Source organism: Schistocerca piceifrons, chromosome 8 (assembly GCF_021461385.2).
Source record: "Schistocerca piceifrons isolate TAMUIC-IGC-003096 chromosome 8, iqSchPice1.1, whole genome shotgun sequence".
Classification (NCBI taxonomy): domain Eukaryota; kingdom Metazoa; phylum Arthropoda; class Insecta; order Orthoptera; family Acrididae; genus Schistocerca; species Schistocerca piceifrons.
Genome location: NC_060145.1, coordinates 405,768,087 through 405,840,175, shown reverse-complemented (window position 1 = coordinate 405,840,175; position 72,089 = coordinate 405,768,087).

The window sequence follows — 72,089 nt, the reverse complement described above, 5'->3', positions numbered from 1 at the left end:
ACCGTAGTGGTCGCGCGGTTCCAGACTGTAGCGCCTAGAACCGCTCGGCCACTCCGGCCGGCGTAGGATAGCACCCTGACAGCAAAATTGTAAGTCAGTCTGTTAATTCGACCTGTTGTGTTCCCATTTATGAATAGCATTCTAGGGAGCGTTTTCCCGCAGGATAACTCTCGCCCACGTACCGCTGTTGTAATCCAACGTGCTCTACAGTGTGTCGACATGTTGCCTTGGCCTACTCGACCACCACATCTGTCTCCAGGGCATCATTGGACGACAAACCCCGCGTTATGCAGAAACAGTATTAACCGCTCCTGTATTGACCGACCAAGTACAACAGGCATAGAACTCCATCCCACAAACTGAATCCGGCAACTGTACAACACAATGCACGCTCTTTTCGGTGCTTGCATGCAACATTCTGGCAGTTACATCAGTTATTAATGTACGAGCATTTCACATTTGCAATGGCTTATCTAGAGCTTACATTAACCTGGGATCTTGCAACTTAAGTATGTTACCTAGGCAAATGTATTACCGAAATTTTATTACTCATCATTAACTATTTTTTGGCGTTACGATTTTTTTCCATCAGTGTATGTCCTGTCAGCAGTTCTATACTACCGGCCATTAAAATTGCTACACCACGAAGATGACGTACTACAGACGCGAAATGTAACCGACAGGAAGAAGATGCTGTGATATGCAATGATTAGCTTTCCAGAGCATTCACACAAGGTTGGCGCCGGTGGCGACATCTACAACGAGCTGACATGAAGAAAGTTTCCAACCGATTTCTCATACACAAACAGCAGTTGACCGGCGTTGCCTGGTGGAACGTTGTTGTGATGCCTCGTGTAAGGAGGAGAAATGCGTACCATCACGTTTCCGACTTTGATAAAGGTCGGAATGTGGCCTGTTGGGATTGCGGTTTACCGTATCGCGACATTGCTGCTCGCGTTGGTCGAGATCCAATGACTGTTAGCAGAATATGGAATCGATGGGTACGGGAGGGTAATACCAAACGCCGTGCTGGATTCCAACGGCCTCGTATCACTAGCAGTCGAGATGACAGGCATCTTATCCTCATGGCTGTAACGCATCATGCAGCAACGTCTCGAGCCGTGAGTCAACAGATGGGGACGTTTACAAGACAACAATCATCTGCACGAACAGTTCGACGACGTTTGCAGCAGCATGGACTATCATCTCGGAGACCATGGCTGCAGTTACCCTTGTCTCTATAGGCCCCCTGGCTCAGCAGCTGTTGTGGCTGAGCACCTGAAGGATAATTTAGAAAATATTTCGAGTAGATTTCCCCACCATGTTATAGTTCTGGGTGGACATTTTAATTTGGCGGATATCGAGTGGGAGACTCAAACGTTCATAACGTGTGGCAGGGACAAAGAATCCAGTTGAATCTTTTTAAGTGCTTTATCTGAAAACTACCTTGAGCAGTTAAACAGAGAACCGACTCGTGGCGATAAAATATTAGACCTCGTGGTGACAAACAGACCCGAACTATTTGAAACAGTTAACGCAGAACAGGGAATCAGCGATCATAAAGCGGTTACTGCATCGATGATTTCAGCCGTAAATAGAAATTTTAAAAAAAGTTAGGAAGATTTTTCTGTTAAGCAAAAGTGACAAAAAGCAGATTACAGAGTACCTGACGGCTAAACACAAAAGTTTTGTCTCAAGTACAGATAGTGTTGTGGATCCGTGGACAAAGTTCAAAACCATCGTACAACATGCGTTAGATGAGCATGTGCCAAGCAAGATCGTAAGAGATGGAAAAGAGCCACCGTGGTACAACAACCGAGTTAGAAAACTGCTGAGGAAGCAAAGGGAACTTCACAGCAAGCATAAACATAGCCAAAGCCTTGCAGACAAACAAAAACTACGCGAAGCGAAATGTAGTGTGAGGAGGGCTATGCGAGAGGCGTTCAATGAATTCGAAAGTAAAATTCTATGTGCTGACTTGGCAGAAAATCCTAAGAAAGTTTGGTCTTATGTCAAAGCGGTAGCTGGATCAAAACAAAATGTCCAGACACTCTGTGACCAAAATGGTACTGAAACAGAGGATGACAGACTAAAGGCCGAAATACTAAATGTCTTTTTCCAAAGCTGTTTCACAGAGGAAGACTGCACTGTAGTTCCTTCTCTAGATTGTCGCACAGATGACAAAATGGTAGATATCGAAATAGACGACAGAGGGATAGAGAAACAATTAAAATCGCTCAAAAGAGGAAAGGCCGCTGGATCTGATGGGATACCAGTTCGATTTCACACAGAGTATGTGAAGGAAATTTAAAAAGGGAAATGGATAGGTTACAGTTAGATGTAAGACATTTCCAGGGGCAGATGTGGATTCTGACCACAATATATTGGCTATGAACTGCAGATTGAAACTGAAGAAACTGCAAAAAGGCGGGAATTTAAGGAGATGGGACCTGGATAAACTGAAAGAACCAGAGGTTGTACAGAGTTTCAGGGAAAGCATAAGGGAACAATTGACAGGAATGGGGGAAAGAAATACAGTAGAAGAAGAATGGGTAGCTCTGAGGGATGAAGTAGTGAAGGCAGCAGAGGATCAAGTAGGTAAAAAGACGAGGGCTAATAGAAATCCTTGGGTAACAGAAGAAATATTGAATTTAATTGATGAAAGGAGAAAATATAAAAATGCAATAAATGAAGCAGGCAAAAAGGAATACAAACGTCCCAAAAATGAGATCGACAGGAAGTGCAAAATGGCTAAGCAGGGATGGCTAGAGGACAAATGTAAGGATGTAGAGGCTTGTCTCACTTGGGGTAAGATAGATACTGCCTACAGGAAAATTAAAGAGACCTTTGGAGAGAAGAGAACCACTTGTATGAATATCAATAGCTCAGATGGCAACCCAGTTCTAAGCAAAGAAGGGAAGGCAGAAAGGTGGAAAGAGTATATAGAGGGTTTATACAAGGGCGATGTACTTGAGGACAATATTATGGAAATGGAAGAGGATGTAGATGAAGATGAAATGGGAGATAAGATACTGCGTGAAGAGTTTGACAGAGCACTGAAAGACCTGAGTCGAAACAAGGCTCCGGGAGTAGACAACATTCCATTAGAACTACTGATGGCCTTGGGAGAGCCAGTCATGACAAAACTCTACCATCTGGTGAGCAAGATGTATGAGACAGGCGAAATACCCACAGACTTCAAGAAGAATATAATAATTCCAATCCCAAAGAAAGCAGGTGTTGACAGATGCGAAAATTACCGAACTATCAGTTTAATAAGTTTAATAAGGAGTGAGACAGGGTTGTAGCCTCTCCCCGATGTTATTCAATATGTATATTGAGCAAGCAGTAAAGGAAATAAAAGAAAAATTCGGAGTAGGAATTAAAATCCATGGAGAAGAAATAAAAACTTTGAGGTTCGCCGATGACATTGTAATTCTGTCAGAGACAGCAAAGGACTTGGAAGAGCAGTTGAACGGAATGGACAGTGTCTTGAAAGGGGGATATAAGATGAACATCAACAAAAGCAAAACGAGGATATTGGAATGTAGTCAAATTAAATCGGGTGATGCTGAGGGGATTAGATTAGGAAATGAGACACTTAAAGTAGTAAAGGAGTTTTGCTATTTAGGGAGTAAAATAACTGATGATGGTCGAAGTAGAGAGGATATAAAATGTAGACTGGCAATGGGAAGGAAATCGTTTCTGAAGAAGAGAAATTTGTTAACATCGAGTATAGATTTAAGTGTCAGGAAGTCGTTTCTCAAAGTATTTGTATGGAGTGTAGCCATGCATGGAAGTGAAACATGGACGATAACCAGTTTGGACAAGAACAGAATAGAAGCTTTCGAAATGTGGTGCTACAGAAGAATGCTGAAGATAAGGTAGTTAGATCACGTAACTAATGAGGAGGTATTGAATAGGATTGGGGAGAAGAGAAGTTTGTGGCACAACTTGACTAGAAGAAGGGATCGGTTGGTAGGACATGTTTTGAGGCATCAAGGGATCACAAATTTAGCATTGGAGGGCAGCGTGGAGGGTAAAAATCGTAGAGGGAGACCAAGAGATCAATACTCTAAGCAGATTCAGAAGGATGTAGGTTGCAGTAGGTACTGGGAGATGAAGAAGCTTGCACAGTATAGAGTAGCATGGAGAGCTGCATCAAACCAGTCTCAGGACTGAAGACCACAACAACAACGTGAAGGAACTTGTCCCTCTTCTTGCAGCGGTGTACCGTAGGTCTCTAAAAGAGCGTAGCGCTCCAAAAGATTGGAAAAGGGCACAGGTCATCCCCGTTTTCAAGAAGGGACGTCGAACAGATGTGCACAACTATAGACCTATATCGCTGACGTCGATCAGTTGTAGAATTTTGGAACACGTATTATGTTCGAGTATAATGACTTTTCTGGAGACTAGAAATCTACTCTGTAGGAATCAGCATGGGTTTCTAAAAAGATAATCGTGTGAAACCCAGCTCGCGCTATTCGTCCACGAGACTCATAGGGCCATAGACACGGGTTCACAGGTAGATGCCGTGTTTCTTGACTTATGCAAGGCGTTCGATACAGTTCCCCACAGTCGTTTAATGAACAAAGTGAGACCATATGGAATATCAGACCAATTGTGTGATTGGACTGAAGAGTTCCTAGATAACAGAACTCAGCATGTCATTCTTAATGGAGAGAAGTCTTCCGAAGTAAGAATGATTTCAGGTGTGCCGCAGGGTAGTGTCGTAGGACCGTTGCTATTCACAATATACATAAATGACCTTGTGGATGACATCGGAAGTTCACTGAGGCTTTTTGCAGATGATGCTGTGGTGTATCGAAAGGTTGTAACAATGGGAAATTGTACTGAAATGCAGGAGGATCTGCAGCGATTTGGCACATGGTGCAGGGAATGGCAATTGAATCTCCATGTAGACAAGTGTAATGTTCTGCGAATACATAGAAAGATAGATCCCTTATCATTTAGCTACAAAATAGCAGGTCGGCAACTGGAAGCAGTTAATACCATAAATTATCTGGGAGTACGCATTAGGAGTGATTTAAAATGGAATGATCATATAAAGTTGATCGTTGGTAAAGCAGATGCCAGACTGAGATTCATTGGAAGAATCCTAAGGGAATGCAATCCGAAAACGAAGGAAGTACGTTACGGTACACGTGTTCGCCCACTGCTTGAATACTGCTCGGCAGTGTGGGACCCGTACCAGATAGGGTTGATAGATGAGATAGAGAAGATCCAATGGAGAGCAGCGCGCTTCGTTACAGGATCATTTAGTAATGGCGAAAGCGTTACGGAGATGATAGATAAACTCCAGTGGAAGACTCTGCAGGAGAGACGCTCAGTAGCTCGATACGGGCTTTTGTTAAAGTTTCGAGAACATACCTTCACCGAAGAGTCAAGCAGTATATTGCTCCCTCCTACGTATATCTCGCGAAGAGACCATGAGGATAAAATCAGAGAGATTAGAGCCCACACACAAGCATAGCGACAATCCTTCTTTCCACGAACAATACGTGAGTGGAATAGAAGGGAGAACCGATAGAGGTAGTCAAGGTACTCTCCGCCTCACACCGTCAGGTGGCTTGCGGAGTATGGATGTAGATGTAGACGCTGCATCACAGACAGGAGCGCCTGCGATGGTGTACTCAATGATAAATCCAGGTTCTGTTTACAGCATCATGATGGTCGCATCCGTGTTAGGCGACATCGCGGTGAACACGCACATTGGAAGCGTGTATTCGTCATCGCCATACTGGCGTATCACCTGGCGCGATGGTGTGGGGTGCCATTGGTTACATGTCTCGGTCACCTCTTATTAGCATTGACGGCACTTTGAACAGTGTACGTTAAATTTCAGATGTGTTACGACCCGTGGCTCTACCATTCATTCGATCCCTGTGAAACCCTACATTTCAGCAGGATAATGCACGACCGCATGTTGCAGGTCCTGTGCGGAGTACGGGCCTTTGTGGATACAGAAAATGTTCGACTGCTGCCCTGGCCAGCACATTTCCAAGATCTCTCACCAACTGAAAACGTCTGGTCAATGGTGGCCGAGCAACTGGCTCGTCACAATACGCCAGTCACTACTCTTGGTAAACTGTGGTATCGTGCTGATGCTGCATGGGCAGCTGTACCTGTACACGCCATCCAAACTATGTTTGACTCAATGCCCAGGCGTATCAAGGCCGTTATTACGGCCAGAGGCGACTGTTCTGGGTACTGATTTCTCAGGATCTGTGCACCCAAATTGCGTGAAAATGTAATCACATGTCAGTTCTAGTATAATATATTTGTCCAATGAATACCAGCCGTTTATCATCTGCATTTCTTCTTGGTGTAACAATTTTAATGGTCAGTAGTGTTGTTTTAAGGGATAGTGAGTGGCGATTTTCGGTTGCAGACTATCTAACATAGATCGAGTGTTTCACCCCAAGCACCTCTAACGGTGCAGCGACCTGTGCGCTTGACCACTAAGGACACTGAAGCGAGCGTGCTGGTCCGAGCAGGAAGCGGGATGCCTCCGCGGTATGCAGCCATGCAACGGTGGTGCGCCCGCAGCTGCATCCTTCACGTCCCGGCGCGGCCGTGTTTGGGAGCCGGCGCCAGCACACACTGGATGCCTTTACCCAGCTCACCAGCAGACGACGGGCGCTGCAGTCACCGCGACAAATAGTGCAGCAGATAAACGCCGCGGTGGATATTTACTGTGCGGCAGTAATTGTACGGCTATGCGACTGCAGCCCGTAGCAACTGCGTGGATCTTCTCTTTGCAGGACCAAGTGCGAATGGTTGCAGGATCGTAGTTCACCCCGCGAAGCGTAAATTTCACGAGTCTATTAGAGAGCCAGTGAGGTAGAGATAATAAGGACAAACCAAATAAGGAAATTCAGAAACAAGAACCGTTGCTAATACTCGTTAGAGCTGCTGAAAATTTACGACTTGTACGTTGTCAGCGTCGTCGAATGCCTGCAAACCGGCTGCATTTGTACTTAGAACCAGCTTCACACGTTACGACATACTTTATGCTAATAAAATATTTCGCTGTATATGTCTTCATATTCCACTCCTTTTCACGTGAGGAGGTGATTTTCGTAATTGGAAATACCATTTAGAAGTTCATTAAGGAAACTGTACAAATACCAAATGACAAACTGGAACCGATCTACACACATCAAAAAACGTTTTGCATCACCCTGGTTCCCAGAGCTCCTGAAGATAGACGTTGACTGTGGATATTGTATCGCAGACACAGTCCCTTTGACTGTTCAGATCTAAGGCGCTGCAGTCATGGACTGTGCGGCTGGTCCTGGCGGAGGTTCGAGCCCTCCCTCTAGCATGGGTGTGTGTGTTCGTCCTTAGGATAATTTAGGTTAAGTAGTGTGTAAGCTTAGGGACTGGTGACCTTAGCAGTTAAGATTTCACACACATTTGAACATTTTTTTGACCGTTCAGAGATGTCACTTAAAATGGTTCAAATGGCTCTGAGCACTATGGAATTTAACATTTGAGGTCATCAGTCCCCTAGAACTTAGAACTACTTATACCTAACTAACCTACAGACATCACACACATCCATGCCCGAGGCAGGATTCGAACCTGCAACCGTAGCGGTCACGCGGTTCCAGACTGAAACGCCTATAACCGCTCGGCCACACCGGATGGCGAGACGTCACTAAACCCACCCAAAGATGTAAACAACCACCCAAGAGCAGCGCCTGTTAGACGGGAAGGTCCGACAGCCGATCAGTTCCAGTCATTCCCCCAGGAAGGAAGTACACGGCTCGTCTTGTCTGTAGTTCAACCATGCCTAGACGGTCAATATTGCGGTTCGATCGCGTCCGCAATATTACTTTGTGCCAGGAAATGCGCAGGTTCGGAGTGAACCAAAGCGATGTTGTTCGGACATGGAGGAGATACAGAGAGACAGGAACTGTCGATGACATGACTCGCTCAGGGCGCCCAAGGGCTACTACTGCAGTGGATGACCGATACTTACGGATTATGTCTCGGAGGAATCCGGACAGCAACGCCACCGTGTGAATAATGCTTTTCGTGCAGCCACAGGACGTCGTGTTACAACTGTGCGCTATTAGCTGCATGATGCGTAACTTGACTCCCGACTTCCATGGCGAAGTCCATCTTTGCAACCACGACATCTTGCAGCGCGGTACAGAAGGGCCTAACAACATGCCGAATGGACCGCTCACGTTTGGCATCACAGCCTCTTCACCGATGAGTGTCGCATAAGCCTTCAACCAGACAATCGTCGGAGACGTTTTTGGAGGCAACCCAGTCAGGTTGAACGCCTAGCAAGTGCTGCAAGGCGGAGGTTCCCTGCTGTATTGGGGTAGCATTATGCGGGTCCGACGTACGCCGCTGGTGGTCATGGAAGGAGCTGTACGATATGTGAATACCATCGTCCGACCGACAGTGCAACCATATCGGCAGCATATTGGCAAGGTATTCGTCTTCATGAACGACAATTCGCGCCCCCATCTTGCATATCTTGTGAATCACTTCCTTCAGGATAACGACATCGCTCGACTAGAGTGGCCAGCATGTTCTCCAGACGTGAACCCTATCGAACATGCCTGGAATAGATTTAAAAGGGCTGTTTATGGACGACGTGACCCACCAACCACTCTGAGGGATCTACGTCGAATCGCCTTTGAGGAGTCGGACAATCTGGACCAACAGCGCCTTAATGAACTTGTAGATCGTATGCCACAACGAATACGGGCATACATCAGTGCAAGAGGACGTGCTACTGGGTATTTGAAGTACTGGACCACCACCTTTATGGTGGTACAACATGCAATGTGTGGTTTTCATGATCAATAAAAAAGGTGGAAATTATGTTTATGTTGATCTCTATTCCAATTTTCTGTACAGGTTCCGGAATCCTAGAAACGGAGGTGGTGTAAAACTTCTTTTGATGTGTGTATATATACTGAAATATTTTACCATATAAATTGTAATTTTTTGTAGGAGAGGCTGAGAGATCATGGATATTTTATTCGTAACAAGTGGTCACTTAACGAAAAGAATCAAGAAATTTTCCGTACTTAATTTATCGAACGAAATGGGAATTTTTTTCTGAAATCAGTAGTGTAGCACTAAAAAGTTTAATTTTGGGTCCACTGTTACCACTAGCTGAATAAACAGCACTGGCCACGTACCTATTCATTCCAGTCTTCTATCAGCCCATCCCATCTTCTCCTCTCTCTATCCTCTCATAATTCACTCTTTTCTGCCCATTTCCTTCTCTTTCCTTTCCCTGACCACCTCCTCCTGTCCCCTCTCTGTGTCATTTTCCTCCTCTTCCCTCTCTTTGTCCATCTGTTCATCTCTTCCTTCCTCTCTCTCTGCCAATTTCTTCCTCCGACGGTCAGCCTCCTCGTCTCCCCTTTGTCTCTCCATCTCCTTCACTTTCTCTGTCCTCCTCCTCCTCTGTCCAGTTCCTCATCCCCTTTATCCATGCCCCTCTCCTCTTCTCTCTCCAAGTTATCAAACTCACCACAATAGTTTACATATTCACGTATTCATACACATATTTCACTTGGACCTCTAGTGAATTTCGCACTGTAGTTTCACTTCATGCAGCTTTATGACGTCACACCTCCCGAACTGTGTACTCCACGATAACATAATTTTGCAGGTGTATCTCGTAGGAAGATGTAGCTACTGTCTGCAAAATTTATCTTGAACAGAATTAGTAGTAAAGAATTAATAAATTAAAACCTCATGAATAATGCTAATGCGGTAGTTTTCAATGTATCTCTTTGTTTAAGACTTCATATCCCCTGAACTATGTGTGCTACAATGATATATTTTTTTTAGGTACATTCAACGCCATATTTGGGTACTGTCTGAAAATGTGTAACGAATACAGTTATTAACAAAGAAGAAAGAAATTGAAACGTCATGCTTCATGCGTCAGTTTTACTGCATGAACAGCGAAAATGTAGTAATCGATAAACTTCTTTCTTTTTAACACTTTTTTTCGTAAAGGTTTTAAATTATGGTTTGTTCCAGGTCAATAAGGTCCTTCATTCTCAAATGTCGGATGACTCAATTACAGCCGGCTGGAGTGGCCGAGCAGTTCTAGGCCTTTCAGTCTGGAACTGCGCGACCGCTACAGTCGCAGGTTCGAATCCTGCATCGAGCATGGATGTGTGTGATGTCCTTAGGTTAGTTAGGTTTAAGTAGTTTTCAGTTCTATGGAACTGATGACCTCAGCAGTTAAGTCCCATTTGAACCATTTGACTCGCGTGGAGTAGTCGCGCGGTTGTTCGAGTCCTCCCTCGGGCATGAGTGTGAGTGTTGTCCTTAGCGTTAAGTTAGTTTAAGTAGTGTGTAAGTCTAGGGATCGATGGCCTCAGCTGTTTGGTGCCTTAGGAATTCACACACATTTTTTGACTGAATTATGGCTATTCGAATATTGTGGGTACACTGTTTTCTCCCCGCAACTACCACCTCTTTGATAGGTAGGTTGTTCTACTCCCACAGCAATGATTTCTAGATAGTAAGCCATTCAGAAAAAGATTTGAAACTTACATCCATTTTTATAATATGTATGGATAAAATAAATGACTGGTATAACACCACGCAACCTAAAGCGCTGGTCCTAGAAAGATGAAATTTCGAATGAACTTCACACTCATAGCAGAGGAAGTTCAAAAACATAGCAAAATAATTTTTTTTACATGTGAAATTTCATCATTTTTTCACTTAGTATTAGCTGCATTTGTTGCTGTGGGTACACTTTTCTTCATAAATAAGAGAGATTCTTCGATGAATTTTGCACAGCATACAAACCATACTTACAGGTGTATGAAACTCTAGAATTTCCCAAATCTGTTAAAAACTGTGGTAAAAATTAAGATAATCAATTATAAAATTCGAGTTTTCTCTAAACACGAAGTTTAAAACTTAACAGCCCATTCATTTTTCCATAGATTAAATAAATTCTAGATTTTCAGACACCTGTAAGTATGGTTTGTAAGCTGTGCAAAATTCGTCGAAGAATCTCTCTTACTTATGAAGAAAAGTGTATCTATAGCAACAAATGAAGCTAACAGTAACTGAAAAATATAATGAAATTTCACATTTAAAAAATATTTCTTCGTGTTTTTGAACTTCCACTTCTATGAGTGTGAATCCTGAATCCTTCCTGGTCATGCTGACAAAGTTTTATGAATTTATTTGTAAAAGTATAGACAGTGCAAATTAAAATGTCCTGTGGTGCCCTTCCTTCTCGAAGTCGGCCCGTTTCACGTCCTACCACTGTTAAGAGGGAATAGCATGCAGTATAATTATCAACATCAAGCTTGAACAACTATTACTACAGACAAGGAATTGGAGAGAATATTGTGTGATCATTTGTGCTGTTCTTCTTTGTATACGTTCAGTATTCCCTGTTATTCCTGTTTGGTACGTCTCCCACACAATTCAGCAAAAGTCTGTGATGATTAGTAAGCAGATGGATTAAATTCTACTAGCGGCCTCTCAACGAACCGAAGTCTGTCACTTGGTATAGCCGGCTTACCACTGAGCCTATGTGGTCGTTGTATTTCGCGTAGCTTCAACTTGTTACCCGAAGGTATCTGACTGAATATTTTTGCATTAAAGTTAACTGCATCATCTGCCAAAAATCTGAGATTACTGTTAATGTTGACTACAAGGTCATTATATAAAGCTCCCTCTCTCTGTAATGCACTTTTCCATACAACGGAAGAAAATAAAAAAAAATCATATTTTCAGAATGTTTATGTACAGCTGTAAGACACGATTGAGAAGTTCCTGAAACTGTACGTATGCACCAGAGAAAGTGAAACATGGACGAAGGAAATGCGGGGTAGAGGAATACATGCTAGCGGCACCACCTACAGCTAGAGTTTGATGGAACAGTGGAACAAAAGAGTTACAGATGCAGACCAAGGCATAATGTACAAAGGTGTTATGAAGGGTATTAGATGAAGTAGGCAAAAAGAGATGAAAAGACTAGCTCAAAATTGTCAGAGACTAATGACAATATTAAATCAGTAGACAACCTAATCACATAAAAAAGTACTATCTTTCTATTTGATTACAAATACATTACTGAGGAAGTTTCTCCGAAGAGCGAGTGTGGTACATGTTACAAAATCTCTAAGGAAGCTGAGTATCGCATTTTCTTGTGCTATCTGAATAGAAAAAATTGGAAAGTTTGGTGTATTTTAAAGAGTAACCAACTAGTTTTGTTGGTCGCTTACTTACTGTGGATGTCGATGTAGCTGTAAGAATAACTTGTATCACTACTTAACGAACAAAAAGAAACAATTTTCAGTGCTCCTCTTTTACAATTAAATAATAATAATAATAAATCGTACTGCCACATCGCTGAAACTACTTATGGGATAACGAGCAAAGTATTCGCATCTAGGGAGACCTACAATTCCATATTGCAGATTTTTGCGTTTACCCATTCTCGTAATAGAAAGCGTAACTCTGTAAGCTCCAGTTACATGTCCACAGGGCTTTATTATTGGCATCAAGACTGTTTAGTAAAAGACGCCGTGGTTGTTCCTTGAGGCAATTGGATTTTACGTGGTGACAATGTCTGACAGCGCCCGGAACAATGCGTCAAGTGCGAATCTTGAGCAGTACACGCAGCAGTCAGTGTTAGCTGTTTTTAAAGATAGCTCTACGATTATGCGTTCATCTAAGCAAAGTGATTACTTCCTATGAGCAGAACAAGTGGCTATTGCAATACAATCCATGTACAGCTACTCACGTATTTCGGACAGCTAATATACTACTCCAACCGGGTGACAACACATTATTAATTATATTACCACGATGATTTAATGCACGTTACGTAGACGAAGTTGACATCGTAACTGTGGACAACGAAGACACAAGCAGTGACATAACTGTACAACGATAAAGAGAAGGATTACAATATATTCCGGAAACACACCGGTCATATGATGCCCTCCAGTACCCACTAACATTGGTTTGGTGATCTTCAGTCCAATGACCGGCTTGCTGCACATCTTCTTCTCTACGTAACTACTATAACCTACATTCTTCTGAACCTGTTTAGTTTATTCCCTCTTTTATCAATATAAATAGGCCTCCGAGTTTTATCCATTGTCGATGCAGTTGAACTATGTGACTGTACGTTCAGAGGTTGTAGAATAATAGCTGCTACCAGAAACAAAAGAAGGTGTTTTTATTCAGTGCACGATCCGTTTCGAGTTTGTGCCGATCTTCAGTTGGTTCACAATCAGTTACATGTTTACAGGCTCAATGTTGGATATCACTGTTTAACCTGTGTATGTACAGGGTGACCCAAAAGTCCGTTAACAAATGGAAACGCACTAGTTCACAAAATAATGCAGGTAGAAAGGTAAAACTCGAACACGTGCCTGCAACGACATGGGGTTTAATTGAAACCGAGAACGAATGCAAAAACCGGAAAACAGATGGCACTGGACCGACGAAGCCCATTTCACATTCCGAGGCCGTCAACACCCAGAACTGCGGTATCTGGGCTTCCGAAAATCCCAGAATTGTTGTGTAAACCCCATTGCATGACGAAAAAGTCACGCTGTGGTGTGTACTTAACACATTAGTCGATATACGGGGTACTGCTTTTCAAATTGTTCACGGCACGCCGATACGTTATAGAGTCGCATCACCCTTAGCCTGGCTGACAAACACATGCTGGAAGGTACGACTTTTATGCAGGATGGCGCTCCATCCCATATTGCTACACGTGTGAAAGATTTCCCCCGTCCGTCGTTTGGTGAGGGCCGCGTGCTGAGCCGCCACTTCCGTCACTTTTGGCCTCCGAGGTCCCCAGACGTCAGGCCGTGTGAAGATTAGCTGTCGTGTTGCCTGGAGTCTTAAGCTTACCGCATTAGGGATGCTAAAGGACAACATCCCTCGACAATTTCTCACTATACCTACTGATATACTGTACACTTCGTCAATAATACAGTTGTCATGATAATTATTACTTTCGTATTATATGAAGCAATATCCGTTGGTCATTTTATGCACAATTTTTGATATGAATAAAACATCATGTCATTTCAAGTGTGTCTCCCGCTTTTTGTCTCTCTACCTACATTATTGCGTGAAGTACTGAATTTTCATATGTTCACGGACCTTTGGGTCACCTGTGTATTTAAACAATGATCTCCAACACTGAGCTTGGAAACATGTAACTGATTGTAAAACACTTGAAGATGGGGCACAAGCCCGAAACCAGTCGTGCATGAAATAAAATCAGCTTCTATTATGACTTGTAGCGCCTATCTTACTCCTTGCTGCCTCAGAATATGTTCTATGCATTTTTTCCTCGACTGCATTCAGTATGCTTCTGATTTACAGTGTTATTGTATTGCACAGCAATTCGAGAACCGTAGTTCTCTTAGTTTACCGTTTCGATTCCGTATAAGGTTACACTTCGAAAAATGACTTCAAAACAGATTTCCTAACACCCAAATTTATAATTGAAGTCAACATTTTTTTTCAGGCCTCTTTTTCATGAATTTGCCAGCCTACATTTTATATCCTCTATCCTTCTGCCATCGTCAGTTATTTTGCGGCCCAACTAGCAACCTTCGTCCACTTCTTTCTGTATCTCCTTGCTAGTTCAGAAGGAAAGTGAGGCTCAACATCCTGTAGAAGACGAAGCTGTTGAAGATAGGTATAGATCACAAGATCGGATCATTGGAATGGGGTGGCGGGCGGGGAGTGGGGGGAAATTGGCTGTGGTCTTTTCAAAGATATCATACATCCACCTGCCTACAGCCATGTGTGAAAATTACTTAATTCCACTACACTCAGTTACAAGTGCTTAATTTTTATTTGTGTCCATCTTCTAACCATTTTTCGATATACTACTCATTCAGTTCACCTGACCTTCCACTTATTTTTCCGTCTGGCAGAATTTCATTGTCATCGGCAAACATTAAAATTTTCATTTTCCCCCTCACCTTTAATTACTACTCCAATTTGCTCCTCGGATTCCTTTACTTCAGACTAACAATAAAGGACCTGACACTGCAAGTCCTCCTGAATAGTCTCCTGAAGAGACCCGAATGAAGAAGTACACTGCCAAAAAGAGGAAAGTCGTATATCAGAAGAAATAACGCTCGTCAATACATTGGTGGCTCTTAGCGTTACGGGCACTCCTGCAGGGGTCCGATACTAAAATTTTTACTTAAGGTCGACTAATAAGTACACTTTTCTTGATACAATAATTTACAGCCGTATGTATTGCAGAAATTTATTTTATGAACTTCTTATACACAACCAGTTTTAGAATTACATTGATGCCATCTTCAGGCCCCACATGTCATCGTCGTAAAATCGCTATAAACGGAAGGAGCCATATAACTGGATTCTTGAGTCAAATCCCTATGCAGCAGCTCTTGGTGGCTCAGCTATGTATTGAGGTTCTTCGTTAAACTGTGCTCCATTGTTTGACAGATTTCTCATAATTTTGGTACGAGAGACCTGTGACTAACTAGTTACAAATAGCTTAAGTATGTTGACATAAAAGTTCTCTGAGGGTGATACCGTATCGTAATGTAAAAGACTACAGTGAAGATACTAACATTTCGGCCATGGTTACAGTTTACTGTTGTGTTTTCGCTTTGCAGAGTCACTTCTTTGTCTTACTGCTCTTGAGCATGACAGTACGTACAGTTTTAAAATATCGTTGATATAAATAGTTTCATGAGCCCGCAGGAGCGGGGACTTTATAGCAACTACTTACTATGGTGGAGGGATTCGGTATCTGCTGTTGCCTATTCTCTTTTTCATTGTCTGCCATGACAATGGACAAAAGAGATTCCCATTCCTCCACCGTAGTAACGAGTTACAATAATGTTCCCGCTCCTTCCACCTCAAGAAACCAATCATAACAACAATCTTAAATTTAAAAAAAAAATGTGAATTGTCATGCCCATAGAGCAATAATAACAAATACAAGTGACTGCACAGCAAAACACACCAGAAGAACCAGAATAAGGCTACTGTAACCGTGAGCGAAGCGTTGATCTCCCCAGTACAGTTTTTTACATTATAATGCGGTACCATACTCAGAAAATATTTATGCGAACTGCCTCTGATCGCGAAAGCCTGCGTAATTATAATGTAAGTATAGTTTATAAGATTTTTCACCGTAATTATCTTTGTGTCTATAGAAATGCCTTCATCACAATAAAAGAGCCTGTTGTTGTAGAGGTCTTCAGTCCTGAGACTGGTTTGATGCAGCTCTCCATGCTACTCTATCCTGTGCAAGCTTCTTTATCTCCCAGTACCTACTGCAACCTAAATCCTTCTGAATCTGCTTAGTGTATTCATCTCTTGGTCTCCCCCTTCGATTTTTACCCCCCACGCAGCCCTGAAATACTAAATTGGTGACCCCTTCATGACTCAGAATGTGTCCTACCAACAGATGCCTTCTTCTAGTCAAGTTGTGCCACAAATTTCTCTTCTCCCGGATTCTATTCAATACCTCCTCATTAGTTATGTGATCTACGCATCTAATCTTCAGCATTCTTCTGTAGCACCACATTTCCAAAGCTTCTAATCTCTTTATGTCTAAACTACTTATCGTCCACGTTTCACTTCCATACATTGCTACACTCCATACAAATACTTTCAGAAAAGAGTTCCTGACACTTAAATCTATACTCGATGTTAACAAATTTCTCTTCTTCGGCAACGCTTTCCTTGCCATTGCCAGTCTACATTTTACACTCCTGGAAATGGAAAAAAGAACACATTGACACCGGTGTGTCAGACCAACCATACTTGCTCCGGACACTGCGAGAGCGCTGTACAAGCAATGATCACACGCACGGCACAGCGGACACACCAGGAACCGCGGTGTTGGCCGTCGAATGGCGCTAGCTGCGCAGCATCTGTGCACCGCCGCCGTCAGTGTCAGCCAGTTTGACGTGGCATACGGAGCTCCATCGCAGTCTTTAACACTGGTAGCATGCCGCGACAGCGTGGACGTGAACCGTATGTGCAGTTGACGGACTTTGAGCGAGGGCGTATAGTGGGCATGCGGGAGGCCGGGTGGACGTACCGCCGAATTGCTCAACACGTGGGGCGTGAAGTCTCCACAGTACATCGATGTTGTCGCCAGTGGTCGGCGGAAGGTGCACGTGCCCGTCGACCTGGGACCGGACCGCAGCGACGCACGGATGCACGCCAAGACCGTAGGATCCTACGCAGTGCCGTAGGGGACCGCACCGCCACTTCCCAGCAAATTAGGGACACTGTTGCTCCTGGGGTATCGGCGAGGACCATTCGCAACCGTCTCCATGAAGCTGGGCTACGGTCCCGCACACCGTTAGGCCGTCTTCCGCTCACGCCCCAACATCGTGCAGCCCGCCTCCAGTGGTGTCGCGACAGGCGTGAATGGAGGGACGAATGGAGACGTGTCGTCTTCAGCGATGAGAGTCGCTTCTGCCTTGGTGCCAATGATGGTCGTATGCGTGTTTGGCGCCGTGCAGGTGAGCGCCACAATCAGGACTGCATACGACCGAGGCACACAGGGCCAACACCCGGCATCATGGTGTGGGGAGCGATCTCCTACACTGGCCGTACACCACTGGTGATCGTCGAGGGGACACTGAATAGTGCACGGTACATCCAAACCGTCATCGAACCCATCGTTCTACCATTCCTAGACCGGCAAGGGAACTTGCTGTTCCAACAGGACAATGCACGTCCGCATGTATCCCGTGCCACCCAACGTGCTCTAGAAGGTGTAAGTCAACTACCCTGGCCAGCAAGATCTCCGGATCTGTCCCCCATTGAGCATGTTTGGGACTGGATGAAGCGTCGTCTCACGCGGTCTGCACGTCCAGCACGAACGCTGGTCCAACTGAGGCGCCAGGTGGAAATGGCATGGCAAGCCGGTCCACAGGACTACATCCAGCATCTCTACGATCGTCTCCATGGGAGAACAGCAGCCTGCATTGCTGCGAAAGGTGGATATACACTGTACTAGTGCCGACATTGTGCATGCTCTGTTGCCTGTGTCTATGTGCCTGTGGTTCTGTCAGTGTGATCATGTGATGTATCTGACCCCAGGAATGTGTCAATAAAGTTTCCCCTTCCTGGGACAATGAATTCACGGTGTTCTTATTTCAATTTCCAGGAGTTTATATCCTCTTCGACCATCCTCACTAATTTTGCTCCCCAAATAGCATAACTCATTTACTACTTTAAGCGTCTAATTTCCTAATCTAATACCCTCAGCATCACCCGATTTAATTCGACTACATTCCATTACCCTCCTTTTGATTTTGTTGATGTTCATCTTATATCTTCCTTTCAAAACACTGTCCATTCCGTTCAACTGCTCTTCCAAGTCCTTTGCTGTCTCTGACAGAATTACAATGACATCGGCGAACCTCAAAGTTTTTATTTCTTCTCCATGGACTTTAATACCTACTCCGAAATTTCCTTTTGTTTCCTTCACTGCTTGCTCAATATACAGATTGAATAACATCGGGGAGAGACTACAACCCTGTCTCACTCCCTTCCCAACCACTGCTTCCCGACTCTTATAACTGCCATTTGGTTTTTGTACAAATTGTAAATAGCCTTTCGCTCCCTGTATTTTACCCCTGCCACCTTCAGAATTTGAAAGAGAGTATTCCAGTCAACATTGTCAAAAGCTTTCTCTAAGTCTACAAATGCTAGAAACGTAGGTTTGCCTTTCCTTAATCTATTTTCTAAGACAACTCGTAGGGTCAGTATTGCCTCACGTGTCCCAACATTTCTACAAAATCCAAATTGAACTTCCCCGAGGTCGGCTTCTACCAGTTTTTCCATTCGTCTGTAAAGAATTCGTGTTAGTCTTTTGCAGCTGTGGCTTATTAAACTGATAGTTCGGTAATTTTCACATCTGTCAACACCTGCTTTCTTTGGGATTGGAATTATTATATTCTTCTTGAAGTCTGAGGGTATTTCGCCTGTCTCATACATTTTGCTCACTAGATGGTAGAGCCTATAATATGCAATCACAGAAACGACGGATGCAGAGTAATAATCGCGTACAAAAGTACTGTGATGTGGTCGCCGTCGGTGCGGGAATAGTCCAGCATATCGTCGTTGCGTCTGTACTACATTGCATTCAGTGAAGCCACACGCATCTACTTTGCAATTCATCGAGTTGCACTGCGGGCATTCCCAGTACGATCTGACGGTGTAAGTGCATACTACCTCCCCAACACGGAACTGCTATTCCTGCTATTTACGAACGTGCGGTTAGCGGCTCGACAAGCACAGCTTCAGGGCGCTGCGTTTCAAACGTTACCTTTTGCGTGGAGCAGTCGCCAGCGAAATTCGACGCTAAACAAAGAGAAAAGAAAAAAAAGATGGCGTGTGCAAACCGCAAAAATGATAGCTTCCGCATTCTCCGCGCGGTTCGCTTTGATTTCTCCCAGCTGGACGATTGCGCGTGTGGGCCATTTTCCGCGCCACGCACGCTTCAGATCCCAAACATTGCCGCGAACGTGTAACGTTGCATCCCTGTTCAGGCCGGCAGTGAAGATAATGTGTAACGCTGACATGTGTTTTGTTATACCCGTGATTACACGTTAGATGCTATCATATTGGTCCAATAGCTGTTACACCATCGCTTAATGGCATCGCAAGGGGAGGGGTAGCCGCGTAACGGCCTACGAGCACGCAAGCCGGCGTCTGATACATCTGCCGGCCAGGACGGAAGCACGCAGTAAGGCTCGTGTGTGCCGAGTGCGGCGAGATGCCAGTCATCGATAGGCCTACAGCGAGAATAATTTATTCGTATCGCGTGCCTCGTCTGGTGTATCGGCGGTAGCCGCGATCGGTTTGAAGATGAGTCTCCTGCGAAGTCGTAATGACTGACTAGCTTTAAGTGGAGGGCGCCTCGCGTACACGCTTCGCACCTTAAGTTGCGCTGCACAGATATCAGTCTCGTTTCCCATTTTCTTTCCCTTTATTACTTCAGTTCCCCACGAAAGGGTGGGCTCACAGAGGAAAACCGCTCTTCAGTCACATGTTACAAAGATTGAAAAGATGCCCTAAAACACACTACTGGCCATTAAAATTGCTACACTAAGAAGAAATGTAGATGATAAACGGGCATTCATTGGACAAACATATTATACTAGAACTGACATGTGATTGCATTTTCACGCAATTTGGGTGCATAGATCCTGAGAAATCAGTACCCAGAACAACCACCTCTGGTCGTAATAACTGCCTTCATACGCCTGGCCATTGAATCAGAGCTTGGATGGAGTGTACAGGTACAGCTGCCCATGCAGCTTCAACACGATACCACAGTTCATCAAGAGTAGTGACTGGCGTATTGTGACGAGCCAGTTGCTCGGCCACCATTGAGCAGACGTTTTCAATTGGTGAGAGATCTGGAGAATGTGCTGGCCAGGGCAGCAGTCGAACATTTTCTGTATCCAGAAAGGCCCGTACAGGACCTGCAACATGCTGAAACGTAGGGTTTCGCAGGGATCGAATGAAGGGTAGAGCCACGGGTCGTAACACATCTGAAATGTAACGTCCACTGTTCAAAGTGCCGTCAATGCGAACAAGAGGTGACCGATACGCGTAACCAATGACACCCCATACCATCACCCCGGGTGATACGCCAGTATGGCGATGGTGAATACACGCTTCCTATGTGCGTTCACCGCGATGTCGGCAAACACGGATGCGACCATCATGATGCTGCAAACAGAACCTGGATTCATCCGAAAAGTGGCGTTTTCCCATTCGTGCTCCCATGTTCGTCGTTGAGTACACCATCGCAGGCGCCCCTGTGATGCAGAGTCAACGGTAACCGCAGCCACGGTCTCCGAGCTGATAGTCCATGCTGCTGCAAACGTCGTCGAACTGTTCGTGCAGGTGGTGGTTGTCTTGTAAACGTCCCCATCTGTTGACTCAGGGATCGAGACGTGGCTGCACGATGCGTTACAGCCATGCGGATAAGATGCCTGTCATCTCGACTGCTGGTGATACGAGGCCGTCGGGATCCAGCACGGCGTTCTGTATTACCTACCCTCCTGAACCCACCGATTCCATATTCTACTAACAGTCATTGGATCTCGACCAACGTGAGCAGCAATGTCGCGATACGATAAACCGCAATCGCGGTAGCCTACAATCCGACCTTTATCAAGGTCGGAAACGTGATGGTACGCATTTCTCCTCCTTACACGAGGCATCACAACAAAGTTTCGACAGGCAACGCCGGTCAAATGCTGTTTGTGTATGAGAAATCGGTTGGGAACTTTCCTCATGTCAGCACGTTGTAAGTGTCGCCACTTGCGCCAACCTTGTGTGAATGCTCTGAAAAGCTAATCATTTGCATACAACAGCATCTTCTTCCTGTAGGTTAAATTTCGCGTCTGTAGCACGTCATCTTCGTGGTTTAGCAAATTTAATGGCCAGTAGTTTACATAAAGGCAGATGACGATAAGTGATGATCTTTTAAGAACACATTGGTGGGTTAATTACGATCTTTATAGAAAGACGGATGCGCAAAAATACGATTTAAATAAAAACGCTCTGGCGCTAGATGACTAGCTGACAAACCCGGCATTGAACTGATATTCGTTTTGCCCGTTTGCTATTAGAAACAGACAAAAAGTAAGCTGTGTTTGTAATGAAGTATCGAAAACACCTTCGAATTTATGAAACAATCGTACAAAGGAATGTGCGTAGTGTACAATTGTATAAATACAGAACCCAGATTAATAAACATGGTCCCGGACAGTTTCTGCACGCTGGACGCAGCTGCTTCGCGTGTCTACTACACGATTGTGTAAACGTGTCTATGGCAACGCCTCTTTACAGCTCTATAGATGGCCACCGTTTTCGTTTAAAACCGTATGCGCTTCACAGTTGAAAACTGTCTAAACCACAGCCCGTGTCGCGAATTTCCTTAAGTTGACTCGACTGTAGGTGTGTCTTAGTAGTAAAGAATAAATGCATTAAAACTTCATATATGACGTGGAATGTTTTCATATATCTCAGTATCTATAATGTCATATCTCTTGAACTGTGTGTCGTACAATGATACATTTGTGTAGCTACATTTAGCGGCATATGCGGATACTATATGCGAAATATTTTGCGAATAGAGCTTGTAAAAAAGTAATAAATTTAAACGTCATGCGTCATGTGGCAATTTTACATGCATATCAGTCTTTACGTCGTATCTCCTGAGTTATGCATGGTATCGTGACGAACCTTTGTTGGTGCATTTATCGGCATATGTGGATACCGCCTGCGAAATTTGTTGCGAATGCACTTAGTAACAGAGAAGAAATACATTTTCTCGTCGTGCATGATGGGGAAGTTTTCTACGTGTCTCATTGTTTATCACGTCATATATCCTGAACTATGATAGGTATGTGGTTCGTTCCTTAGCAGCAATTTCTGCCTGACGGTAAGGGATAAGTTTGGTTGAAATCGATCCACTAGCTTAGGAGGAGTTGAGCCCGCGCGCGCGTACGCACACACACACACACACACACACACACACACACACACACACACACACACACACATTCTTTTTTATAATATGCATGTATGCAAAATATAATCACTGACAATGATGTGAGTGAAATTATGGCAGTAGTAATGGTGATGCATGAAAATAATTACGGTTGTGACGAAGGTGGAACCACAGGTAGCGACTAAGAGACAGCAAAGTGGGGTTATGAAATTAGGTGCCCGAACTCGGTCTTGTGATCAAGATATCGGACCCGAATGTGCTCTAAGAAGAGAAGGTATGGGAAGTGGATTAGTTCGTACACGAGGCTAGCTGGGTAAGGTAGGCAGATGGAGAAGGCGAGACGCGAAAGCGTGGTTGAGACCACGAATTTCCAGGATTTGAAGGAACATAGAATGTAGGGAAGGTGGAGATCTGGATGACGTTGACAAGGGAGAGGATGGGGTGGATGAGGGATTTACAGGTGAAGATAATGGTAGAACGATGTAGATGCAGCCTGTTAATAGTTTTGGTCAGTTTCCATGTTTGTGTTAGATGAAAAGGAGATACGCATTCCTCATTAGTTTTTTGTTGAGGCTTAGTCGGAGGGATGGGCTTATTGTAGGTGGAGAGATGGAAATGTGGATGAGAGTAACGCCGAGCGATGCGACCAAAGATGGTGGCTTGACTTTTCTGTCGATTTGCTTGAAGTTTCCTTGTGTTTCACTATTCGACGAGGAGATTCAACTGGCACTCGAGGGAGGCATGGGAGAGTTGATGTGTGTGGTGGATGGTTTGGCAGGTGCTGCCGTCGGCGTATTGCTGGAGGTAGGTTCTGATGAAGATTTGGAATCCATTTGCCAAACTATGTGTATCAGAGCATCAGCTTAAATGTTCTCCGAAAGAGAACGAATTTACATATCCGAGTAAATTCATCAATCCAGAGTGCTGCTTAGACGAAATCCATTGCAATAACATCTACTGATTTATATACTCCTAAGTAGTCTATCAATTATTCCATTCTGGCATCACACATTTCTCATGAGAACCGCACTATCCCATCGAAAGTAACTGAACAGCTCTATGTGTGGTCAATAGCTGGACCCAAATGTGGACCAACAGAATTTCTGACCTAAGTCTCAGCGATAGCTCCGCCTGGAGGGAGACTGAACCGAGGATTTATTTTCAAAGAACTTTCTTGAGAATTTATTCTACTTCCTAGCGATTCATCAAGAACATTAATACATTTAATCACACTATGTGAGCGTGGAAGTAGTTGCCAGGAAGTAACTGATGAAATCATAAACAAATGGTAATTTATTCACTTTAATGGTGACTAAAGCATTTTTTAAAAGAAACAGATTTAAAATTATACCCTCTAAATAACAAGTTACAATTTATTCAGAGGCAGAAAGAACACGTTTATGACTATGAGCTTTCGGCCAGAGAACCTTGCCGCTCCCTTTTGACACGGCCGTAGTCACGACCGCTCACAACAACCTCTGAAAGACTACACTGGTGCAAATCTGCAACACACCAGATTACTTTAAACTAAAGTTTTAACAATTCACACAAGCATATAAACTATGCACCCTGTAGGAGGGATGGAAATGGTACAAAATACTAAAATTAAAATATTAACTTGCCACCGAAGGTGCAACTTGATTTTAACTTCTAAGAAAAGTCTTACGGTGGAAGGCTGGCAACTTTATATACTAAAATGACCATTTAAATAAAATCCCATGAAGTGGAATTTTACATAAAATTATACAAGGTTGGCCAAACGAGTTAACATGCTCCACAGTGCACATATACCGCTTCTCAATATGATAGGCAAGATCAAAACATACTTCAGGAATTAGGCCGTTACACTCCAAGCAATAAATTCGTTAACACATCAAACCCTACAAACATGACAGAGGCAGCTCCGAACGACAAACATACTAGCACTCTGACCGACAATCTGACCGATTTCCAACCGTCAGATCCAACTGCACAAACAACAGAGAATATCGGCCGATGTCGAGTAAACCAAGATACCTACACCTGATAACTCGGCCTCACCAAGATCAAGGCATCAAACACCACTCAAGACAAGTTTAAAAAATACAGAAAACACAAGTCACAAATGTCAAATCACTACGGAAGAAGGCTGCGGTTTCTAGACAACAACACACACCACTTGTTATCACACGCGTGAACGGTTGAGGAAACAACAATCCACAAATAACGAACAAATCGTAACAGTCGAGATTTAAAAAGAAGTAACTAGTTATTCAACTTGAGGATCCTGCTTCAGAGGGAAGCGAATAGTCGCTCTCGCAGCTAGCGCCTCCAAATGCAACAGCGCGTGCCAAAAGCCCCTGCTTGGCTTCGCGCTGTGGAGACTACGTCGCTGCCCAGTTCCAACGAACCAGCAAGGTCCAACCACATCCCGACTCGGAAAATGGTGTTCATCCTGAGGATCCACGACGTCGTCGACTATGACGACTGGCCGAGGAAACGACCAACGGCAGCCCGCTTTCGCCGACAGCTGTCCCGGCGAATACTAACACCATACGGACCCGACTGTTGCTGGCTGCCAACTCTTCCTGACTGATACTGGTGTCAGTGCTCAGCAGACTACATGTCGCCATCCGGCGACCAACCGACCGACCGACCAACGGCCTTCGGTCTGCGTCGACCACGGTCCCGGCGCGTACTTGCACCGTGCGGACCTACCTGCTGCTGACTGCCAACTCGTCCAACAGCGGAGTAACGACGAACCCGACTCAGTCCACAACCCAACAGCGACTGAGACTTAGAGCCGACTGACTAACAGGCGAGTGTCTGCCTTCCGACTGACTCTGTCGACTCACTGCACCGACTACTTACTGACCTGAATGACCGACTGGCGACCTCATAGCGCCCCTTAAATGCACGTGAACGGGCAACCTTTCCCCTTTCCCACCAGACGGAGACACCAAAGCTGCGATTGCCACAGCGGCGCCACGCCAGAAACGGAGGGCGACTGCTTCACACTACGCGTTGCGGCGCGCTCTTCAAAACAGCAATTTTTACCACGGCTCAGAGACACAGCGCTTGCTTCACAAAAACGACACGGGATTCCTCCACTTGATGTGAGAGATAAGATAGTCACCGAGCCCAACAGAAAGGACGACGAGGCCTTGGCGTCTTTGTGAACAACTTCATTCGCAAAATGGTTCAAATGGCTCTGAGCACTATGGGACTTAACGTCTTAGGTCATCAATCCCCTAGAACTTAGAACTACTTAAACCTAACTAACTTAAGGACATCACACACATCCAAGCCCGAGGCAGGATTCGAACCTGCGACCGTAGCAGTCCCGCGGTTGCGGACTGTAGCGCCTATAACCGCACTGCCACCGCGGCCGGCGATCATTCGCAGATCTGGTGGACCAAGCAAATGTGAATCTGGTCCACGAATGGCCCCCATGATTTCTGGAATTCCACATTGATGAAGTAGTCAGAATTAATTACTCTTGAAGAGCTTCGCTGACAGCTTCAACGCCTAGCGCCAAGGATGTATCGAATAACGGACCTCACCTCCTCCAGCACGCTTCTTCACCTGCCACCGCCGGATTTTGACGACTTGGCGGACCTTTTCAACGTAGTGTTTAGTACTTGCAACTTCCCTGCAGCACTAGAGTAGTCTCAGATGGCAGTCATCCAAAGCCTGGGAAGTATGCCCACTCCCCACGAAGCTATTGGACAATAGGCTTACTCCCTGGAGTATCCAAGCGTCTTCCTGCGACGCCTACTGGAACATGTGGAGACCTTTTACCAGACAACCAGTTAGAATTCTGGAAAAGGCATTCTACAACCCAAAGTGCTCTTGGTAGAAGATGCAATGAAAGCCGTAGACCATCACGAGTTCTTTGGAGCGCTGTAGCTAGATGTCATCAGAGTTCTTAACTCCTTGTGGAATGACGGACTAATGCATGAGCTGCTAACACATGGAGTCCCATCAACACACTTAAGACCACTGCGCAACTGTCTGAATAGACGTATTTTTCATGTCTGTGCTGCCTCCGGAGCGTCGTTACATCATACCATGGCTGCCACTGTACTGTAGAGATCAGTGCTTCGCCCTATCCTATACACATTGTATACAGCAGATATCCCCACAAAACCAAGGGTGAAATTGAATTTATATTCCGATGACATCGCCTCGTGCACGAAGAGCCTTATTAATGCATGGATACTGTAACGGAGGCTTCAGATGACAACAACTTTGGAACTGAGCAACAAAATAATGGCTAACTTTCAACCCAAACAAGTTGCAAGCTATCATCGTAACAAAGAGTGTATTGCCAGCAGCTCTACCACTCACCATCGTCAGCAGAACAATAATAGACTGTGCATCATTTGCTCGATACTTCGGCGTCACGCTGGACAGAGGTCTGATGTGGCGACGACACACAGAAGTGCAAAAAGTCGTGGGATACCCCCTAATATCTTGTTGGGACTCCTTTCACACGGCGTAGTGCAGCAAATCGACGTGGTATAGACAGACACGTTACGTCCGTAGCCGTGCGAAACTGTGAAAGTGTTGCCCGTGCAGGAGTTTTTGTACTAACTGACCTCGGGATTATGTCCCATAAATGTTCGATGGAATTCATTTCTGGCGATCTGGTTTGCCAAATCATACATTCGATTTGTCCAGATGTTCCTCAAAACAATCTCGTATAACTGTGGCCTGGAGCATTGCCATCCGCAAAAATTACATCGTTGTTTGGTAACGTGAACTACATGAAAGGCTGCAAATGACCTCCAGGTAGCCGAACATATGTATTTCCAGTCAGTAATCGGTTCATTTGGACGAGAGGACCCATTCCATTCATTGTAAAGACAGCCCACATCACTATCGAGCCATAACCAGCTTGCGCAATGTCTTCTTATCAACTTGGGTCCATGGCTTTGTGGGGTCTGCGTCACACTCGAACCCCGCCATCAGCTCTTATCGAATGAAATTGGGACTCATCCGACCAGATCACGATTTTACAATCGTCTAGCGTCCAACTAATTTCGTCACAAGCCCAAGAGTGGCGCTGCAGGCAATGTCGTGCTGTTGGCAAGGGCACTCGAGTCGGTCGTCTGCTACCACAGCTCAGTAACACTATAAATTTCGTCCCACTGTGCGAACGAATTCGTTCGTCGTACGTCCCACATTGACTTCTACGGTTATTTCACGCAGTGTTGCTTGTCTGTTAGCACTGACAAGTCTACGCAAACGCAGCTGCTCTCGGTCATTAATTGCGTTGTCCTTGGTGAGAAGTAATGCCTGAAATATGGTATTTTCTGCACTGTGGATCTCGGAATGTTACATTCCCTAACGATTTCCAAATCTGACTGTCCCATGCAGCTACCTCCAAATATCGTTCATTGTTAGAAGTCTGGTAATTCCCGGAGTGTGACCGTAATCACGTCAGAAACCTCTTCACATGAATCACGCGAGTACAAGTGACAGTTCCGCCAAATCATTGTTCTTTTATACCTTGTGTATACGATACTGCCATCATCCATATCGCTGCCCCATGAAGTTTGTCACCTTGGTGTATGTGCCAGGCCCCTTGGGCGACTTACAGATCTGTAAACAAGGTCTTAATCCACACGCTACGCTGCCTCATACGAACTGTTCTCAAGTACTCAGCGTTTGCCTGGGGGAATGCTGCCGACACTTACATCCTAAGAGTACAACGTATTGCCGGCCGAAGTGGCCGAGCGGTTCTAGGCACTTCAGTCTGGAGCCGCGAGACCGCTACGGTCGCAGGTTCGAATCATGCCTCGGGCATGGATGTGTGTGATATCCTTAGGTTAGTTAGGTTTAAGTAGTTCTAAGTTTTAGGGGACTGATGACCTCAGATGTTAAGTCCCATAGTGCTCAGAGCCATTTGAACCAAGTACAACGTATTCAAAGCAGGGCTCTATGACTTGCTCTATGACTTGCTTCGCGAGAACTGCACCAACTGGTTGATGTACAGTGACTAAATAACTACACCAAGAAACTGAAAGCAAGTGCTACCAACAGACTGTTAGATCTGCAAATATACATATCAGAAAAAATGGCTCTGAGCAGTATGGGACTTAACATCTTAGGTCATCAGTCCCCTAGAACTTAGAACTACTTAAACCTAACTAACCTAAGGACATCACACACATCCATGCCCGAGGCAGGATTCGAACCTGCGACCGTAGCAGTCCTGCGGTTCCGGACTGCAGCGCCTAGAACCGCAAGACAACCGCGGCCGGCATACATATCAGATACCTGGACGACAAGGGCGAGTACCGGCTCACTCTGCAAGGGTCACACCAACATCATGACTAATTTGCTGTTATAATTTTTAAAAAATCGATAAATGAAACAACTACAACAAATTGCTAGTTAGGCAGTCCATTACATTTGATACAAGTAATTCCTTTTTCCAAGGATGGTTGCAGGACAGATGCTCACAATTAAAGACCTATATCATTGACATCAATCCATGTAGAATTATGGAACATGTTTTATGCTCCAGAACTATACAGGATTTGGAGAATGAAAATGTTCTGTGTATAAACCATAATAGTCTCTGTATAAACCAACATGGACTCCAAAAACTTGCAGAAGTCAGCTCGCTCTATTTCTCCATAAGATCCATTGCGACGTAGACAACGGCGCTCATGTTGATGCCGTATTCCTCGAATTCAGGAATGCGTTTGACACCACTGTGTACAATTTTGCACCAGAGATGCGATTGTATTCAACATTTCATTGCGGATTGGACTCAACATGTCGGTCAAATGGTTCAAATGACTCTGAGCACTATGCGATTTAACTTCTGAGGTCATCAGTCGCCGAGAAGAACTAATTAAACCTAACTAAGGACATCACACACATCCTTGCCCGAGGCAGGATTCGAACCTGCGACCGTAGAAATCGCTCGGTTCCAGACTGTAGCCCCTAGAACCGCACGACCACTCCGGCCGGCAACATGTCGGTCATAACGGAATAAAATCGACAGATACAAAGCTAGCCATGCATAGCTCATGTTCACGCCATCATGTATTTTACACCCTGTTTTTAACTTACTTCCACTGGATGGTCCGGACTGCGCTCCAGCTGCGTTCCAACTGACTGGCAGCATGAACTCGCTACCCGAACTGGCTTACGACAGACAACGACTGGGAAGTAATAGCATTCGAGCAAAGATACTTCGAGAGGGGATATGTTGATACGCTGTGCTAGCGCCACTTACGATCAGGCAAAGCAGCAGCTCAGTGACACCATTAATTTAAATTAACGTAGTGAGGTGGAAGTCAGTTAAAAACATGGTGTAAAATACATGATGCCGGGAGCGTGAGCCATGCACGGCTCACAAAGATGAGCAGTGCTACGCCACCCTCTCACTTCAACAACATTGTCAGTTTAACATTGATATTTTAGGTCACGATCTCAGTGTTCCCCGGTACTGCATTTCCTGTGTGTGAGTTACGACTTTTTTTACATAGGGCTGTAGTGGAGGCGACGGAGCAGGGAGAGACACGCACTGGAGGCCATAAATGCTGAGTGCAGCGATCTGCCCATGTGAGTGATTCTGGGAAGCAGCATTCAGGTGGATCTTACCTGCAGAGAAACTTCCGGACAAAGCACTCTCCTTCTTCCACTTACGGTCAGACAGAAGGGCGCCAGATGACACATTTTACCTGGGTCAGGCAGTAGTCCGCTGCAAAGGCAGTCAGGTGGCCGAAAGTGCATGCAGGAAGCCACTTAAGGGAGACTGCTGTAAACTGAGCTTTTGTGCGAATGGTGGGAAGTTCATGAAACTCCATCCATCATCATGTTACAAGCTGGGGTGTTCATGTTTAGTGAAGGCAGGACTGTAAGCCATCCCTCCCCCCTTCCATGACGACAAGAAGTCCCCAGGTTCTTACAACGAGCGCAAAAACATTTCATTGGAAGGTCCATCTGGGAAGCTTAACAGCCGTCTTCCAGAAATTGGAAATAATAGGAACCCCGGTGCTCTGTCTGGATTGACTACGAGGCCAACTGAACTGTCGAAAGGGGAGATTCAATGAGCAGAAGATAATTCCATTGGTTAGTACAATGTGGGGGCGGCTTCGTTTTTGCTGATTCGGCTCCTGTACCGAGGATTGAAGGAACGCGGCTGTAATTCTTTGCTTCCTTCGTTTTCTGGTCCTCCCCTGGCTGAGAACAGCAGGTCTTTTCCTAGTGGGTGAGATTTGTGGACTGTACCTTGTGGTGGACTTGGAGCCATCGAAGTTTCCAACTGTACCTTCAGTGGAACTGCATATCATCTTGGACAAATCGTGTGCTCCGAGGCTGAACTTACTCGTCCTGAATGGCTGTCTCACTTTTGACAATTCCAGCATGCCTCGTCGTGCTAGTGAGTCAAATTGGGTCGGCCGGACCAGCGAACGGGTGCAAAAAACATGGTTCAAATGGCTCTGAGCACCATGGGGCATTTTTTTCTTCTGAGTTTAAACATTTCCGGTGGGTACGAAACTACCCAGACATGAGCATTATTCAGCATATCTGGGATGCCTTGCAACATATTGTTCGGAAGAGATCTCCACCGCGTCGTAATCTTATGAATTTATGGACAGCCATGCAGGATTCACGGTGTCAGTTCAGCACTACTTCAGACATTAGTCGAGACCATGCGACGTCTTGTTGCGGCGCTTCTGCGCTCTCGTGGCGGGCTTACACGATATTAGATAGGTGTACCAGTTTCTTTGCCTCTTCGGTGTACATCTCATGTAATAACGAGGACTAGAAAATTCGATAAATGAGACCAAATACAAAGGCTTACCGACAATCTTCCTTCCTCCGCGCCATTCGCGAATGAAACAGGCTAACGGGGATCAGTTAATGGTACCAGAAGTACCCTCTGCCGCATACCATTAGGTGGCCTGATGAGTGTGATGTAGACGTAGATGTAGATGTAATGGCAGCCATGTGGAAGGGCCAGACAAAGGACCACACTAGAATATTGAAGGTAAAACACAAAATCTAAGACTTCATCTTAAACTAGAAGTCAAGAGTTTCTAATATTGAAGCTCTCGAAGTCATTGTGTTGTTAGTAGAGACAATAGCAGACACTTGCGCAGTGACGTTGCAGCAAGAGGCTGTGTGCATCGCTGGCGGACCTTCGTATCCATGGAGCAAATAACTCGGACGGTCCAACAGATTCTCGATTGGTTCTACATATACCCGGAGAGTTCTATGGCCGGGAGAGTACGGTAAACTCATCCTGTTGCTCTCCAAACCACACACGTACACAGCAAGCTGTGTGACATGTTCCATTGTCCTGCTGGTAGATGCCATCATGGAGAGGAAAAAGCGAACTGCATGGAGGTGGTAACATGGTCCCCAAGGACAGGTGCATATTTACGTTGATCCATTGCGCCTCCTAGAATGACGAGGTCAGCCAGGAAATGCCTCCAGCCTGGACACTTCCAACGGTTGCTGCAGGGTTTTGTTTTCTGATATTTCTCGCCGTGTACTCAAACGGCCATCTATTTGATGTTGTATAAGACGTGATTCACCTCAAAAGGCCACCGGTCGCCATTCAGTGAACGTCCAGATGCGGTACGGTCGTGAAAACTCTGACCTTCGTCGCCAACTAACAGCACTCAGGTGCATGAACAGGTGCCTGCTGCAGATACCCGTACTCAGCAACATTCACTGAACGGTCGTTGAGGAGACACTTCTGGCAGGCCTTGGTTTGTCTGGACGGTCAGTTTCTCAAAAGTTCCACGTCTATTCGCTCTTACATATCTCTGCCACCGTCGTTCTCCCTGTCATCTACGACCTGCGGTGCCCCACAGTTGCCTTGGCGCCGGTTTTCGATAGTGCCATTTTGCCATGGACTGTATATTTCAACCACGGCGCCACGCAAACAATTTACAATGTTAGCCGTTTCGGAAATGCTTCCATCCTTGTCTCAAAAGCCACGATCATGCCCTTTTGGACGTCAGGTAAATTGCTCCGTTTCCACATTACGACAACAACCGCACTGTTCTCCTCGACTTGCCGACAAACTTTATATACCCTCCATTGCTAGTGATGCCACATGTAGTCTGTGAGTGGTTACTGAACGTCGACATCGAGCACAGTTGCTGGTCACATTAGTGTCACTGGACCGTGAAGAATGAGGAAGCTTGCGAGTCTCGATTTACCTACCCTAATGTCTCTAGTGAAGAGATCAACTCCAAGATTACACTTCTCCTAATGTCCTGCTGGTTTCATTAGTTCCACTCTGAGGCGCAGCGGTGTCAAGGACTGACATAATAAGGTGCTGACACTGTCTCTGAAACGCCAATTACGATTATAGTGGAATCAACGTCGCACACGAAAAATTAAATCTGCATCGGATCAGAATTGCGAGCCATAATTTGATGACAGGAGTAGTCGGCGTAAGTGTGTCACGGCTGTGTTTACCGGGTAATGAAAGCAGTTAATGAGGGAAGCCTCTGTGTGGAAGGTAATTGGGCCGGCTTTTTGTGCCCGCCACCATTCGCGTACCGGCGCGGCGGCTCCATAAAAACACAGCAGGTGGCCTCTTTGAGCGCACCAGCCGGAACACACAAAAGGCACGTCATGCCTTTGTGACGAAAGCTTGCCGCTCCAGCGAATGTCGCACGTGTTCTTTCCAGCAGTTCCACGACGCAACTATTTCAGTAAAAAAGTGTAGCATAATGCGTCGCGATGATTAGTCGATGAAACTCCCCATTGATGAGAATATAAGAGGATTATACTTTAGTATTCTTTAATAATGGATCTTACCCTACATATGTCGAATTAGCAATGCATATTATCTTTAGCACTGGTGTAACGGCTAGTCACCAAAGTTTTTTATATATACTCCCATTTCATTTAATGCTTGACTTTGATCTGTAATAAAAACGGTAATGTATATAAAATTTCATTTGTACTTATTGATACCACATAAATTTTTAATTTCCAGAATGATTGCATTTAATGAAAATGGCCAAAATGTAATTAATTTTATTCAATTCGTCCATTATGCAATATGTTTGTAATATATTGTTTACATAATAACTCAGAGATTACTGATGTCACATTGGTTGTTGTATGTAAGGTATATTTTATAGGGCCTGGAGATGACATTGTTGCAACGTGGAAACTACACTCCTGGAAATTGAAATAAGAACACCGTGAATTCATTGACCCAGGAAGTGGAAACTTTATTGACACATTCCTGGGGTCAGATACATCACATGATCACACTGACAGAACCACAGGCACATAGACACAGGCAACAGAGCATGCACAATGTCGGCACTAGTACAGTGTATATCCACCTTTCGCAGCAATGCAGGCTGCTATTCTCCCATGGAGACGATCGTAGAGATGCTGGATGTAGTCCTGTGGAACGGCTTGCCATGCCATTTCCACCTGGCGCCTCAGTTGGACCAGCGTTCGTGCTGGACGTGCAGACCGCGTGAGACGACGCTTCATCCAGTCCCAAACATGCTCAATGGGGGACAGATCCGGAGATCTTGCTGGCCAGGGTAGTTGACTTACACCTTCTAGAGCACGTTGGGTGGCACGGGATACATGCGGACGTGCATTGTCCTGTTGGAACAGCAAGTTCCCTTGCCGGTCTAGGAATGGTAGAACGATGGGTTCGATGACGGTTTGGATGTACCGTGCACTATTCAGTGTCCCCTCGACGATCACCAGTGGTGTACGGCCAGTGTAGGAGATCGCTCCCCACACCATGATGCCGGGTGTTGGCCCTGTGTGCCTCGGTCGTATGCAGTCCTGATTGTGGCGCTCACCTGCACGGCGCCAAACACGCATACGACCATCATTGGCACCAAGGCAGAAGCGACTCTCATCGCTGAAGACGACACGTCTCCATTCGTCCCTCCATTCACGCCTGTCGCGACACCACTGGAGGCGGGCTGCACGATGTTGGGGCGTGAGCGGAAGACGGCCTAACGGTGTGCGGGACCGTAGCCCAGCTTCATGGAGACCGTTGCGAATGGTCCTCGCCGATACCCCAGGAGCAACAGTGTCCCTAATTTGCTGGGAAGTGGCGGTGCGGTCCCCTACGGCACTGCGTAGGATCCTACGGTCTTGGCGTGCATCCGTGCGTCGCTGCGGTCCGGTCCCAGGTCGACGGGCACGTGCACCTTCCGCCGACCACTGGCGACAACATCGATGTACTGTGGAGACCTCACGCCCCACGTGTTGAGCAATTCGGCGGTACGTCCACCCGGCCTCCCGCAGGCCCACTATACGCCCTCGCTCAAAGTCCGTCAACTGCACATACGGTTCACGTCCACGCTGTCGCGGCATGCTACCAGTGTTGAAGACTGCGATGGAGCTCCGTATGCCACGGCAAACTGGCTGACACTGACGGCGGCGGTGCACAAATGCTGCGCAGCTAGCGCCATTCGACGGCCAACACCGCGGTTCCTGGTGTGTCCGCTGTGCCGTGCGTGTGATCATTGCTTGTACAGCCCTCTCGCAGTGTCCGGAGCAAGTATGGTGGGTCTGACACACCAGTGTCAATGTGTTCTTTTTTCCATTTCCAGGAGTGTAGTTACCAAAATAAAATCGACACTTTAAATACAGCTGGAGGAATTTTTTTCGTTTTTAAAACAAATTTATACCAGCTGACGTCCCACGGTCCTCCATTTCAACTATGTATGTACGAAGAATACTTAAGAGGTCATTTTATTTACTTATTTTTCGCTTTCTGTATCTATAAGGTACCACAACTATTATTTTAGTTATTGTGATACCTAGTCAAGCAAGGCTGGATTCGGTTAAGACTATGCACAGGGCCGTAATCGGTTACTATTGGTTCCCTTTGGCAATTACACATATTTATTTTGAAACGGTAATTCCAGACTCAGCAATAAGTAAAGATATGAAAGAATAAACAACTGTGTAAATAATAGTGCTTCCAGTGCGTTACATTTACCAAATGAGCATAAAATACAGACACAGCAAATAATGTTTTAAAAACAAGCCAATGTGATCCCAATTGGAATTTTAAGACAAGTAACCACAGTTATGGTTGAAGGCCTTTAATTCCAAGAACGGCAATTATAAAAAAAATTTAACAAACATACTATAAAACAGCAATGCAATAGCAAAGGTTAATTCAAAAAGAGCCGCACGGGATTAGGCGAGCGGTCTCAGGCGCTGCAGTCATGGACTGTGCGGCTGGTCCCAGCGGAGGTTCGAATCCTCCCTCGGGCATCGAGCGTATGTGTGTGTGTGTGTGTGTGTGTGTGTGTGTGTGTGTGTGTGTGTGTGGGTGTGTGTGTGCGTACGTGTGCTTGTCCTTAGGATGATTTAGGTTAAGTAGTGTGTAAGCTTAGGGACTGATGACCTTAGCAGTTAAGTCCCACATCATTTCACACACATTTGAACATTTTTCAAAAAGACAGGCAACTGATCACCAAATGGGTGAGACAAAATGATGGTAAACTTGGTAGCACAAGCTTTTAAACCTGCTGTAACGCAAAGAATGGCAATTATATAAAAAACTTAGAAACATACAATAAACAGCAAATACAATAATAAAACACAAGGGACAGTCACAAATGGTGCACCAGGAATCGACCTCTGAGTAGGTCTGGCAAAAAACACTGTCGTAAGCAATGAGATAAGCAGCCAATAGTTGCATTCACTTCACAAGATGGTAACTCAGACTAGTGGCAGTCTATCGAATGACTAATGATAATCTTGTTGAGGCTACATGACGTCCAATAAAAAAAAATACAAGATGTAAAAATACGACAAAGTCGGAACCGGCGGTCAGCACTCCGCCCGCAGAGTACTGTGCTTAGAGGGCCCAAAACGAGAGAGGAATCACTACCACCAGAGTAGAAGAATCGCCAACCAACCTTCAACCAAGAAAGCTGTCAAAACCACACACCTCACTGGACTGCGAGGTAACGTACACTGCCGTTACATACACTAACTCCAGGGCAGAAACTGGGGCGTTTGCGGCCACGAGGCAGGAAAAATAGCACTGGTTGAGCTTAACAAATAGTGACGAACTGAACGCAACAAATAGTAATTAGAATTCCCGGAAAGCTAATCAGATCTGCCTTCCCCAAGCACTCCACTCGCTGCTCTTCACCTCGGCAACACTACGAACAGCAATACGAACCCAAGTCACTGGAGAATTGCAAGAGCTCACAATGGTGGAGGTTTCTCTACTTGAATCCAAATGCAATCAACTTAAAGGATCCGGTTTACGACGAGGTCGTGCACCCTCGTGACCAAAGGCCTTCGATCCGGCAGTCCATGCGCACCGCCAGCGCTCCCGGCGTGTTCACGCACTGCGCGGAACTGGCTCCTCCTGAGTCCCCCTACCGAACTGCACACTCACGCGACCTAGAACAACAACAACGTCACACCAAAGATAGGGCCAGAGTTATTACATATCGATAACCGCCGCTGCTGCCGCTACCGGGCAGGCGACGTTTGCGAAACCAAGTGGCGCCAGTCAACACGAGAAGAGGCAAACAACCGCAACCATGTCAACTAAACGATACGGTCTGGCCTCTAACAGAGGATGGAAACCTCCAAATAGCACCGAAATGAGCCGCAGCACGGCTCATATTGCATCAATAAGTTTTCTTATTTTATAAATTATCTACAAACCTCCGAAACCAACACCACATCACACTATTTAACTAAAGGGTATTACAGTAAGGGCACAAGATTAGAATTTCAAATAAAATATGACTATGTTATACTTGTTAGTAAAAAAATTCTGTAGGCAAGATGGAAGAGAAACAGTACAAAGGAGAAAGAAGGGAAGGACAATGAGAAGTTTAACATAGGGCTACTGCAGGATTATAATATATCTTTACCAAAAAGGCTAAATATATGTCGATCGAGGTGGTATGGCAGATTCTCGATTGGTTTGAGTCCAGGATGTTCGTTGTCCAGTAGAGTACCGTAAACTCGTCCTGTTGCTCTTCAAACCACGCACGAACACTACGAGCTGTGTGACACGATGCATTGTGCTACTCGAACATTCCATCATGCTGAGGAAAATCAAACATCATGTAGGGGTGAACATGGTCTCCTAGGATAGATGAATACTTGTGTCGATCCATTGCTCCTTCCAGAATAACAAGTTCACCCGCGGAATGCCCTCCAACATGGATCCTTCCGACGATTGTTACAGGGTGTTTGCTTCTAGACGTTTCTCGCCGTACTCGCCAAATGCCATGTTTTCGATGGAGCATAAAAGGTGATTCATCTGTTAAGACCACATGTCGCCACTCAGTAGACTTCCAGTTATGATACTGGCGTCCATATTCCAACAACCTTCGCTGATGTACGGCAGTCAGCGTGGGAGCACGAAGCAGGTAACGTTTGCTGAACGGTCGTTGAGGAGAGACTGTTGGTTGCCCCTTGGTTTATCTGGGTGATCAGTTGCACAACAGTTGCACATTTATCCTCCGCAGTCCTTTGTCATCTATGGCCTGTAAGGTACCAGATGGCTCGGTGCCAATGTTGGATGGTGCCATTTTCCATGCACGGTATACAGGCTGGTTATAACGAAACTTTCGCTGCTTGAGAAGACTACTTAAAAACGAGTCATCATAGGACAATGAAACTTTGTGGAGACATTCATAAGGACATGCGGAAGAAATAAGAAATTTTAATTTCCACTCGTGAGGGCAACATTTGTTAATTAAGTACCATGTTTACGTTCCAGGCTACAAACGTTGCTCAGTGTGACGACCAGTGCACTCACGGAAGCCTGGAAGTTTGTGCAGACACCCTTTCACAATTGTTCACGGCGCTTTTCGAGCCGCGCTGGATTAGACGTGCGGTCTAAGGCGCTCCAGCCATGGACTGTGCGTCTGGTCCTGGCGGAGGTTCGAGTCCTCCCTCGGGCATGGGAGTGTGCGTTTGTCCGTAGGATGATTTAGGTTAAGTAGTTTGTAAGCTTAGGAACTGATGACCTTAGCAGTTAAGTCCCGTAAGATTTCACACACATTTTTTAGCTTTTCGATTGGTGGGCATTGGAATCTTCAGCTGTCGTGACTCAGCTGGTGCACAGCTTTCTCAGACACGGCAACAGTAATTTTTTCAACAATGTCGGCCGCAGTGACCGAGCGGTTCTAGACGCTTCAGTTCGGAACCGCCCTGCTGCAACGGCCGCAGGTTCGAATTTTGCCTCAGGCATGGATGTGTGTGCTGTCCTTAGGTTAGTTAGCTTTAAATAGTTCTAAGTATAGGAGACTGATGACGTCAGATGTTAAATCCCATAGTGCTTAGAGACATTTGAACCATTTTTCGAAAATATATGGCGTCATTAGCCGTCGTCCTCAATCAGGAGCGATTCCCATCTCGCCCGTTAATTCAAACTTTGTGTTCTTCAAGCCCGGAGTATTCCGTTCATGAGCCGATATTCGCAAAGAGCAGCAGCAAGATTGCTGTTGTTTTGACAAAACGGATTTGCAAGTAATGCCCTGCTCACCTGGTCCAGACACGTGTTGTCTGTCTGAAACTGTAACGCAAACTGTTGCTCCTGTTTCAGTTCTACGTCACCGCACTAGTACCGGCACCTAGCACCACTAAAAACACACATCCCGCACTACACTGTCTGAACGTCATTGATATAAAGTTGGATACCCATACGGCAAATAGTTTCCTGTCTACAGTGGTGCAACTAGGAAAGTTTAACTACACTACTGGCCATTAAAATTACTACACCAAGAAGAAATGCAGATGATAAACGGGTATTGATTGGACAAATATACTAGAACTGACATGTGATTACATTTTTACGCAATTTGGGTGCATACATCCTGAGAAATAAGTACCCAGAACAACCAACTCTGGCCGTAACAACAGCCTTGACACGCCTGGGCATTGAGTCAAACAGAGCTTGGATGGCGTGTACAGGTGACGCTGCCCATGCAGCTTCAACACGATACCACAATTCATCAAGAGTAGTGACAGGCGTATTGTGACGAGCCAGTTGCTCGGCCACTATTCACCAGACGTTTTCAGTTGGTGAGAGATCTGGAGAATGTGCTGGCCAGGGCAGCAGTCGAACATTTTCTGTATCCAGAAAGCCCCGTACAGGACCTGCAATATGCAATGGTGCATTATCCTGCTGAAAGGTAGGGTTTCGCAGGGATCGAATGAAGGGTAGAGCCACGGGTCGTAACACATCTGAAATGTAACGTCCACTGTTCAAAGTGCCGTCAATGCGAACAAGATCTGACCGAGACGTGTAACCAATGGCATCCCATACCATCACGCCGGGTGATACGCCAGTATGGCGATGACGAATACACGTTTCCAATGTGTGTTCACTACGATGTCACCAAACACGTATGCGACCATCACGATTCTATAAATAGAACTTGGATTCATCCGAAAAAATGACGTTTTGCCATTCGTGCTCTCAGGTTCGTCGTTGAGTACACCAACGCAGGCGCTCCTGCCTGTGATGCAGCGTCAAGGGTAACCGTAGACATGGTCTCCGAGCTGATAGTCCATGCTGCAAACGTCGTCGAACTGTTCGTGCAGATGGTTGTCGTCTTGCAAACGTCACCATCTGTTGTCACAGGGATCGAGACGTGGCTGCACGATCCGTTACAGCCATGCGGATAAGATGCATGTCATCTCGACTGCTAGTGATACGAGGCCGTTGGGATCCAGCACGGCGTTCCGTATTACCCTCCTGAACTCACCGATTCCATATTCTGCTAACACTCATTGGATCTCGACCAACGCGAGCAGCAATGTCGCGATACGATAAACCGCAATAGGCTAAAATCCGACCTTTATCAACGTCGGAAACATGATGGTATGCATTTCCCCTCCTTACACGAGGCATCACAACAACGGTTCACCAGGCAACGCCGGTCAATTGCTGTTTGTGTATGAGAAATCGGTTTGAAACTTTCCTCATGTCAGCTCGTTGTAGGTGTCGCCACCGGCGCCAATCTGGTATGAATGTTCTTAAAAGGTAATCATTTGCATATCACAGCATCCTCTTCCTGTCGGTTAAATTTCACGTTAGTAGCGCGTCATCTTCGTGGTGTAGCAATTTTAATGGCCAGTAGTGTATAGCTAACCTGTTCCTTAACCGCGGCAGCACAAGAACAGTTTACAAATTCAGCCGTTTCCGAAATTCTTCCAAGCTTGGCCTCAACGACAATGATCATGCTCCTTTTGACGTCAGATAAATCACTTCGTTTCTGCGTTAGACAATAACTGCACTGTTTTCCGCGTCCTCCCGGCATGTTTTAATTTCTGTCCACTGCTAGTGCGGTGACCTGCCATCTATGCATGCTCATTGTACGTTTACGTCGAACATAGCCGGTGGTCACGTTAATGTGACTGGACCGTGTAAATGCTGGCTTCAAAACAGGACACGGGAACAGTGGAGGGAAGCAAATACAATGTTAGTTTCCAAGAAAGGAGATAGAGCAAGCACAAAAAAATTATAAAGGAATAAGTAGCTTCAACAAAGGTTACAAAACATATGCTGAGATACTTAATAATCGTTGCAAATAATAGCAGAGGTCAAGTTATCTGAAGTCCAGAATGTCTTAATAAAAGGAAGGTCTTGCTTAGATAATATACATAATATTTAAATATTGGAGAAGTGGATATTACGTCCGTCGATCCTGAAAAGTCGCCTAAGAAGATAGCTAGGAAGATGCAATGCGAAATTATACAAAGATACGGATACTCTAAACATCGCACATCAGCAATGAAGAAACAGTATTTGGTCACATCAGTTCCGCAAAAAGGAAAAGAGCACAAGGTATTAACTGTAAATCAAAGAGTAAGACAAGTATGTTGTCTTTCTGCGATACTGAGACTACACCACGTGTATGTGGCAGAGTACAAGTCCGACACAAAATATTAACCTAGGACAAAGCAAATTTGTTAATATGTTGCTGTTTGCTGACGACCTACTGCTTATAGATGAAACACAAGGTGAACTGCAAAGTAGCAGCTGTGCGCAACTCAATATAGTCTAAATACTTTCATAAATAAAATAAAGGCGATGGATTTTTTTTAGAAAGAAACCGTCTCAGCGGAAAAAATGGTCATGAACCAAATAACTGTACAAGACTCTAATTCAACAAGACTAACTTCCGCGACATTAGATAAGATACATCTTTTGACAACAACGGAGACATAGATATTACTTAAATTCCAAATGATACGCTGCACCATAACAAAAACGTTAACCCATTCGGTCATGACGTCATCATATAAGGATATACTAAATAAATGCTTAGTATATTGAAATTCGCTAAATTTTACCGTTTGTAATTGTTGTCCTCATCTTGTCACAAGCAGAGTGTCTACTTGAGAACAGTGTCGACATCTTCTGTCAATCTGTGGTACCACAAAACAAAACTGAATATGTACACTCACATGGGGGCTTCCCAGTCACCTTTGTACCTCCCATAAGCCGGTTGATATCTTCTGAGTCTAGGAAAACGAATTTATTTGTGCATAAAAAGATGCATTGTTGAACGTGAAAACTAAAGGTGTCTTTCAGAACGAAAGGTAAGTGTCATACTCATAACTTTATACACGTCTCCAAACGAGGACATTGGGATTGAAAGGTTGTAATAGCATAGAAATTTAGAAAAGTATTTCGCTGTCTTTTTAGTCATCTTACGGTTATTTCACAATACCCCGTGTCCAAGACAGACGAAGGCAGCTTACAGAGGAAGTTATAGAGCTCCTTAATTCATCTGAAATTGACAATCTATCTTATGATCCTGGCGATAATTTTGAAAAAGAGAACAATGATGGAGATAACGTTAGACGTTTTATATCATACGGTGTATTGTAAGCTGAGTAGCCTAGACGCAAAGCCGGCTAACTACAGGATAAGTGAGACTGAGATAATCACGAAACACTCGTCCCATACAAACGACAATGCATTGGTAACAAGAATGTTATTCTTGCGTAAGAATTTGTTACAGCGCAGCCAACCTAAAACTGAATAAGAAAAATATCTATTCTAATCGTAACGGACTGAAAGGTAGCTTTGAATGCCCAGATTGTCAAATCTGATGTCTGTTCACGTGCTTTGTATCCGGACATGGCATGGCGACAGCCACGCTTATTGGGCATTTAGCAGGCTTTGCATCCGAAGACAACATGCAGATAGCTGCCTCTGAAACTGAGCACGTTTTCTGACAGCCATTTTCGACAGTTTATAGCCGGTTTTGCAACCTGAAAGTGGACGCATGTCTGCTCATCCAATTGATATTTAATTTGTAAATGCATGAATTGAGTACAAGAAAAACGCACCAGAATTAGGTGTTCCTAAAAATAACACCCTTGATTTGCTTCACTTTAGGGTAAGTGTGGCCAAAGTACTGACAAAAATAGATAAGCCAGCTGCCAGGAAAAGGGGGCGTCATACTAATGAGAGTCAAAGTACTTCAAAACAAGCGAATGCGGAAGTTCGTCCAGAAGATGAAGTTCATGTGGACACCATTGAGCATCTTCCAGTGGTAAGTGACAAAAAACCATTTGATATGTACAAGAAACCGGGTGGCAAAGGCGAAACCAAATTTTATTATGTAAAATGTAACGTTCATGTCTGAATAGAAAAAAATGGTTTATTATCATTCTTCACAAGTGTAAAAACATAGTTTATGTATATAATCATTAAGTAAGCTTTGTGTAATTTATGTATGTTGGTGAAATAAAATCAAATAAACTACTTTGACTTTTCTACTTATACTGCGCGAACTAGAACACAATGTCCTCATTTGAGGACGCATTGTATCACCCCTTGGGGGCCACCTCGGAATGTTTTATACTGAAAAACCATAATTTAATGCCCAGGAGACGAGATAGTGGCAGAAGTAAAGCTGTGATTACCGGGCGTGAGTCGTGCTTCGGTAGTTCACATGGTAGAGCACTTGCCCGCGAAAGGCAAAGGTCCCGAGTTCGAGTCTCGGTCGGGCACATAGTTTTATTCTGCCAGGAAGTTTCATAATTTAATGGATAGCAAACCCATGAATTTTTTTCGGGAAAAAATAATTCGTGACCGAAAGGTTAAGACACAAATCCCGGAAGCACAAACTATAAAATGTAAAGGCTGTCCCTACACTTCTGTATGCAAGTGAGTCATGGGAGAGAGAAAGAGATAAAATCCGCGTAAAACTGTGGAAATGAAATTTCTAAGGTCTATAAAAGGATGTTCCATACAACACCGTTTAGAAATGAAGATATCAGAGATGAGTTGAACATATATAACCTAACTGATAAAATACAACTATATAAACAATGGAAATACAATCTAGAATGTGAGAGTGAAAGCAGACCACCCATGGCAGCAAATAGATAAAAGACAGTCGGAAGAAGTGTGGGAAGATCAAAGGCAAGATGGGAATAAATACTGGGAAGCCGGAACAGGTCAGTAAGAAGAAGAGGAAATAAAAGATGATTTTATGTTGCGATTCAAATTCTTCGTCTTAGAGTAGCACCCTACATCCTCTGTTGTATTCCAGAAACTGTTTTCCCTTGCAGTTCTTACCTTCTACTGCTCCCTCTAGTATAATGGAAGTCTATCTAACCCATGGTTCCAGTTTCTGGTGTCAAGTTTATTACTAATCTTGTTTTTGCTACCCCTCATTACTTTCGTCTTTCTAAGTTTTACTCTCAGTCCATATTCCATATTCATTAGGCTGTTCATTCCATTCAACAAGCCATATAATTCTTCTTCAGTTTCACTGAGGATCGTAATGTGATCAGCGAAACTTATCGCTGGTATGCTTCCACATTATTTGTCGCACTTACGAATCTTTCTTTTATTTTTATCATTACTTCTTCTTTTCGTTATGGGCCTTTGATTCTTACTTTTCTCTCTTGTTTCTTGTACATATTGGTTATCATCCGTCTTTCTCTTTCTCCATTTTAGATTGTACAGCATTTGTTTCACTTCGAGAAGCCCTCCGAACGCGTTCTAGCTTCGATTATTAATCACTCCGGGACAACTGCTCGTTTCTGTATCATGTCCGTGGCACACTGTCCCATATTTCTCGACAGAACAAAATGTGTGCCCCTTCTTTGAACTTCTTTATGTACTCAGTCCTATCTGGTAAGGACCCCACACCACCCAGCAATATTCCAAAAGTTAAGCGTAGTGTAGGTAGTCTCTTTACTAGATTTGTTGCATCTTCTAAATGGCCGAGCGGGAATAGCCGAGCGGTCTGAGGAGCTGCAGTCATGGACTGAGCGGTTGGTCCCGGCGGAGGTTCGAGTCCTCCCTCGGGCATGGGTGTGTGAGTGTTTGTCCTTAGGATAATTTAGGTTAAGTAGTGTGTAAGCTTAGAGACTGACGACCTTAGCAGTTAATAATATTTCACACACATTTTTTTCTTCTAAGTGTTCTGACAATAAAACGCAGTCTATGGGTTGCCTTCCCTACAACGTTTTCCATGTGTTCTTTCCAGTTTAAAGTGATCATATTTGTAATTCCTAGGCATTTAGTTGAATTTACGACCTTTAAATTTCATTGGTTTATTGTATGGCCGAAGTTTAACGGCTTCATTTTTAGCAATATGTGGATTATCTCACTTTTCATTATGTAGGATCAATTTCCAGCTTTCGCACCACACAAATATCTCATCTAAATCGTTTTGCAGTTGATTTTGGTTTTCTTTATACTATACTTTACTGGATGATAAACGACAATATCATCTGCATACAGTCTAAGACAGCTGCTCAGACTGTCTCCTAAACGCGTATATAGATAAGGAACAACAGACGGCCAATAATACTACCTTTGAAAACTCTAGAAATAAATTCTGTTTTACTCGATTCTGCTTTACTCCATGAACTGTGACCTCTCTGACAGGAAATCCCGAATCCAGTGGCATAACTGAGACGATATTCCATATGCAAGCAATTTGATTACAAGCCACTTGTGAGGTATGGCGTCAATAGCCTTCTGGAAATCTAGAAATACGGAATCAATTTGAAATCCTTTGTCGATAGCACCCAAAACTTCGTGTGAGAACAGAGCTAGTTGTGTTTGACAAGACCGATAATTTCTAAATCCGTGTTGACTGTGTATTAATAGACCCTTCTTTTCGAGGCAGTTTATAATGCTCGAACACAATACGGGGCTGTAATTTAGTGGATTGCTTCTACTGCCTCTCTTGAATAATGGTATGACCTGTGTAACTTTCCACTTTTTGGTTACAGTGAAAGAATTTGGGAAGGCCGTGTTTAGTAACTCTGCTTTAGCAGCACTTCATCGATAGATTTCCGTTGCTATCGCGCAGAGAGGGCATTCATTATGTCTTGCCGCTAGCATACCTTACGTACCACCAGAATCTCTTTGGACCAGGTTTCGAGAAAATGTTTTGTTGTGGGAACCTCATAAACACCTCGCATTGAAGTCCGTGCTACATTTCGAGCTTCTGTAAAAGATCACTAATCTTCACGGGTTTTGCCTTCGTTTACATTTGGCTTGCTTTTTCCGTTCTTTCTGTACCACTGTTCTGACCCGTTTTGTATACCGTGAGGGATCAGCACCGTCGTTTGTTAATTTATTTGGTATAAAGCTCTCAATTGCTGTCAGCACTATTTCTTTGAACTCAAACCACAACACGTACATTGTTAATTTGGAAGCAGCGGTGATTGTCTCTCAGTAAAGCGCCAAGCGAATTTTTATGTGATTTTTTCGAATAGATATATTTTTGGTTTTTTTTTGGGAGTTCCGATATTCAGTCTCGCCAGGACAACCTTATTTTCACTAATCCCTATGTCCTTTTTGATGCTCATTATTAACCCGTGATTATTTGTTGCTAAGTGGTCAAGTGCGTTTTCACAACAGTTTATTATCTGAGTGGGCTCATGAACAACTTGCTTGAAATAATTTGCAGAGAAAGCGTTTAGCACAAATGCGAATGATGTCTTTATACTTACCTTTGGATTAAAACATGTATTTTCGCCAACATATCGAGGGTAAATTGAAGTCACCACTAACTATAATTGTATGTATCGGTCACGTGTTTGAAATTAGCCTCAAGTTTTCTTTCAACCTTTCAGCACTTGTATCATCTGAGTTGGGAGGCTGGTAAAAGGATCCAGTTACTACTTTATTCCGGTTGCCAAAATGACCTCTGTCCACTCTACTGACAGAAACTACGCAGTCCACGCCACACAGCCAGAGCTACCAGTGTGTAGTAGCTGCCTCTTGCGTGGAATGGACTCCTTCTTAGCGGAGCCAGAAATCCCAACACACTATGGCGCAAGTCGAGGAACCCCCAACCAACACGGTCGAAGAACCGTCTGAGTCTCTCCACTCGGTACTGTACCAGAAGTCGGTAATCAGTCCCGTCGAGTAAGGTGCAAATGGTGTGGTCTACTTTCATCTTGGCAAGCAAGACTGACAGCCTTTACCACTTCTGATAGCCACTCGAAACCAGAGTAAATGAAATTGGGAACGCCACATGACCCGTAACGTTTGACAGAATATTTACACTCCCCCTTCCCCCACTCCCCACCCTCGACACACATACATTAACAAATTTTAAGTGCAGCTTTTTTATATCAGCAAGCGGTAACTACCATATTTAATAATTATATGAAGCCCATGGGCTCATCCACATCAACCTACTTAGAGAAATGTTACGCAAAATGTAATACCGCAACAGTAGGACAATGTTCATCTCCGAAACTTCTAAATGGTAAATACACCACCATTTGTGAAAATTGTAGAACCTAGAAAGAACTCAGTCTTGGAGGACATAAGAGCAGTGTATCAGCAGTAAGTCATTAACTTGACGGAAACAACAATGGCGTAAATGTAGGCCAAGTGGCGCCCTTTTGTATGGGACCGCTTCGCAAACGCCTAAGGGTATAGTATCACTGAGACGGGCCAGAATGGTCAGAAAATAAGTTTCGTCTTATCGTCATATTTCAGCTGTATGTGGCTTATTGTTATGAGGATGTTTCATGCGTAGAACTGGTGGCTAGAATGAAGGCACCTTCCACGCATGGGTCCGGTTGCTAGAAGGAGGGGATATGGAAATAATAATGGTTATGGGTCTCACCGTGGTAGGATAGTATGGGATGTGTGCCGTGTGCTCCTGCGATTTGATTGTTCCTGTGTAGTGTGTTCGATCTCTTTCGATTCGCTTCGTGGCGCGCGGGTTGGCGCGCCCTCTGGGATTCCGTGCGGGGTAGTCGAAAGGGAGTCTCGGACCGAGAGAGAGAGAGAGAGAGAGAGAGAGAGAGAGAAACGGGAAGTCGCGCCGGCAAGTGGTGTGAGTGTGGCAGTTACATTGGGGCCGGCCGAGCAGCGGAACTGGAGGTTCTGCAGTGACTCGCTGACTTTCGTTCTGTTTACGAGTTCAACCTTCCTCACGCTGTGGCTACGGGCTGGTGTTATTCTGGCCATTACCTTATTAGCGGCATTTGGATTAACACTGTTAAAGGTGAGCTGTTAGCTTGGTGCATCTTCATCTGGTGGAGTTACAGCGAGACTTCTTTCTGCCGTATTCTGGCTTGCGCTGCTGAGCAGTGAGTGTTCCCACGTCGCGTGTCGAAATACTGATTTGTGCCCTGGTTGATTTACGTATGAACTGGAGTGCCTATGTGGGCGTGTTTGCTTAAATTGTTGATGAAGTGTTTCACAATACCCTTACTTGAGTGTCTTTAAATTGCATTTCAGTTTGTTACTGAACTTATGTCAGGGACGCCCAAATTGTCACGGTAGTCAAGTAAAGTTTGTCTACTGTGACACCACTGTTTACCTGTTGGATTAAAATTAATTCAATCTTAACCATATCTAAGAACAATTGAAGGCTAATTGTAAGTGCCGTGTGTGTGTTTTTTTTTGTGTCCTTTTCTCTTACTCACTACCGTTTTGGAAACCCCTTTGACGTCATTTCACGGTGTGGTTTTAGAAAGAGTTCTGTGGGTACTGTTGTTGACGGCTCCTGTTGCAACGGGCTTTCTGGCCCACACATCTATCGCACGCCAGGGGTTTAGTGCAAACCGCCAACAGTGCGGTAACTTGTTATCAGTCCTTTTCAAAATGGTTCAAATGGCTCTGAGCACTATGGGACTCAACTGCTGTGGTCATAAGTCCCCTAGAACTTAGAACTACTTAAACCTAACTAACCTAAGGACAGCACACAACACCCAGCCATCACGAGGCAGAGAAAATCCCTGACCCCGCCGGGAATCGAACCCGGGAACCCGGGCGAGTCCTTTTCGAATCACCGTCTGGCCTACGACTATTTCTGTGGTAAAATTAAAATGGAGGCACTGTCATGTTAACTTGTCTGAACTGAATGTGCTTGCCTTGTAAAACAGTTCATTACTCATTCTGCGTAGTTTAAGCAGTCGTAGGGCACTCGTTATTCTGGACCAGACTGTACTTGGCATTAATTGCATTGTCTTGGTAAATCGGTGTGCTACGTAAGATAATAACGCAAGCGCCGTTGTGGGTAATATTTACCATTTAACTATATGAGTTGATTCTGCGAATCATTGTGGCACACAAGGTCACGTAAGACAGTGCTGTAGTGGGAGATATTATTTCCTGTAAGCCAAGGCTTAAATACAGTGACCAGTTTGGTAATTTTCTGTGTTTCGTAATAACATTTTATAAGCATTAAAATTTTGGGAAAGGTTTAAATCTCATATTTGCAGATTGTTTGATGTTATATAACTTGTTGATAGTTCATGTTAAATCAGCTGATGTACATTTAAACTGAACATGTTATATGTCAATATGTTTTTACCAGTACCTTGCATGAATTTTCTTGCGTAATAAATTAAATTTTTTATTCTATCCTCAATTTGTTGCTCAGCCTTCCACTCCAGTAGCCCCTGTATCCTGCTCTCAATCATATCAGGATGACTGCTCGATTATCCTGAGCCGTACAGGACTTTACAGCTGCGTCCGCAGTTTTGACTCGGCGCAGGAGCACTGGTTTGGGTGTGGATTCATCTGCGTCGAGGGTGCGACATCCTCTGCTGCAGGTTACACTGCTGACATGCAAGTGGTTCTAAAATGTATACTTTCACCTCCGCATCTGCCACACTTATTAAAATATTCTGTGTTATTATAGAATTAATTTCGTCTAGAAACCCAATGTTTCGTCATCAACTGCGGAGAACATATTCAGGAGGAAAAATTGGCTTCTATAAATGTCCAGATAACCCCCCCCCCCCCCCCCCGGTTCGCTTTTAATCAAGCAAGTGTGTGAATCAGAATTACTCTTCACAGCTTCAGTTCTCCAGTATCTCTCCAAAGATCACAGAATATCGCTTGCATTACTTGCAGGAGTTGTACCCAGGGATGAAATGAGGAAATGGATCCCTCATAGCTCCAGAATACTCTCCGAAACTGGGTGTGCGCTATTTTAAAATATTTTTGAAAGTTAAAACTTTATGCCAGACCGTGAAGTGAAATCTGATAAATCTCAGCCATTTCTCTATAATATCCTTGCCTGCAGCCATGCTACATCTACATAATAGGAGAGCTACAATTGAATTTGAAAAATAGGAGTGAGGTGCATAGTAATTCTGATAGCGGATGGTGAGCCATGCGTGGTTAGTCAATAAGCGCACTGCTCACGAAACGCAAGTTTCCTTTTTCAAATTCCGGTCTGGTACAATTTTAATCCACCATGAAGTTTCGTGGTTGATTGTATTTGAAGGTGCCTTGAGAAAGCTACACAGTTTGGAAAGAGAGTAGAATGCAAACGAACAGATAGCCTATTGAGAATAACTCATGTAGTTGACAGGCAGGGTACCAAATTAACACATCACGGAATAGCTGTAGGCACGAATTATCAGTAACACGAATAACGTCCCAAGATTTATGGGCTCAAATGCAACCAGACCCAAGTGAGAGATCTCATTTACCGGCGTGGAGAGTAAGATTACGAGATCAGCGCGTCTTGCATCTGAAGGGCAATAAATTACTATGTCAATGCGAGAGAAGTACCTCGTCCCCTGGCTTTTATTGCTCGTGAAGGAAGTACCGCATTAACATAAAAGGACGACGAGGGTGTTAGGTTATTTTAGGGTCGGAGTAATAGCCTTCACGTAATTACCTGGGGCAACACCCAGTGGAGCGACCGGCCAGCTCCTAACACAGACAACAAACTCCACAAACATGCTGGGGCACAGAGATGTAAAAATAAGAAAATCCTACTCACCATGATACGCAATCTGTACACTGAAGATGCTGTAAGGGAAAGTAAGGAGGAAGATGGAAGTAGAATTAAATTTCAGGCAAAAGAAACAAAATCTCCTAGATTTGCCACAAACACTTTAATTCCGTCAGAGGTGGCAAAAGCCTTGGAAGATCAGTTGAACGGAACGCATAGTGTGTTGAAATGAAGTTATAAGACGGACACCAACAAAAGTAACGGAGTGTAATTGCATTAATAAGATACATTTGAGAATACATTAAGAAATGAAACACAAGAGGTAGTAAATGAGTATTACTATATAGACAGACTAAAGGTAGAAGTGAAGCTCGTATCAAATGTAGACAAACAATACCAAGGAAAAAAAGTAGTAACATTGGCTTCACCAACTGCGACATGGCCACGTATACAAACAGTGATCCAATACTGTCAGACGTTTTTTATTCCAGTCTTTGATCACAATATCAGTTCTTTTGACTACGATCGGTTTCAGTCAGTAATGACCATCATCAAATCTTTTCTAAACCACTGCATTTCCAATAATGACTGTGCGGACGATGTGGCCTATTCTACACCTTATTTTAGATCTATGCGACGATGCTGTGCTGATTATATTTATATGTTTTGACGATGCCATTATGGCATTATCACTTTAGGACATGGTGTAAAAAAATCTGAAACCGGCCGTTGTCTAAAGAATTGATATTGTGATCAAAGACTGGAATAAAAAATAACATTAGCATCTAATACAAATTTAAGTGGCCTCAAGTTCTTATCTGCTCTCGTAGTAACAGTAGACGTGACATTCAGTGTAGCAATGAGCGACAGTAGTCTTCCTGTCACCTTACGGGATGACAGGACCTCGTGCGGATTCTCATGTCAGTTGGCGTCTGTTTCCTTGGAAAAATCCCAAATGTCACCGCATTTTCTCATGAAGGGACACCATGTTGCTCTGTCGATACTGGTCCGTCCCTCGGCTAGGGCTACGCAGCTCAACGGCAACTTCGCTGGTGTTGCTGCATTCTCAGTATTTTCTTGTCAGACGTGGTGGTCTAGTGGCAAAATTGGTGTTTGTAAACCAAAAGGTCTCTAGATCGAACCCAAGTCGGACCACGGAAATTTTCGGTCTACCTTTAATCTAGCCTCCACCTCTCAACGACGTCAGTCACTCTTTTTTATTTCCTCGACGCGTTTCGAGAGTTTACACTCTGATCTTCAGGTGGAACAATGATATTATGTTATATTTTTGCTCGGATGTAGCCAGTTCTTTGTTGTGACTTTATTTTGTGTGTTAACGTAATATGACACCGAGATTCTAAATTTTAATGTCACAAAATTGTTGCCACTAACTTTCATACTCCTTCCTATGGAGCAATCACAGCTAATGTCAAATTTAGATATGTTTTGTAATTCATTTACGGTAAAATTGATATGTATTACGTTTCTTATGCAATATTATTTTAGCATTTCAACTTGGGATTACACGGCCAACCCGTTGTAAATGACTGTTTGGTATATTGACCTAGGTTTCGACACATACTAAGGGTGTCTTCATCTGAAAAAATTTTGATAAACGTGAAATTGCATTGCGAAAAAGCAATCGTCAGAAATTAGATCAGCTATGCTCAAGTCAAAAATAAAATAAAACGTTCCAGCCTATTTTTTATTTTAGATTTCAGGATAACTTCTCTAATTTATGACGATTCCTTTTTTACAATGTCATTTTACGTTTGTCAAAATTTCATGCTGATGAAACCTATGTCAGTGCACTAAACTTATTAGCAACTGATTGGCAGTGTAATCCTAAGGTGAAACTAATCTACCGTTGCTGAGTAGCATCATATTTAAAACTCTAAGATTTCAGTATGTTTAATTTTGCTTTCATAACGTCTGATCCTGACTTATTCTTTTCTTTTTATTTTCATAAGAGCAAGCCCTGTCCGTCTGAGGCACGCACTCTGTGGATCGTAAATTGGCCAGCGTTATGCCTGCCACACAGACCAAAAATATTAAAGAAGACGAACTGCTGGGTGCCGCACAGGCTCTATTCAGTTCATTTAGCAGTAATAATTATTATTTTTTGTTGTTTGGTATAAAAAGAATATACACATTTTAATTAGATCCATTGAGCAGAGTGGCACATCAGTTTAAGAAAATACATATTTTGCTTCTTCTTGCGTTAAAGCTTTCTAGGGACCACTTTTCAATTTCAATTATTAATCTTTTGTTGTTCTTTCCTTTTCTTCCAGTATTGTTTCATTGTTCTACAATGTTTCTTTTTTGTCTCTAGACTACTTTGTTCCAAACTCCTTTCCCTCTTACTTGGAATTCTTCCAGTTTTAAAGGTTTTTCCATAAAAATCATTTATTGTAGGCAATCCTAGTGATACCACATGCTTTTTCCCTTCTTGTTCATCACTTCCTGCAAAGCAGATTTTTCTAACCTATTTTCTTTTATTTTTAATAGTCTTCCCCAATACCGAGTTTGTTAGTTGTTTTTTCTCTGCAACTAACAGTCCTTCCACAAACACATCACATAATTTAGTAACTGATGTTTTCTGCGCGGTCGTAACGACTGTCAGTATAGACTAACAGTTTTTCGTTCACGTTTTCACGCTTAGAGACCAGACCTGCTGCCCAGGGCAAAATAAGCGTTAATGGCTTGCGATAGCCACATGTACTTGGAGGTACTAATAAACTTACAAATATAACACTTTACTACCTATAATTATTAGTCTGCAAATAAAGTAAATACTGATGTATTGTCGTTCACTACACTTTCCTCAGTCCCAATAAAAATATCTGCACTTATACTGCGAACACACTGAATGTTTATACATTTATATAAGAAGCACTAAAAAATGTAATTAATTTTTCATGAATTCACGTCCTTTTAGAAAGACGGTCATTTAACCAGCAAGCTCAGAAAAAAAGAGAGAGAACCAGAGGAGGATCGAGGACGAAGGATATCAAGTGTTTATTCTCTACATCATCTACTTTCGATACTTGTATGCCTCATATATAGTATGTAGAATGCAGTGAACGATACTTCGTATCGGAATTAGCTTACTTTTGTTCTATTCTATTCGTGAATGGAGCAGAGAAAAATGAGTATGCTTCTGTAAGCAGAGCCCCCGCTTTCTTTCTTTTCCAATAGCCAGTCTTTCCACTGGTTTGATGATGCTTTCCATCTTTAATTATTCTGTGATAATCTTTTCATATTTACGTAATTACTAACCCCGTAATCTAAGATCTGCTTAGCACAGTGTAGCTTTTGTCTAGTCCCGCTAATTTTTCCTCATTATTGCTTCTTCCACGGCCCTAATCTCACCTGATTATCATGATTCCTATACGGTAGCAAACATGCCGCACAATCATCCTCGAGTAACGGTTTAGTGATTTTATGCAACATGTTCCCCAGGGAACATAGTCACTATTTTTCCGAATCATTTACGTTCCTTGAGCATCTTCGTTAAGTTTCCCTAAGGGCTATACTGAACTGCAGTTTGTCTCTTAATTATTTCGACAGCTGCGCCGGCCGGTGTGGCCGAGCGGTTCTAGGCGCTTCAGTCTAGCACCACGCGACCGCTACAGTCGCAGGTTCGAATCCTGCCGCGGGCATGGATGTGTGTGCTGTCCTTAGGTTAGTTAGGTTTAAGGAGTTCTACGTTCTAGGGGACTGATGACCTCAGATGTTAAGTCCCATAGTGCTCAGAGCCATTTGAAGCCCTTTTGTCGACAGCTGCATTCATACCAATAAGCCCACTTGATAAGGTGGCAAGATGCTGGATCAGTACGCCATACTATGCTGAAGTAGCAAATTGTATTGTAATTTCCCTTACATATAAAATGAGGTGACGAAAGGCATGAGATACCTCCCAATATCATGTCGGACCTCTTTTTTCCCGGCGTAGTGTAGTAACGCGAAGTGGCATGGATGGACTCAACAAGTCATTGGAAGTCACCTGCAGATATATTGAGACACACTGCCTCTATATCCGTCCATAACTGCAGAAGTGTTGCTGGACGTTGTGCACGAAGTGACTTCTCGATTATGTCCCATGTATGTTCGATGGGACTCATGTCGGGCGCTCTGGGTGGCCAAATGATTCGCCCGAAATGCTCAGAATGTTCTTCAAACAAATCGCGAAGAATTATTGCTTGGTTACAGGGCGCATTGTCTCGTTGTTTGGGAACATGAGGTCCATGAATGGCTGCAAATGGTCTCCAAGCTGCCTAACATAACCGTTCCCAGTCAATGATCGGTTCACTTGAACCAGAGAACCCAGTCCATTCCATGTAAACACAGCGTACACAATTAAGGAGCCACCACCAGCTTGCACAGTGCCATGTTGAGAACTTCTACCCATGACTTCGTGGGGTCTGCGCCACTTTCGACCCCAACGTTGGCTCTTACCAACTGAAATCAGTACTAATCTGACTAGGTCACCAAGGTCAAGGTTTTCCATTCGTCTAGGGTCCAACCGATATGATCACGAGCCCAAGAGAGGTGCTGCAGGTGATGTGCTGTTAGCAAAGGCACCCGTGTCGATCGTCTGCTGTCATAGCCCACTGATGCCAAATTTCTCCTCATTGTCCTGACGGATTCGTTCTCGTACGTCCCACATTGATTTCTGAGGTTATTTCACGCAGTGTTGCTTGTCTGTTAGCACTGACAAATCTACGCAAGCATAGCTGTTCTCGGTCGTTAAGTGAAGAACATCGACTACTGAGTTGTCTGAGGTGAGAGGTAATGCCTGAAATTTGGTATTCTCGGCACACTCTTGACAGTGTGGACGCTGATGGTGTGCGTATCACTATCCCATGATTTTCGTCACCTCCGTGTGTACCACACTCATCCTCTAGACAATTTTTAATTGTCATACTACCGATTTCACATATTCGGTCCCTTTCGCACCAGTATTAGAACATCTTAGAGTCAAGAATTAAGCTTTTAATCAGATACTTTCAGGTGTTCTTGTACATCACTACATGTAGAGGCTGTTGGTACTCACAGAAACAAAGCTTAAATACTGCATAAGTCATTCGTCGTTTCCTTACAATCATCGAATGACAATACATTCTGGAAAACATCTGCAGGAAACTATGTAAAAGTGCTTCTGACCCTATTTAATAAATACTAACACGCGATGAACTCCACCGTCAAAATTTTCCGTGTTCTTTGGTATAGAAAACCTGGATATTTTAATAGTTCGTTGTAGACTATTAATGGAAGTACAATAAATTTATACAGCTTGTTACCTCGTACCATTGTTTCTGTGAACATACCTTCACAGAAGTAAAAAATACCTGTAAAATACAATCATCAAAACGTGAAACACGAAACACGGTATAATGCAACAGGTACAGATGCAGATGTACTGTGATGCGGTTTCCGTCGCTATGGGGACAGCTCAGCGTAATATCGTTATGCCGCTGTTACACTGCATTCAGTGAACCAATGTACGGGTTACACATTGACCAAATCTTCCCTAGTAAATCTATCCGTACTGCTGTATATCTGTATGTCACTTTAACGTTCAACTGACACTGCCGGAAAAAAAGGCGGGACACAAATGAGCAGTGCTGAAAGCAGTCCTCAGTACGACGAATAGCTTGGGCATTACTGTTGTCAACACCAAATGCCGTGAGTGAGTGGGACACGTTTGACTCCAAACATGACAAACAGCGCACACCATCGATATTTTCACGTTTGTGCAGATATTTCCAGGGCTATGCTGGTGGAAAAATGAATGTAAATAATTTTCTTTATTTTACTTATTTTGGGTTTAGAGAACATTAACTACATAGCCAGCAATAGTTATAACTGTACCGAGTTAACACAAAACTTTGAATTGAAGTATAATGACAGAGAAATAACGATACAGATACACATAATTTCAAGTTCGTAATTGGTTAATAGTCTATGTCCAGGATGGAAATCCAGTCAGAAGCTTCTGCAGGTTTTCCATTGACCCTGTGAATGCTCTGAGGGAACAGTCAAACCTTATGCGGTGTACTGTTTGCTGCTCTTCACCACAGTCACATTCAGTCACATCCCCTTTGGTGCAGCAATGCACCTCATCTGCCCTGGAGTAAGCTTAGCTTCGTGGATAGTACAATTTACTAAGGAGATCGCATTATGTACAGGTCTATTCTTACAATGGTTCCATAGAGAGTATATCATTCAAAATAGTTTGTGTCTACTTCTGTACTTAAAAGTACTTAGTTTAAAAAGAATGCAGAGTGTTTCAAACTCTTTGTGACAAACTTCTAACGGTGATAGACCACGTAATAGGCAACAAATTTAATTTCAGACAAAATGTTCGCTGCCGCTTCTCGCTGCCGCTAGACGTCGTTTAAGATTCGTTATGCCCTTGAGAGGCACCAGGGCATAGGCACTCTGTGTTGTTCGTATGCAACGTGTGTTGCCTATCATCCAGGTATGTGCACCGCGTGAAAGGCAGTAGGATGAACAAAATGGAAGTTTCTGATTTGCTGCTAATATGTCTGCCTCCAGTTCTAGGCACTCATTCTTATGATTTTCTTGTTGAAAATGATTCTACCCGTTAACTGGGTTACACGATATGCTGGACATCTAATTAGTAGGCCGTTCAAGTTCGGGCAAACCTCGTCGTCCCGGGGCTGCCGAAAACTAAAGAACACCAAACGGCGCTGGGAAGCATCAGCGAATATTTTCTCTGTAACAAAAGTTGTCCCCCGTAACATGATCTATAACCCCTATACGTTTGTCACAAGGACTTTGAAACACGCTGTACGTCCACTATCTAATCAAAAGTATCAAGACACTTTTTAATGGATATTAATGTGGGATGTGATGATGATGATGATGATGATGATGATGATGATGATATTTGTGGGGCTCTCAACTGCACGGTCATCAGCGCCTGTACACATTCCAAATCTGTACATACTTGAATCTAGCCACTTTCATGAATGATGATCGAATGATGAGGACAACACAAACACCCAATCCCCAGGCAGAGAAATTCTCCAACCCAGCCGAGAATCGAACCCGGGACCCGTGGGCCTGAGGCACCAACGCTAGGTGGAATGCGTACACCCTTCGCCTTTATGACAAATTGAACTCGCATCTTTTGGGTGTTCTATATTAATGTTGGACCATGCCTCTTTAGGCAGTTTGTAGTTTTAGTGTGTTCCGAAGGAGGCATGGCTATCCGCGCCGAAACCTAGGTCAGCATCCTGTTTCTATTTGCAGTCGAGGCGGATTCTTTATAATCATTAAATTGTTCACGATTGCTGACGCGCAGCAATGTTAAATGTTCTTAAGATTGAACTTTGCTGAGGACTCTTTCCGTGAGACATCTCAAGGCATGCGGAGAAATGGCAGCCCAGTCATCCTCAAGAGCCAAAATCGGAGAAGACAGTGATGTTGGGTGCTGGGGACTGGAACGAGGTCGAAGTTCTAGCTCAGCTGGAAAGTGCTCCATTGGGTTCAGGGCGGGAATCACGGTAGGCCAGTCCATTTCAGGAATGTTATTGTCCACAAGAAAATGCCTCACAGATGCTGCTTTATCATAGGGTGCATTGACCTACTTCTGAACTCTTCCTCTACTGCACGTCATATACAGTGCTGCAGAATGTGTAGACATTCTTCGGCATTTACGGTGTTTGAGTACGATAAGCGGACCGCAACCTAACCACGAAGAAGACCTTCAAGCCGTAACATCACCTCCACCGTATTTCACCTCTGACATGTATATGGTGGCAAGTACTCGTAACGTTCTACAGGTAGTCGCCACACCCAAACCAGGATCATCTGGTGTTCTAGCAGTAGTGGACACCAGAAGATCCTGAGGAAGATCTCAGCAGAGCGGTCGAAACGTCGATCATTTTGGAAGAAACATGACGCTTCCTAATAACCCGGGAGATTTTAACTTCATTGTACTGTTACTGCTTTTTTACTGACAACAAACAATATGTCCCCTTTCAGACTGTCTGGTCAGTCTCTCATGACATCAAATCAATTCCACATTACATAGGGTGTTTGGATAGTTATGATAGGGCACCAGTCATTTACTTCTTCTGCCGGTTATCTGTAAGGGATTATGAGTGTAAACTCAACAGGTTCTAGTACTACAGTTTGCAGATGATATAGTCCTTCTTGTCAGAGGAAAAATAGAGTTACACCCGTTGAAAGGAATGGAATGCATACTAACAATCAGAATCCCGCTTAAAGACAAAGACGAAGTAATGTAGAGCATTAGGAAGGGTAACGACACTCCTAATATCAAAACTGGGAACGAAACATTAGTGGAACAAGCGAAAGAATTCTGTCTAGTAAGCAAGATTATGAAAGCAAGGGAAATATCGAAAGTATACTTATATGGATATGGTTTCTGTTCTTTCGGATATGTCCGAAAGAACTGACACCATATCCATATAAGTATATAGTTCTGGCAATACCGGCCATGACCTTCCTCTTCTGCGAGACTTGGTAAGAATGTCTTCCACGAGTAATGAGTGTGTTGAGGTGGGACACTACGAATGTAGTGTGTAGACATACAAGGTGAGAATGTGGGTCTCGCAGGAGGCGTGCCCAAGATAGTCCCTGCAGTCGCACTATCCTCTGTGCCCTCAGGGGCCCTGATGGCTAGAGCTTCTGCCATGTAAGCAGGAGATCCCGGGTTCGAGTCCCGGTCGGGGCACACATTTTCACCTGTCCCCGCTGATATATATATCAACGCCCGTTAGCAGCTGAAGGTATTAATATAAAACTAATATAGAAAATAGATCTTCTCAAGTGAAGAAAGCTCTCGTCAACAAAAGCATTGTACTGGTATCAGATACTGGTGTGAAAATCAGGCAGAAGATGCTGTTAGTGAACGTCTGGAGCACGTATGTAAGAGAAACGTGAACCTTCGGAAAATAAGAGAAAAAGGAACTGAAGTCACTGGAAATGTGCTATCGAAAAAGTTAAATAAATACACGGATAACGTAAGAAATGAAGAAGTACTGAAACGAATGATTGAGGATAGAAGCGTGGAAAGGCTCTAACCAAAAGAAGCGACAGAATAGTGACACAGCCGTTATAACACCTATGAATAACTAGCTTCGCGCTAGGAAGGAGTAGCAGATGGAAGAGATAACAGAAGCAGGCAGACTAGCATGTACAAAACACATTGAGAACTTTGTCTCTAGTTGTTACGTAGAGGAAAAACGGATGACAGAATCAGACTGACCACTAAGTAGTTTTTGTTGCTCCAGGAATATGTCCGCACTTACAGTTAAAATTTTGATAAGTACAAGAATTCGTTCATTGGAAATGTGCAATGTTGAAACTCCTCTGCGAAGTATTAAAGAAAAACGTCTGTCTCCTTGTGAATACACGGTATATCGCTACTCGGTCTATCACTCCACATTTCTAGCAAAGAAAACCACCACAATCAGAAGGCGTTCATCGCAATAGTACGAACTTCTCGTTCCGTCGCGATGTAGTTGCAGCTAACACAGAAGGTCCTAGAGATGTAGATCTGGCTTTTGTATTCGAGAGGATTCTTGAGCGACATTAGTGACAGCCTTGACCAAGGAACCGTCCGAATACTTGGACGTAGCAGTTCAAAGGAACAGCGACGACGCCGAAACGATGTGGCTCGACTGGAAAAACTGGCCCGACGTCCTAACTCCGGGACAGGTCCAGCTTGGCACAGTGAATATTTGAAATACTGTCCCTCAGCAGTCAGAATGTCGGCGCACGAGAGACCTATTGTAATTTCATCGAGCTGTCTGCTGTGCTGACCTGGAACAATGTACGTGATAGTAAATGATATATCGATACTCAGGTTTCACAGCAAAACTGCCACGGCAAATAACGTTAAAAATCGTTACATTATGCATCTCGTTCTGTCTTATGCTGTACCTTTCATACAAAGCAATTTCTCAACACCATCTGAGACCTGGTAATCAGGGAGAGGAAAGATAAGGCAACGAATGTGGATGGGGCGGTAATCAGCTACCTTTGGCTACAGTAAACACATACACTTTATTTGAGGAAATAATTTTCAACAATCATTTTAAGTGAATTTACTACACCAACGGCTGAAGGCCTTACTAAGAAAGAATTCAAAATTATTTGTCAGCTGAAGGCCACAAGCAACCTAAGAATACCCAACAGTTGAAGGCCTGCATTACAAGTGAGGAAAACAATTACAAGTTAGCAAATACTAAGGTATTTTCTTCTTAAACAATCAAAAAAATGTAACAAGCTGTAGTAACGGCTGAAGGCCTTGTTGTTGTTGTTGTTGTGGTCTTCAGTCCTGAGACTGGTTTGATGCAGCTCTCCAAGCTAATCTATCCCGTGCAAGCTCCTTCATCTCCCAGTACCTACTGCAACCTCCAACCTTCTGAATCTGCTTAGTGTATTCATTTCTTGGTCTCTCTCTACGATTTTTACCCTCCACGCTGCCCTCCAATGCTAAATTTGTGATCCCTTGATGCCTCAGGACATGTCCTACCAGCCGATCCCTTCTTCTAGTCAAGTTGTGCCACAAACTTCTCTTCTCCACAATCCTCTTCAATACCTCCTCATTAGTTATGTGATCTACCCATCTAATCTTCAACATTCTTCTGTAGCACCACATTTCGAAAGCTTCTATACTCTTCTTGTCCAAACTATTTATTGTCCATGTTTCACTTCCATGCATGGCTACACTTCATACAAATACTTTCAGAAACGACTTCCTGACACTTAAATCTATACTCGATGTTAACAAATTTCTCATCTTCAGAAACGCTTTCCTTTCCATTGCAAGTCTACATTTTATATCCTCTCTACTTCGACCATCATCAGTTATTTTGCTCCCCAAATAGCAAAACTCCTTTACTACTTTAAGCGTCTAATTTCCTAATCTAATTCCCTTAGCATCGCCCGACTTAATTCGATTGCATTCCATTACCCTTGTTTTGCTTTTGTTGATGTTCATCTTAGACCCTCCTTTCATTACACTCCATTCCATTCAATTGCTCTTCCCAGTCCTTTGCTGTCTCTGACAGAATTACAATGTCATCGGGTGAACCTCAAAGTTTTTATTTCTTCTCCCTGGATTTTAATACCTACTCCAAATTTTTCTTTTGTTTCCTTTACTGCTTGCTCAATATACAGATTGAATAACATCGGGGAGAGGCTACAATCCTGTCTCACTCCCTTCCTAACCACTGCTTCCCTTTCATGTCCCTCGACTCTTATAACTGCCATCTGCTTTCTGTACAAATTGTAAATAGCCTTTCGCTCCCTGTATTTTACCCCTGCCACCTTTAGAATTTGAAAGAGAGTATCCCAGTCAACATTGTCAAAACCTTTCTCTAAGTCTACAAATGCTAGAAACGTAGGTTTGCCTTTCCTTAATCTTTCTTCTAAGATAAGTCGTAAGGTCAGTATTGCCTCACGTGTTCCAACATTTCTACGGAATCCTTACTGATCTTCCCCGAGGCCGGCTTCTACGAGTTTTTCCATTCGTCTTTAAAGAATTCGTGTTAGTATTTTGCAGCTGTGACTTATTAAACTGATAGTTCGGTAATTTTCACATCTGTCAACACCTGCTTTCTTTGGGATTGGAATTATTACATTCTTCTTGAAGTCTGAGGGTATTTCGCCTGTCTCATACATCTTGCTCACCAGATGGAAGAGTTTTGTCAGGACTGGCTCTCCCAAGGCCGTCAGTAGTTCTAATGGAATGTTGTCTACTCCCGGGGCCTTGTTTCGACTCAGGTCTTTCAGTGCTCTGTCAAACTCTTCACGCAGTATCGTATCTCCCATTTCATCTTCATCTACATCCTCTTCCATTTTTATAATATTGTCCTCAAGTACATCGCCCTTGTATAGATCCTCTATATACTCCTTCCACCTTTCTGCTTTCCCCTCTTTGCTTAGAACTGGGTTTCCATCTGAGCTCTTGATATTCATACAAGTGACTCTCTTTTCTCCAAAGGTCTCTTTAATTTTGCTGTAGGCAGTATCTATCTTACCCCTAGTGAGATAAGCCTCTACATCCTTACATTTATCCTCTAGCCATCCCTGCTTAGCCATTTTGAGCTTCTTGTCGATCTCCTTTTTGTGATGTTGGTATTCCTTTTTACCTGCTTCATTTACTGCATTTTTATATTTTCTCCTTTCATCAATTAAATTCAATATTTCTTCTGTTACCCAAGGATTTCTAATAGCCCTCTGTTTTTACCTGCTTGATCCTCTGCTGCCTTCACTACTTCATCCCTCAAAGCTACCCATTCTTCTTCTACTGTATTTTTTTCCCCCATTCCTGCCATTTGTTCGCTTACGCTCTCCCGGAAACTCTGTACAACCTCTGGTTTAGTCAGTTTAATCCAGGTCCCATCTCCTTAAATTCCCACCTTTTTGAAATTTCTTTAGTTTTAGTCTACAGTTCATAACCAATAGATTGTGGTCAGAGTCCACATCTGCCCCTGGAAATGTCCTACAATTTAAAACCTGGTTCCTAAATCTCTGTCTGGCCATTACATAATCTATCTGATACCTTTTAGTATCTCCAGGATTCTTCCATGTATACAACCTTCTTTTATGATTCTTGAACCAAGCGTTAGCTAAGATTAAGTTATGCTCTGTGCAAAATTCTAACAGACGGCTTCCTCTTTCATTTCTTAGCCCCAATCCATATTCACCTACTATGTTTCCTTCTCTCCCTTTTCCTACCACCGAATTCCAGTCACCCATGACTATTAAATTTTCGTCTCCCTTCACTACCTGAATAATTTCTTTTATCTCATCATACATTTCTTCAATTTCTTCGTCATCTGCAGAGCTAATTGGCATATAAACTTGTACTACTGTAGTAGGCATTTGGTTCCTGTCTATCTTGGCCACTATAATACGTTCACTATGCTGTTTGTAGTAGCTTACCCGCACTCCTATTTTTTTATTCAATATTAGAACTGCTCCTGCATTACCCCTATTTGATTTTTTATTTATAATCCTGTATTCACCTGACCAGAAGTCTTGTTCCTCCTGCCACCGAAGTTCGCTAATTCCCACTATATCTAACTTTAACCTATCCATTTCCCTTTTCAAATTTTCTAACCTACCTGCCCGATTAAGGGATCTGACATTCCACGCTCCGATCCGTAGAATGCCAGTTTTCTTTCTCCTGATAACGACATCCTCTTGAGTAGTCCCCGCCGGGAGATCCGAATGGGGGACTATTTTACCTCCGGAATATTTTACCCAAGAGGACGCCATCATCATTTAATCATACAGGAAAGCTGCATGCCCTCGGGAAAAATTACGGCTATAGTTTCCCCTTGCTTTCAGCCGTTCGCAGTACCACAACAGCAAGGCCGTTTTGGTTAATGTTACAAGGCCAGATCAGTCAATCATCCAGACTGTTGCCCCTGCAACTACTGAAAATGCTGCTGCCCCTCTTCAGGAACCACACGTTTGTGTGGCCTCTCAACAGATACCCCTCCGTTGTGGTTGCACCTACGGTACGGCCATCTGTGTCGTAGTGGCACGCAAGCCTCCCCACCAACGGCAAGGTCCATGGTTCATGGGGGGGGGGGGGGGGGGGGGCCTTATTAAGGCCTTATTAAGAAAGAATTGAAACTTATTTGTCGGCTGAAGGCTACAAGCAATGTTGCACAAACTCAACAGCTGAAGGCCTGATTAAGAAAAAATGCAAAATTATTCGTCGGCTGAAGGCCACAAGCAATTTCAGAATACTCATCGGCTGAAGGTCCGAATTACAAGTGAAAACGGCAATTACACGTTAAAACCTTTTTCAAACAATCAATTACACGTTAAAATACTAAAACCTTTTTTAAACAATCTTAACAAACTTTAAGAAGCTATAGTGACGGCTGAAGGCCTTGCCAAGACAGAACTGAAAATTATTTGCCGGCTAAAAACCACAAGCAATGTAACATACAATTAACGGCTGAAGGCCTGATTAAGAAAGAATTCAAGATTATTTGTCGGCTGAAAGCCACAAGCAGTTTCGGAATTACACAATGTCTGAAGGCCTGAATTACAAATAAGGTAGGCAATTACACGTTGAAAATACTAAAACCTTCTTTTAAACAATCTCAATAAACTTTAACAAGCTATAGTGAGAGCTGAAGGCCTTGCTAAGACAGAATTGAAAATCATTTGTCGGCTGACGGCCAAAAGCAGTGTTACAAACAATTACTGGCTGAAGGCCTGAATTTCAAGTGAGGACGGCAATTACACTTTAAAAACACTAAAGGCAAATTTTAAACAATTATGACAAGCTGTCCAAGTAAGACGGAGTGATCCACAGACAGTGCTCCATGGATCGACCAGAGGAAAGTCACTACAGCTGTGCAAGCGGTGAGACTGGCAGCCAAGAGTAATGTCCACCTAAGGAGGGCAACTCAAACTAGAGAAAGTTTAAACGCCGATCAACCCTCGACCTAACGCCAGATAACCAGTACAACTATGGACTAATTCAGGCGAGGGCGAAGTGACAGATAACACTGCGTCTCCATAATCCGGTGTTTAAAACACCAAAAGGCAGAAGGAACCACTATATCCCAGGTAGACAAGGAAAACAATTATCCATACCCCAATCAAGGAAGTAAACTGTAAAATTACACCCCATGCCGGACAGCATCGGCAAGACGAGGAAAAGAATACTGCCGCAAATTACGCTAACCTCCAAGACAGATAACTGGGGCATTGGCAGCCACGAGGGAGTAAGATACCGGTGGTTGCACTTCACCAATAGCAACAGCAAATTCAAACTAATATCAAGCAATAGAAGGCGGCTAATAGCTTCCGCCAACCTGATAGACTTCACTTGTTGTAATTCTTGGCACCGACCCTGGGAGCCGCAACACTCAAACAACAGCGAGATCTCAAATAGTGGAGGTTTCACTACTAGATAGGGTTCACTCCACTCCAAACATCCTGGGTTCGGTCGTCGGCTACAGCCCCTCGATCCGACAGTGTCTGCACGCCGCCAGTGGTACCGGCCTGCCCTCGTGCTGCGGACCTCGTCGCTGCTCCCCAAATGGTCGCGTCAAAGATTGTACCACAGTACTGGCTATCGATAACCGCTGCTGCTGCTGCCACTCATGGACAAACAATACTAGCAAACTCAGTGGCGCCATAACACAAGAAGGAAACGAGATGCCACTACCGCTGTTACAAGTCGCCAAGTTATGGACGGCAAGAACACGAGCCTCACACGGCTCACTTTCTTTTCCTAGAGTTTGGTCGTTAAGCAAAGTCTGCAAACAGTTACAATGAGATGACAAAAGTCATGGAATACCTCCTAATATCATGTCGGGCCCCTTTTTTCGCCCGGCCTAGCTCAACAATGTGACGTGGCATGGACTCGAGTCGTTGGAAGTCCTCTTCATAAATATACAGCCATGCTGCCTCTATAGCCGTCCATAGTAACGAAAGTGTCACCGATGCACGATTTATGCACGAACTGATCTCTCGATTATGTCCCATTAATGTTGGATGAGATTCATGTATGGCGATCTGGGTGGCCAAGTCTCGCTCGAACTGTCCAGAATATCCTTCAAACCAATGGCGAACAACTGTGATTCGGTGACATGGCGCATTGTCACCCATAAAAATTCCGTCGTTGTTTGCTGCAAATGATCTCCAACTAGCTGAACATAACCATTTTTAGTCAATGATTGTTTCAGTCCATGTAAACTGTGGTGTCACCGCCAGACACCACACTTGCTAGGTGGTAGCCTTTTAAATCGGCCGCGGTCCGCTAGTATACGACGGACCCGCGTGTCGCCACTGTCAGTAATTGCAGACCGAGCGCCGCCACACGGCAAGTCTAGAGAGACTTACTAGCACTCGCCCCAGTTGTACAGCCGACTTTGCAAGGAACGGTTCACTGACAATTACGCTCTCATTTGCAGAGCAGATAGAATAGCCTTCAGCTAAGTCCATGGCAACGACCTAGCAAGGCACCATTAGCCTTACATAGCTTGTATCTAAAGAGTCTCATCAAGAACGATGTATACAAAGGATGGATTAAAGTTAAGTATTCCATCAGTTACGTACTTTTCTTTATAGCATTCATTACGTATCCTGTTTCAGACCTCACGCCAGCCTGCGTGAGTTTAAGTGCGTGCCTTTCGGTTACCCGTCACTGTGGATTGGCTGTCTTGCCAGTCCACAACATAAACACAGCCCATTATGGAGCTACGACCAGCTTGCACAAGGCCTTGTTGACAACTTCGGTCCATCGCTTCGTGGGGTCTGCGCCACACTCGGACTCTACCAGTGGAAATTGAGACTCATCTGACCACTCCACGATTTTCCAGTCGTCTAGGGTCCAATCAATACAGTCACGAGCCCAAGAGATGCGCTGCAAGCCAAGTCGTGCTGTTAGCAAAGGCACTCACGCTAGCCGTCTGCTGCCATAGCCCATCAACGCCAAATTTCACCGCACTGTCCTGATACGTTCATCGTATGTCCCACATGGATCTCGGCAGTTAGTTAACGCAGTGTTGCTTGTCTGTTAGCACTGACAAAACAAACGCCGCTGCTCTCGGTCTTTAATTTATGGGCGTTGATCATTACGCTGTTCCAATCCTGCCTCGGGCATGGGTGTGTGTGATGTCCTTAGGTTGGTTAGGTTTGTTCCAAGTTCTAGGGGACTGATGACCTCAGAAGTCAAGTCCCATAGTACTCAGAGCCATTACGCTGTTCGTGGTAAGATAAATTTGATATTCTGGTCGCACTCTTAACACTATAAACCTCCGAATATTGAATTCCCTAGTGATTTTAATGAAATGTCCCATGTGCCTAGCTCCCGCTAGCATCGTGTGCTCAGTCTGTTAATTCCCGTCGTAGGGCCATAATCACTTACGAAACATTTCATATCCATCACCTGAGTACAAACGACAGCTCCGCCAATGCACTGGCCATTCACAGCTTGCGTACACGATACCACCGCCATCTGTATATGTGCACATCACTATCTCTTGAGTTATACATTTTATCATCAAGAAAAGCCGGATGAACTTATGGCCATACAATACGACTGCTATGAGCAGTCTATCGCCTAGGATTACTTTAAGATAATGTTTCAATGGTCACGAGATTGGTTAAGAGGCTCCAGTTTTGTTGGAAGTACATTCCCCGCATTTTTGACAGAGTGGAGGATGCTCCAATTACTCCACCAAATTCAGCAGGAGTTACAATATAATTCGCTAAGAGGATGCCGCATAGCAGTGCTGACATATACGTCATCCCAAGCGCTAAAGTAGCGGCTGTTGCACATTCCGCCTCCTACAAATGTTGATCCATCAGCAAACAGAATCGAGGAATCAAATTCACAAAATCACCGTCACCTGCTGCAAATTCTCGTGGTGAAAGGAACAGTCAGCGTGTGGAATACGTAATTCAACAAACATGCTCCCATTGCAGAGCTTTCTTTCATTTGGCCACACATCGCAGATCCCTGTATACATAATAGTTAAAGTGCAAGATATTCAGAATAAAATAAAACAATAACAACTCGAAAATAACGGCTCTTCCAGCCGTAAAAATTAAAAATATTTTATAACTAGAAATCACTTTTTACAAAATACTGTTCTGAAATTCAGGTTTTTAAAACATAATTTCTTATAATCAGAACAATAAAACCGCAATATTTAATTTAAACATCAGTGCCACTTTGCTCAATAGTTCTCCTCGAACTTACCCGTACAAGACAGTAGTTTTCGTGACTCTGACGTCATGTTTTCAACTCCTGCCAGCAGAATTTTACGGTTGCATCTGTGAACTTGTGCCCAGTATTAATAAATGAAACATTTAGCGAGACGAATTACGATGAAGATATTCCTGGCCCATTGGGACACGTACAATTCCGACTCCCCGAAAACTTAGGAAAAACGAAACGCGAGACTTCGCCATGCTATTAGATAGCTGAGGTTGCTAGCAGCGATCTGTACCGATAACAACTTCGGGACGAAACACAACTTATCTTACGTACATTGTTCAAATGGTTCAAATGGCTCTGAGCACTATGCGACTTAACTTCTGAGGTCATCAGTCCCCTAGTATTTAGAACTACTTAAACCTATCTAACCTAAGGACATCACAAACATCCTTGCCGGAGGCAGGAGTCGAACCTGCGACAGTAGCGGTCGTGCGGTTCCAGACTGTAGCGCCTAGAACCGCTCGGCCACACGAGCCGGCTTTACGTTCATTGTATATTACTGCACTCGAAACACTGGGGGTAGTGGCAATAAAACGACTATTCACGTTGATGTGCAGAATGTATGATTCTGGCGACATAGCATCTGACTTCCGGAAAAATGTCATCCACACAATTATTGAGGATGTGTTAGATGACGATCAGTTTGGCTTTCGAAAACGTAAAGGCACAAGGTAAGCAATTCTGACGTGGAAGCAACACTAAAGAAAAATCAAGATGCGTTCATAGGATTTTTCCACCTGCAGAAAGGGTTTGACAATCTCAAATTGTGGAAGATGTTTGAAACTATGAAAAAAATAGGGGTGAGCTCCACGAAGATACGGGTATATGAACAAGTGCCAAGACGGAATAATAAGAGGGGACGATCAAGAACGAAGCGCTCGGATTACTGTTTAATCGGTACATCGAAGAAGCAGTGGTGGAAATAAAAGATAGGTTCAGGAGTAGAATTAAAATTCAGGGTGAAAGGATATCAATGATACGATTCGCTGATGATATTGCTATCCTGAGTGGAAGTGAAGACAAATTACATTATATGTTGAATGGAATGAACAATCTAATGAGTACAGAATATGGACTGAGGGTTGATGGTCACTAATTAGATGAAGTTAAATAATTGTACTACCCAGGTAGCAAAATAACCAGTGACGTACGGAGCAAGGAGGACATCAAAAGCAGTCTAGCAATGGTAAAACGGTCTGGCCAAGAGAACTCTACTACTATCAAACATAGGGCTTAATTTGAGGAAGAAATTTCTGAGAATGTACTGTTGGAGAACAGCATTGAATGGTGGACTATGGAAAAACTGGAACAGAAGAGAATCGAAACATCTAAGTTGTGGTGCTACAAACGAATTTTCAAAATTATGTGGACAGATAAGTTAAGGAAGATGGAGGTTCTGTGCCGAATCGGAGAGGAAAGAAATATGTGGAAAACACTGATAAGGAGAAGGGACAGGATGACAGGACATCTGTTGAGACATCGGGGAATGACTTCCATGGTACTAGAGGAAGCTTTAGAGGGCAAAAAACTGTGCAGGAAGGCAGAGATTTGAATATATCCAGCATATAATTGAGGATGTAGGTTGCAAGTGCTACTCTGAGATGAAGAGGTTAGCACAGGAGAGGACTTTGTGGCGGGCCGCATCAAACTACTCAGAAGACTGATGACTCAAGAAAAAAAAGTACTGCACACACACACACACACACACACACACACACACACACACACATACATACACACACATAGTTCATCGCCCTACGCCCCGCCCTTCGTGTCACGTTGATCTTCGTTACTTTCACTGGTGCCGGCGCAGCGGTAAATTATACACACATCAAAAAAGTTTTGCATCACCCCGGTTCCCAGAACTTTTGAAGATAGATGTTGACAGTGGATATTGTATCACAGACATAGTCCCTTTGGCTGTTCAGAGATGTCACTAAACACGCGCAAAGATGTAAGCAGTCACACATGAGCAGCGCCTAATAGAGGAGGGGGTCCGACAGACGATCAGTTCCAGTCATTTCACCGGGAAGGAGATACACGGCTCGTGTTGTCTGTAATTCAACTATGCCTAGACGGTCAATACAGAGGTTCGTTCACGTCCGCATTGTTACTTTGTTCCAGGAAGGGTTCTCAACAAGGAAAGGGTCCAGGCGACTCGGAGTGAACCAAAGCGATGTTGTTCGGACACGGAGGAGATAGAGAGACAGGAACTGTCGATGACATGCCTCGCTCAAGCCGCCCAAGGACTACTACTGCAGTGGATGACCAATTTTCGTGCAGCCACAGGACATCGTGTTTGACTCAGACTATACGCAATAGGGTGCATGATGCGCAACGTCACTCCCGACGTCCAAGGCGAGGTCTATCTTTGCAACCACTGCACCATGCAGCACGGCACAGATGGGCCCAACAACACGCCGAATGGACCGCGCGGGATTGGCATCATGTTCTCGTTACCGATGAGTGTCGGGTATGCCTTCAACAGACAATAGTCGGAGACGTGTTTGGAGGCAACCCGGTCAGGCTGAACGCCTTAGACACACTGTCCAGCGAGTGCAGCAAGATGGAGCTTCTCTGCTGTTTTGGGGTGGCTTTATGTGGGGCCGACGTACGCGTCTGGTGGTCATGGAAGGCACCGTAACGGTTGTACGATACTTGAATGCCATCCTCCGACCGATAGTGCAACCATGTCGGCGGCATATTGGCTAGCCATTCGTCTTCATGGACGACAATTGACGCTCCCATCGTGCACATCTTGTGAATGACTTCCTTCAGGATAACGACATCGCTCGACTAGAGTGGTCAGCATGTTCTTCAGACATGAACCCTATAGAACATACCTAGGATTGATTGAAAAGGGCTGTTTATGGACGTGACCAACCAACCACTTTGAGGGATGTACGCCGAATCGCCGTTGAGGAGTGGGACAATCTGGACCAACAGTGCCTTGATGGACTTGTGGATAGTATGCGACGACGAATACGGGCATGCATCAATGCAAGAGGACGTGCTACGTGTTATTAGAGGTACCGGTGTGCGTACCAATCTGGACCACCACCTCTGAAGGTCTCACTGTATGGTGGTGCAACGTGCAATGTGTGATTTTCACGAGCAATAAGAAGGGCGGAATGATGTTTATGTTGATCTCTATTCCAGTTTTCTGAACAGGTTCCGTAACTCTCGGAACCGAGGTGAGGCAAAACTTCTTTTGATGTGTGAAGTTACCTTGTGATTTAAAACACGCTTATATTTTAAATCTCTAGTGCCAAATGAACTGAAAGAAAAAGATCCGTTGGAAGTGCCATTTCGTTACGTTCCGGCAGAAATTAAGTCCAGGTTACGGGCTAAGCTGCAACAAAGGTTACACTCGTCAAGTGTATCGGGGTACCGAACAAGGTGACGCAGTGGTTAGCACACTGGACTCGTAAGGGGCTTGTTGAACGAAACAGCAAGACACTACTTTCTGTCGGAAAAGCGACGATCAAATGCGAAAGTTCCTGAGAACCAGCGATACGTGAAACCAGTATAACACGACACACCATACGTGCACAAGTCAGGTGCAGATTGACTGCCACCTAGCGGCAGAACAGGCGAAACTGCGATTTCA